This window comes from Taudactylus pleione, unplaced genomic scaffold (genome assembly GCF_031769625.1).
Source record: "Taudactylus pleione unplaced genomic scaffold, aTauple2 ptg000393l, whole genome shotgun sequence".
Lineage (NCBI taxonomy): Eukaryota > Metazoa > Chordata > Amphibia > Anura > Myobatrachidae > Taudactylus > Taudactylus pleione.
Window position 1 is genome coordinate 9853938 of NW_028284794.1, and position 72089 is coordinate 9926026.

Below are 72089 nucleotides of genomic sequence, written 5' to 3' on the forward strand. Positions count from 1 at the left end.
CACGTGCACGCCCATAGACCCGCTTGCGAGCGCATATCGCTTGCGTGCGGGACTGAATCAGGCCATGAGTCTCTTCCTCACAAAATTGTTCTTTGTGTTCTGAATGGACTAGGTGGAGGCCTCCTTCCATAAAGAAATCTGGGTTAAGAGATTATTTAAAATTTGGGAGAGCTTTATAGCTTATTTGCCCTCTAGGCTTCGAACCCAAATACATACCTGCTTTAGAACTACAACGAGGTATGAAATGCGGCTGTTGACGGATGATCCCCCCCGTTCTGTTGTCATTGTCACCTACCTATACTTAGACCTTAATTTTGGAGCTAGTCTTTTTCCTCTTTTTTGCTCTCTCCTTTTTTTTCTCCTTTGAGGTTATGGGGTCTCTACCCAGGTGCCACCTTCCCCTTTTTGACAGTCATGTGGACTTAAGCAGTGAACAATTCTTTTGATTCAACTTTGTATTACATTTACTGTTTCTTTACTATAACCAGAGTCAAGAACTTTATGCTTGTAGCCTTGTCTGTTTACAACATTATATGTCATTTATGTTTACCTTCTGTAGCTTCAACAAAAAGCGTCTTTATAAAGATTGTACGCTCTCACGAGCAGGACCCTCTTCCCTCATGTGCTGCTTTTCTATCCCTCACTTAAAACATCTGCCTACTATGGCACCAGACTTTTGGGATCAGCTGTTCTGCTGAGTAATATGGGCCAGATTCAGAGAGGATAATTCAGCCACAATCGCAGCCGATTTCAGAATAGCGGTTGCGGAGATATGCAAATCCCAATCTCAGTCTTCCCTTTATGTGCGCCGCTGAGATGGGGTGTACTACCGGTGAGACGCCCACTTTTAGGCTGCATGGTCTGTGCATTTGTGATGGAGTTTGTAAACACCAGAGCCGTAACAGGGCTTTACAGGGGCCGTCACAGCCATGCCCTCGACCGTATGATGTCATGGTGTCATGTCAAGGAGGCGTGGCCACCAGCACCAGTAAGGACAGAAGCACTGGCAGAGCATCCTCAGGATGCTCCGGGGAGCTGTGCAGGCTGCTGGTTGCATGTCTGTAGCATCGCATGCCACTGGTAAACATTCCAAACATCGATGCAACATCGGTCTACTCTAGCTTCTCTCCTCAAATCTAACGAACCATGGCCCTCATTCAGACACACTCACAAGCGGCTGTCCGCTCGCAAGTGGGTCGATGGTCTGCACTGCGCATGCGCACGATGGAGGGAGCTCCGTCATGCGCATGCGCGAGACGCGCCGAGCGAAGGACTTTCCTTCGCTCGGATGTGTCTCATCAAAGGGGGCGTGCTGTCAATGTTGACTGACAGCACGCCCCCTTTGGTGGGCGTGCCATGGGCGTGCCTGCCAGATGGAGGCGTTCCCAAGGGAACGCCTACCGTCTGGAGCCGGGCCCACTGACATCACTAAACTGCTTCTAATCAACAAATAATTATCACAAATAGTACAGATACGGGCCCTGATTCAGAGCCGTACGCTCTGAGCAGAGCGCATGCTCTGAATGAGGGCCGCCCTCCATAAAAATGGAGCGTCCTCCTGGACGCTCGTATAGCTGTGGGTCACCACCCACAGCCTATACGAGCGTGCAGTTTGATGGCCGCGATGGTCGCGATATCACGACCATCGAAACTGCGAGGCGGAGCCTGCGGTTGAGGTTTTCAACCGCAAGCTCGGAGTGATTTTGGCTCTATCAGAGCCAAAATCACTCCCACTGACATCACTAGTGATGTCAGTGGGCCGGCTTCTGACGGGAGGCGTTCCCGTGGGAACGCCCCCGTCAGGGAGGCACGCCCCCGGCACGCCCACCAAAGGGGGCATGCTGTCAATCAACATCGACAGCACGCCCCCTTTGATCAGACACAACGAGCGAAGGAAAGTCCTTCGCTCGTCGCGTCTGGCGCATGCGCGCGACGGAGCTCCCTCCGTCGTGCGCATGCTCAGTGCAGAACATCGACCCACTTGCGAGCGGACAGCCGCTCGCGAGTGGGTCTGAATCAGGGCCATAACACAAATTTCAGCACAGTTGCAAAAACAAATTTTCCTGTTTCAACAAGAAATAAAATAAAATCATGTGAAGAAAAATGTTTCTCAAAGTTTTTATGGTAAAAAAATACATAAAATCCAGTGATGTACAGTGAGGTAAATGACTGGGGAGGCACTGGCTAGTATCAGAGTCAGATTTACAGATACATACTGTATAAGAACCCTAGGGGGCATTATACAAAGATGTAGCAGTATATAGTGCTGGAAATTTGGTGTGCTTTGATAAGGGATGTGCAGAAAAGGTAGGCAGGGGAGGCAGTGCCTCACCTGTCATATAATTTTTACTCCAGAGTTTTGGCTATAAAAATGATCAGAATAATACAAATAAAATATTTAAAATATTTTCTTTACATTTTTCTTATAATTTTTGTAGTCAAAACTCTGGGGTATAAATAAGTATGACAGGTGAGGCACTGCCTCACTTGCCTCACCTGACCGCACATCACTGGTAAAATCCCTCTGTGTATATACCCAGGAACAGACCGTGTGCACATTTGTGTGAATGTGACCGGGAGAGGTGAGAGAGGGAATGGAGTGGGCGGACTAACAGCAAGGACGTGTCTGCGTAATTGTGAGCAGATGAAGGCCCTGATTCACTATGGATCGCAACTGCGATTGCAATAGCGTTTACGCATGCACTCTCACTGCGATAATGAGAGATATGGCAAGAACTTACCCTCGTTATCTCTCTTTCTTCGATGTCCATAGGGTCCACAGGGTTGATCTTGGGGTATAGGTTGGGAACCAAATCTGGGCGCCACGCAGTTAAAGCTTTCAGCTCCCAGGGTGCCCTGGTCCACTCTCCCTATAACCCCGCCCCAAGCCAGGGGCACCTCAGTTTGTAAGTAGCCAAAGGCCGGAGGAGGAAAGAAAACAGAGAGAAGACTGGAACACGCAAGAACCATACTCACAGAGAAGGAGACGGGAAACTGGTTACCAGTAACACAGCCCATATGAAGCCAGATGCATCAGGGTGGGTGCCCCGTGGACCCTAAGAAAGAGAGATAATGAGGATAAGTTCTTACCATATCCCTATGTGCAGACCTCTGAGATAGACATACGAAGCCATCTAGCCAATGTCTGTTTACCGGCCGGCCATCCTTTCCTGAAATCCATAGACCACAAATAAGGAGTCTGATTTCCTGAAGGAACTTGAATGGACCACAAAAATACGGAGAGGCCGGACCACAGTCAATGAGGCCACCCCAGCCAAGATGACTGGAGACTGAAACATCGGTACAATAAGTTCCTGAATAATATGGAACTTAAAACCACATTAGGAAGAAACACAGGGCAAGTGCGACTCACAACCCTGTCTTGGTGAAATATCCAGAAGAGGGAGCCATTTGAGAACGCTCCCAATTCCGACACTCTCCTGGCAGATGCAAACGCCATAGGAAAGAGAGTCTAAGCCATAAACCATGTAAGGGCTATCAAAACTAGTGGTTCAAATGGAGGCCCCAGGAGGGCACAAAGAACAACTGTCAAATCCCAATGAGCCCCTGGGGGAGATAAAGGGAGGTAGAATTTAAAAACACCCTGAATGAGGGTCTTTATACCCGAGAGTGGAGCAATTCCACATCCGAACCATACCGACAGTGCAGAGACCCGCACTTTCAGGAAGGCCAGGCGGAGGGCTAGACCCAAGCCAGCTAGAAGGAATGCCAGAACTTCTGGAAATCCTAATGGTAGCTTCAGGTACAATACCACAAGAATTATGCATGCCACATTCTGTGGTAGATCCCAGCAAAAGCTGGCCTACGCGCTCTAAACATCCCGATGATGACAGAGCCAGGGACAAAGTCAAAGACAAATGACCCAGGTCCAGGGAAAGGCAAGGACCCCGAGACAACAGGACCGGATATTGAGGCAGCAGGAATGGAGTGTCGATGGAGAGACTCCAAAAATCTAAGTACCAGAGACGTCTGGGTCAATCTGGAACCACCAGCAAGACAGTACTTCCGTCCCGATTGAACTTCTGAAGACCTTGAGGAAGAAAGGAGACTGGAGGAAACATGTACACAAAGTGGAAGGTCCACTTCACTGACAACGCATCACCGAAGGTTGCTTCAGTATCTCTAGTTTTGGACTCTAACACTGGCAGTGTGTGATAGACTCAGGAGGCCATGAGGACCACCTCTGGGGAGGCCCCCTCTGCTCACAAGGAGATGAAACCTCTCATGGAGAAGAGACCAGTCCCCAGGATGCACGTCGTGACGGCTGAGGAAGTCCGCTTCCTAATGGAGAAATCCTGGAATGAACACTGCAGAGACGGCCGGGCGGAGACCCTTGGACTATGTCAGAATGTGTGACATTCCTGTCATTGCTGCCCAACTATGAGTGTCTCCTGGATGTAAGCCACTGTTGTGACATTGTCGGACTGAACCTTTACAAGTTTACTGTGAAGTATGTGTTAGGCCAGAGCAAGGGCCCAAGACAGCTTGAAGTTCCAATAAGTTGATTGTCAGGGCGGAATTGACAGACATTCAACTGCCCTGAAAGGAGTGCAGACCAGTCACTGCGCCCCAGAGACTGGCGTCCGATGTAAGGATTACCCTAGATGAGATGGCCATAGCCACCCAGATAGAGACAGACGCACCTCCGGAGAGAGCATCATCGTCTGAACAGTGATCCGATGGAGAAACCCGTTCCATCTGGAGAGGATCAGTTTTTGCAAAGGTCTGGAACAGAACTGAGCATATTCCACCCATCCGAAGGTAGAAGCCCTAGATTCCAGAACCCGCATTACAGAGTGTAATGACACTTGTCAACTGTGCAGACATCCGTGCACTAGTAGTTGAAGAGTGGAGATCTTGTCTGACGTCAGAAGGATTCTCCGATTCTGAGAATCCAGCAGGGCTCCCAGATGAATCATACCCTGTGAGGGATTCAGGGAGGACTTTTTTCCCAGTTGATTAACCATTTGTGCTTGTGAAGGAAAGCAATGGTTAACTTGAAATGGCTTTAAAGTACCTTGGTGATCCTGCTAAGAGCAAGAGGCTGTCCAGATACTGGAGCAGTCGGATACCCTGAACAGGTGGGCTGTCATAAAAACCATACATTTGGTAAACCCTGGTGGGGCTGTGGACAGTCCAAAGGACAGAGGGCCTGATTCAGAGCCGGACGCTCTGACCAGAGAGCTCACTCTGAATCAGGGCCCTCCTACTTAAACTTGGAGCGGCCTCTTGGACGCTCGCATAGCTGTGGGTTACCACCCACAGCTTATGCGAGCGTCCATGATGATGGTCGCGATGGTCAAGACCATCGCAACCATCGGGCTTGCGACGAGACCCTGCGGTAGGGTCTCGGTGACCGCAAGCCCTGGAGTGATTTTGGCTCTATCAGAGCCAAAATCACTCCTACTGACATCACTAGTGATGTCAGTGGGGCCGGACCCAGACGGTAGGCGTTCCCATGGGAACGCCTCCGTCTGGCAGCCATGCCCCCAGCACGCCCACCAAAGGGGACGTGCTGTCACTCACCATCGACAGCACGCCCCCTTTGGTGCGAGACCCATAACGACGGCTGTCCCGTCGTTATTCGGGTCTCGCGCATGCACACGAGGGCACCATCAACCCGCTTGCGAGCGTACAGCACTCGCGAGTGGGTCAGAATCAGGCCCTGAGTCCAAAAATTGGAAGTGTTGCTGTGGCACAGCAAATCTGAGCTAACGCTGATGAGAGGGCTCTATAGGTACCTGTAGGTACGCATCCTGAATATTCAGCGATGCCATAAAGTCCCCAGGTTCCATAGCTCGGATGATAGAGCGTAGGGTTCCCTCCTGAGTCTAGGCACCTCTAGGAACTGGTTCAGGGATTTGAGATAGAGGATAGGCCAATGAGGACCATTCAGTCTCTGCACCAGAAAGAAAGTAGAATAACCAGTCCCTCGCTGAGATAGTGGGGCTGGCATAAATAATAAGTCAGTATCTCACTCTGGGATCCCCCAGATGAAGACCTGTCCCGTCAGGCTGAAGGTTTATCCTCAGGTTTAGAAGCAGGGCGTCTGCAGTTCCAGGTATGTTTGGTTCCGGGTATGGCGGCCCTTGTGGACTGGCCTTTAGGCTTTCCGCAAGGACAAAAAGACTTAACAGATTTAGTCCGAGGCCTTATAGTGGAAGTAGCTGAAGGCAGAAATTTGCCGTTTGCGATACTGCCCACGATGCTACAATCTTGTCAAGGTCAGGACCAAACAAGATCTCCCCAATATAGGGTAATCCATTCCAAGGGCTATCTTGGAGTCCACCTCTGCCTTCCATGAGTGCAGCCATAGGGTATGGTGGTGGATACATTCGCAGCCGAAACTCTGAAGGTTAGGAGACTGGCATTCAATGTTGTTACTCCAACATGTGAAACTGCATCTTGAATGTGAGCAGCAAAAGGCATCTGATCCCCAGAAGTTTTTGAGGGAAAAAGGTCTACAAATGCATCGGCCCAGCACTCAATAGCATTAGCCACCCATGCGATAGCCATGGTTGGACAGGCAACAGCCCCTGAAAGCGAGTATATTGATTTCAGACAAAGCTACCACCTACGTATCCGTAGAATCCATCAGAGCAGGGATGGGAGGTGTAGTAGTGCTCTTAATCAGACAAGTAACATGATAATCCACCCCAGGAGGTGATTCCTATTATATGCAATGACCCTCAGGGAATGGGAAACATGAGGCCAAATGCTTTTGTGATACCTCCTATCTGGCGATAGCCAGACCCCCGCCATGTGATCCACCCGCTGGTCAGAGAGGGGGAAAGCAGCCAAAGACACCTTAATGCTTAAACTGAGGGTGATTTGATTTAGGTGCAGGTTCAACATCCTCTACAACCAGGATGAACTAGACCGCCAGCACTCAAGCAGGGATAACAATACTTGATTTAGGCTCCCCCTCGTGTGAAAGGGATAGGAGTCCGAAGCATCATCCAGTGCACCCTTACCTGACGATCTGTGTTAGACAGCAGTGCAGACTGGGAAGTATCCACAGGGCGTTTATTATGTCATCTTGTGTTTATTACAAACTACATCCACCCAAGGTGGCTGTTATGGTAATCCCTGCTAGGGAAATGACAGACTGTTGTGGTACCTGAGGGAATTTGAAAAACCCTGGTAGGGAGCGATAGACTGTGTCACAGGGGTAAACCGCAAGAATTGCCCTGAGAGGGAAGGGTAGCATGTTGAAGCAACCCCAAGTGGGTTACAACTACGGGGGCCACCAGGCGATCCTGTAAGGGGCCCGGCACCTCATACATAACTCTTTCTGAATCAAATCCTCCGTTCTCACACCTGCAACAGTACTTTTTTTTAGCTTGAAAAAGTCCCAGGAACGGGACGAAACGCATTGCTGCCCTTACCTGTTCAAAGTGTCTTGTCCTGTAACCTGCTCCTGCTAAGTGCTGCCAGTGCCCAAAGTGTCTGATCCTAGTGCGAGGAGAATCTACATGCCGCGGCCGCGCTTAATCATCTACCCGGATCTCCTCTCAGCATTCCCTTGGCCCTGGTATCCGGCAGGTAATCATACTATGTAGCCGGATGGAGAGCCACTACGCCGGATCTTTGAGACAGCGCGTCCCTGAATGCATTTTGACATGCTCAGTGATATACTGCATAGCCGGTGAGACATTACATCATCTCTACCTTGCAATTGTTTAAGACTTTGAAACTGGTCAGTACTTTAAAATTTTCTCAGCATTGTGTGCCCGACGGGGTTAACACTTCAAGTATCCAAAAAGCCATTAACTGTTGTGCTATACAAGCTCCAGATTATCTATCATTGTGGATATCCAAACTGATATATTGTTTGCAGACAAGCGGTTACATAATTTCAAGACCATGAATTAACTAGCAAAGTGTGTCAAAACGTCTTTCATATGTTTATTTGGAACTCTTCCATTTCTGATTCCAACCCAGCACAAACTAGTATCATCATTTGCACATCAGCTAGTTATTACTATTTTTTATTCATTTATGGTTTTTATTTCCTGCCTATATTTGTGTTTGTTTCTGATATATGTCATGTTGATTTAATCTATGTATTATCTCATCTGCACCATTTTTTGCTAATTTATTAAATTTTATTATTTATATTTATCTGTTTACCAGCGCGGTGTGTGTGTTTCCATACATTTGTTTCAGTGCTTGTGGGGTTGCAATTGTTCCCCTTTATCGCACTGCTGCAGGTCTATTTTCAGATATAGTTTTCAGTGTGGTATCCAAGCGCTAGGATATTTTCTTTGTTTTTTTCTAAATGGTGAGATACGCAGGGGGACTGGACTCACTGTCATCCTAGGAGATCTGCGCTGCACCATAGAGGAAATGGCCGCCTGGAGACCTCAGTGGAAGCGTGGCCAAAGGAGGAAGCAGCTGAGGGACGCCAGACCACACACAGGAAAGGCGCGCTGAGGGGAGGAGCTGCTAGACAGGGAAGGCTGCCTCCCCTGGCTAGCAATTAACCCCCGGGACGCCGGTTCCCGCTGCTGGCATTACTCCCTGGTGGTCTAGTGGTCACATGGGGTATACCTCCGCAGAGGGGGCACCCGCCGCTGCTGCTAGCGCCTCCGGTCTGTCCCCAGGGAAAGGAGGCAGGATACTGCATACAGTTGCGGGTCACCGGAAGCGGCGACCCGCGACTTACCTGATCCCCAGCGATCCGGCTGCAGCCTTGGGATACCACCAGAGCCCGGCTAGTCCAGACTCTGGGGTCCCGCCGTGATCCCCAGATCTGTACTGGGGTTGCGGTGCCGGCGGGGTGTAGGAGTGGCAGCTTGGATGTCCAATGGACAGTCTGACGCTGCCGCTCTGAAGAGTTAAAAAAGAAAATGGAAACTCTTAAAATAAAAAGTAGCTTAGGGGCTGCTAATCATCCCCCCCTGCGCTAACGGTGACCCAACTTAAACTGAGGTGCCTCTGGCTTGGGGGCGGGGTTATAGGGAGAGTGGAACCAGTGCATCCTGGGAGCTGAAAGCTTTAACTGCGTGGTGCCCGGATTTGGTTCCCAGCCTATACTCCAAGGTCAACCTTGTAGACCCCCTATGGACCCTGAAGAAAAAAGTATGCTGATTGCGATACTATGCCATCGCAGCACAACATAAGGATGCCCACTTTACCATACACACATCCGTAATCCTTAGCAAGACTGCAAAACCATCGGTAACATGGAGTACCATCCCAGCCTCACGCACACTTGCATAAGCTCAGACCTTACTCAGGAATTGCTAACTTCCACACACGCTGTTAGTACTCAGGCTGCTTAGGGCATCGCAGTGGATAATTTATGCACAGCCCATGCAACGGAGTTCAAACGCACTGGCACACTTGCGTTTTGCCGACCACCCCCCATCACCATCCACAAACGGAACTTCCTGTCAATCACGCTGCGATGGGACTGCGTAGTCACAGCGATCGCAGTCACGATCACAGTGGGCGGTTTGCGCACATGCACTGCGGTGCATACGCATGCGCAGAACACAACAATCAACCGATTGCGTGCGTGATTGCAGTTGCGATAGGTAGTGAATAGCGATAACAAATGTTAAAAACCATGGATAAGTGTATGTGGCGCAAATATACTATTGGTGCCAACCTGCACTTCGTAAATGTTTTAGTGAGTGCATTTTACGCCAGCAGTTTGGGGCGCAATAGCAGCCAAATCAGCCTCATCCCTACAATTGAGCACCTGTGTGTTACCTTGCATAAATACCAACAGATCAAATAGATGGTGGAATTTGAGATTCGTGAATCCCTCTTTGTGTTATCAAAACATCTTGTGATGTAGGGGCTGAGGCTGATGTGGCTGCTATTGCATTTACGGTGGTATGATTGTCATAATAAAATGGTTTAATAATAAGTACATGGTAAGGTTTCCAAGGGAAAGTCTCTCTACATATAAGATTCCCGAATTAGGGGTCGGCCTGTTTGTTCGGGCTAATCTCTTGAACCACTGTACTTATTTTGATGGGGGTTTCACTATTCTATACAGCATTGGTCGAGGAAGGTTTAGGTGTATGAAACATTCATCTGCGACAAAAGGGAGCCGAGCAGTCACGATTTTAGTGAAACAAGTCACAGAAAAAATCTTGCACCAAGCTGCTGTATAGGAGCTGGCCATGGTGCTGAAACAGCAAGAGAGCATCTGAAACTGAACCAACCAGATATAGCAATGTGCCCTGTTGCTTAACAGCAGAATAGAGAAGGGAGGGAGTCAGGGACTGAGAAAATTCACATCTGAGCAGGGGCGTTTCTAGAGAGGAGGGGGCACGTGTGCAGTCTCCGACACAGGGCCCCCTCCTCTCTGCCTGGCAGCTGGCAGCGCACTGAGCTATAGACTCTGAGCACTAGAGTGTGCCCAGAGTCTATAATGTATGCACAGGTCACCGGGAAAATGGCCGCGGTATGATCTTAATTGTTCCCGTGCATCATTTAAATCCTTATCTGTTAGTCCTACGACTTATTCTCCTCCCGCCCACGAGTTCTCGCCCCTCTGCACTTTATCCTTAAGACCACTGCCCACCTTGTTTTTATTCTCTTGCAGCCCCATCCCTGCCCCCCCCTCCTCTGTCATTCACTCCTCTTGCTCCCTGTCCTTTAATGAATGAAGATTACTCTCCTCTCCATCACCTACAGAGCTCTCAGCCGCTCTTCTCCTCCCTACACAGGCACTCCCTCCCGCCCACTATGTTCTGCCATTGCCTCTCTGTCTCCCTGATTACCTCTTCCCACTCCTGTCATCAGGATTTCTCCAGCGTTGCTCTGGAATCTAATCCCACTCTCTATGTGATTTGCATCCAGCCTCCCAGTCTCCAAACATGCCCCTGAATTTTATCTCTACATCCAAGCTTACCACCCCTCTTCCTAACTACTTACTCTTCTGCTGGGACGTAGTCAGGATTCCAGCGGTCAGAATGCAGACGGTCACAATATCGACAGATTCCAATGGTCAGTATTAGGGTTAGAGTTAGACACTAGGAGGGTTAGGCTGTGGTAGGGGACGGTTAGGGTTAGGCTGTGGGAGGGTACGGTTAGGGTTAGGATTGAAGTTAGAATACTTACCAAAATACGCCGGGAAGCCGCTGTTGGTATTGTGACTATCGGCATTCTGCTAATCTTCAAGCCTCTGCATTCCCCATCTCTGCTTCACTCTTCCACCCCTAGAATGTAAGCTCTTGCAAGCAGGGCCCTCTCTCCTTTTGTATTCTCCATTTAATTGTGCAACTTGGAGACTGTAATTACGTATATTTGTAACTTTCTGAAATGATCTGTATTCAGTTTTGTTGTATATTGCATGTATATGGTGCCACGGTAAGCTGGAATGTGGGGTTGTGCAGAAATCGCATCGTCCTGGCTCTGTCCCCTGTTATATAAAGTATATAAAGACTGTATAAAGAGGGGGGGCAATGCTATGAGAGCTGCTGAATCCCCTCGTACCTCACCCACTCAACATGAATTGTTTCATTATACTCATCCCTCAATACCCACATTTTGCAAAGGGATAAGAAATATATATGGGTAGGCCCTTTGGTAATCTTAAGTATAATGAGAATTTGCGTACTCATAAAACCCCCAAAACTGACATTTTTAGATATGTACTGTGAAAGTAAAAATATATTGTTTATGACTTTTCCATTGAGCTACTTAGAAAGTATTAACTAATCGCTCCCTTACAAACCACTTGAAGCTGAACAGCATTTTATTTAAATGAGAGTGGTTATTGTAGAGTGGTTCAGGCCAGATACTTGGAGCCGTATTCAATATGAGCTGAGCCGCGATACTTTTTCGTGGACCACACTTTCCGCCTACTTTGCCTGTTCTGCAGGCGGAAAAGTATTGCGGTCGTCCCTGCTTTACCCCGTATTCAATATGGAAGTACGCGAAAACGGGACCCGGCGAAACTGAAACAAGTGGAAAGTACTGTCATTTTTGGGGATATCAGCCTGACACCCCCAAATGATGCTCTGACATGGGGGTTCACTATGGTACCCCCCGATTTGGCTGGCTGAAGGTATTTGGTGATTTTAAACCAGCTCAATTGCTGCTAAATAGCGTTTTTCTATACGTGGTGCAGAATAGTATTGAGGAGTATTTTCTCCAGAAAATAACTTATCCCAGCAAATTTGGGGTACTTGAAAATGGGGATCAGCATATTTAAAACATTCTAAAGTGAAGTTGAAAAACCATGAAAAATCCGCCTGCCGCAAGCACCTGCAATCAAAAAAACACTTGGGGCATACTTGGGGACCCCCCCCCCAGAGTCAAGTTCGCTAGTTTTTAAGTTTGTACCCCAACATTTTTATTTTTTGCCCCCTTTATCAAAGACATTTTTTGTGGAGGGCCTTAAAGTATCTTTTTTTATTTTTTTGACACAGATTACCTTTGGGGGATTGTCTGAAGGCTGCATGGGGGTTCCCGCAACGTTGCACCCCAAAACCCCAAATCTGCACTTTTTTACACCTCCCATTCATAGGCAATACTTTTTCGCCTATTACACTGCATTGACTTTCCGCCTAGGCGGAAAGTCTTTCAAATTGAATACGGGGTAAAAGTCAAACAGGCGAAAATGACGTCATCGGCGAAAAGTTTCCGCCAAAAACACGTGGAAACTGACTTTTTGCCTCAAATTGAATACGGGCCTTGGTGTGACAGTTACGTGTTTTACACAGTGCTCCTCTTGGGATGTTTGTGACAGCGGAGATAAATTTGACGGACCATCAAGACAAACTGGAGCAACGTCAAGGAGTTTTTTTGACAGTGGCATCCAGTGCGCTTTGCCTATTTGGCGCAATACGTTAATCGTTTTAACATTTTCTGTGAGCTATTTATAAAAGTGATGGGCCCACAACCTTGTATTTTCATGTGACTGGTTAGGGGACACTTATGAGACTTAAAACAAGAACAAGAAGCGGAAAATATGATTAGACGAGAGCCCAACTCATGACGCAGTCTTCCGCTCTCGTACTAGCATGAGCGTCTTTCTCTGGTCAACAAGGAACTGTTTTAATGTAGGGGGGTGAACAAACCTGTTATTTGCATTCTGTAGAGCTAGTTGACTAATAAAAGATAGTGTTATGGTAACTTGATTTTCATGTATTTGGGTAAAATTGGAAAAATTTGAGATTAAAAACGGGATGGAGAGGGATTTTATATAACCTCCATGGAAGGATAGAGGACATTGAGGAAGATGATATGACAGCAAACTGGGATGTAGTCAGCATCCCGGCTGACAGGACGCCAACGGTCTAAATAACGGTGCCGGAATCCCAACAGCAGTCGGGATCCTGGCTCCAGAATACAGGCTGTTGGCATACCAAAGGTAAGTATCGGGGGTTAGGGGGAGGGTTAGGGAGCAGGGTTAGTTTTAGGCATTAGGGGGAGGGTTAGGGTGCAGGGACAGAGGTGTAAGGTTCAGACACTAGGGGGGAGGTTAGGGTTAGGCACCCCGGGAAGGGAGGGTTAGGGTAGGGAGAGGGGGACGGTTAGCATACCAACCAACCAGTGTCAGTATTAAAACCCTGTCGGGATCCCGGCATCTGGATTCTGACCTTCAGGATCCCGACTGCCGGCAACCCATACCCAACCCCAGCAAACCCTCTCTATCTACCCATCTTTACCACTACCCATCTCAACTATGCCCTTGATCTGTAGACCTCATGTCTCTTATCTGCTGGGAAAGAAAATAAAAATATGTTGGGGTGTAATTTTCTGATTCTAGGGAGACAGCTAGATGCTTCCTAACCACCTCCTGTGCCAACGGTAAATGGGGTTGTAGCCAAACAGGTGACCTTGTGGCATCCAATCAAAAACAAGATGAGTCGGAAATCCAGTTTAGTTTAGGCATGAGAGCCACAGGCTGATATTATTCTGTAAACACTACTTATATTATGAGGCATTCATTCATGGGGAACCTGGATGTGGTCGTGCAAATTTCTTCAGGTCGACATGACTCATATATATATAGCGGAGCGGCATGACGGCGATGATTCCATAACCTTAATTTAGAATTATTTGTTGAATTTCTTGCCTTCTGCGTCTGAGTTTCCATAGGAACAAGTGTTGAATGAAAATTAGACGGAAAGCCGCAGGGTGATTAGTAACCAGAAGAATAATTAATATGCTAATTAATACAGAGGGAACTTCTGGACCTGCTGACGTCCATATCCCCCAGGCGCTCTCCTCTTTCTGTTGTCATCTTATCCTTTTGTTCGAATTTATGGCCCGTGAATCGACTCTCCCTGTCATTCATTTCATTCCATAGATTGGACCTATGAAGAAAACGCCAGTCCAATAAAATGTGAAACATCCAGGGGAAAAATTTGGGTGAACTTCTATCTTATAGTAGAACCCATTCAGTCTTCTTTTATTAAAAAAAATATTGAGCATTTGTACTTTTATTTAATAATAACGTAAAAAAAAATGTTCATTATATTGAACAAATATATGGGATAAAAGTATTAGTCTACAATTTTATTGCCCCTTCCAAATCTGGCCTGGCCAGATGGGGGGCCGGGGGGCCCACAAGTGGCCCGGCAAGCGGTGATGTGGGGCCCTCCTGAATAATTTCTTCTCCATGTCTTGATGATTCTTGTATGGAGATGCTGTTACCCCCCCCCAGTTTCCTCATATCTGGCTACTGATACATAGGTGATATCGGACCATGTGGACTCCGCCCTCCTGTGATGACCTCATAATGTGATCTGATTCCTTTTAAACAAAGGTGATGAGCAGATAAAGCTGTGGGACCCTGGAAGATAGCATATCGTGAGGCCCAATACTTTTTCCTTTGTGTTAATAAACAGCTCGCTTTGTAAATGAGTTGTCAGGCTCATTAAATAAGCAAAAGATATTTTTATTCTTTATAAGCACATTTAGCTATGAATTCATTAGTTACTCCATGCATACAAATCAGATTTAGCATCTTTTATCACTGCAGCTGGCTGATACGTGGCTTACGCCTGTTTGTTTCACTCCAGCTTCCAGAGTAACCTACTATAATAAGCTGCACTTTAATGTAATCTCTATCAGTCTCTCCAGATTTATTCTCTTCCCTCACTTTCTATTTATATGATTTATTTTCTGTATCCTTTGTTATCATATTATCTCCTTCTCGGTCTTCCTCTCCTTACCTTTATTCCTTTTTACTACACCGCTTTTATTCATTCTTCGCTCACCTCTCTCTACCCCCTTCTCTTCCTCTCCCTTCCTCCTGCTCTCTGCCTATGTCTACTGCTCATGAATCACTTATACCCCTTTTACACCAGAGCAAAAAAATGGGTTTTGCTGGGTCTACCCGGGTTGCAGCTCAGTGTAAAAGGGCCCCTGAAAAATAACTCGGGTCAAGTGACCCAGCAATCCAACCCAGGAAGCTACCAGAGATAGACCCAGGATGGACCTGGGTAAAGGTGCAGTGTAAACGGCGCAACCCGGGTTATCCGACCTGGGTCATGCCTAAAATTAGCTGATTGGTGGTTGTGAAGCAGTCACCTCCCACTTTTTATGACCTCACAAGTTTAGCAGGGCAGACCCAGGTTCAGTGTGAACGGGGCTGACCTGACAATAACCCAGATCGATGGTGCTGTGTAAACGGGGTCTGACCTGAGTTGGAACCATGTCTGAAAACCCATCTACATTTCCTCATCTTCCTAATTCTCTCCATTCATCTTCTCACCATACCCATGTCTCGCTCCCCATACTTCTCTTTCACTCTCTACATTTCTTTCCCTACATCCCTTCCTCTTACTGTCTTCCTCTACTTCCTACCTCCATACCTCTCCTCCTCTGCCTGTCTTGTTTTTGCTCTTCTGCCTCTCCTCATCCAGCTACCTGACTCTATATCCCTACCTCTCCTCATCCAGCTACCTGACTCTATATCCTTACCTCTCCTCATCCAGCTACATGACTCTCACTACCTCTCTCTACTCATCTCTCTTTCCCTTCCTTTTCCTCTCCAAGTAACTCACTTCCTTGCCCTACATCTCCTCCTCCAGCTCATTCTCACACTCCCTAGTTTTCCCGCTCTGCCTTCCTCTTCCTACTCCTCTCTCCCTAACTTACTTTCTCACACTATCTCTCCTCCATCTCTCTCTTTCTTTCTCAATACCTATCCTCCTCTCCCTTTCTCTTCCTACTCCTTTCTCCCTACTTCAGTTCCTTTCACTACCTCTGCATCTCTATCACGCTCTTTCTTACTACCTTTCCTCCTCTCCCTTCCTATTCCTACTCATTTTTCCATATCACTTCTTACCCTACCCTTCTGTCTCTCCTTCCTTCTCTTCCCCTCCATACCGCTCCTCATCTCCCTACATGTTTCTCTCCCTAACTTCTTTTTCTCTGCCTGCCTTGCTTCTACTTCTCTACCTATCCTATTCAAGCTGATTTTATCTCCCTATCTCTCCACTTCCAGCTACCTGACTCTCTCCCTACCTATCTGTCTATTCCTTCATCTTCCTATTCTCCCCCTTCCTCATTTTCTTTCTGTCTTTCCTCCTCCATCTCTCTCTCTACCTTCCTCTTCCTCATCCCCTCTTTCACTATCCCTACATCTCCTCCAGCACTCTCTCTCTCTCTACTTTTCCACCTTTCCCTTTATCTTCTTACTCTTATAAACCTTCCTCTGCTTACCCATCCTCCTCCATCTCTCTTTCTCCCTACATTTCCTCTTCTCTCTTCCTATGCCTGTTTCACTACCTCACTCTCACTACTTCTTCTCCATCTCTCTTTCCCTACTTTTCATCCTCTTCCTACTACTCTATCCCTTCTTTCTTCATCTGCTGTCTTGCTTCTGTTCCCAAACTATCTTCTCCCAGCTACCTGTCTCTCCCTATCTCTCCTCTTCAAACTACCTGACTCTCTCTACCTCTCCCTACACATAGCTCTCTCCATTCCTCTTCTTACGCCTCTCTCCCTACCTTTACTCCTCTCCCCATACCTTTTCTTACCCTACCCTCATCATTCCATGTTTCTCCCTCTACCTCCCTTTTCCTGACTTCCTCTTCATATCTCCCTACCTCTCTTTCTCTATCTGTCTTGGTTCTGCTTCCTGCCTCTCCTCTGCCAGTTACCTGGCTCTCCCTACCTATCCACTCCATTCCTTCCTTTTCCTATTCCTCCTTCCCTTCCATGCTTCCTCTCTCTCCTCTTCATCCATCTCTTTCTCCCTACTAATCCTCTTCTCTATTCCTGTCTTTCTTCCTACCTATCTTCTACTCCCATCCTCTTCCTACTTCTTTCTTCCTCCTCTCTCCATACCTCTCCTCATCACCCTACATGTTTTTCTCTACCTCTAATCCTCCCGCAATCTCCCTAACTCTCTTCCTCTGCCTACCTTGCTCCTGCTCCCTACTGCACCTCTTCTCTTCCAGCTAACTGACTAACTCGCCCTACCTCTTCCTTTTCCTCTCATTCTTCCTCATGTCCTAATCCTACCACTCCTCCATCTCTCTCTCTCTATCCCTACCTCACTTCCTCTCCCTACCTTTCCTCCTCACCCTCTCTGTCTTTTTCCCTGCCTTTCCTCCTCTCCTTTCTTGCTGTCTACCTACCTATCTCTCTCCTCTTACTCCTCTACTTATTACCTACATGTTGTCACGGACATACAAGCATTATAGGAATTGGTTCTATCAGCCAGCATCTGCACAAGAAGTAAAAAGGGTTTACACTGGTGGTATTCACGAAGGATCCCTGAAAGGAGGTTTGGACTTTGCTAAAACAGATATACACAGGTTGCAGTCTCCTACAAATAGGTGGTAGCAATTGCTAAGAGATGCCAGCAAGCCAGGGTCTGATATACTTGAGGTCTCATATAAGCCATAGGTTAAAGCAAGAAGAGTCAAATACACTGGAAGATCTCAGAAAATCTACTGGGATCAGGCAAATAGGAGTCATCAGAGCTGTAGGGAGGGTGGTGCGGCCGGTGCCTCCGCACAGGGCGGAATCCTCCAGCAACACCGGCCACACGCTTCTCTGCAGGAAGAGACCTCCGGCAGTGGAGCGCGCCGCACAGTGAAAGTCGGCGTAGGATCCCGGTCATATACAGCCATGGCCAAAAGTGTTTAGAATGACACAAGTATTGGTTTTCACAAAGTCTGCAGCTTCAGTTTTTATGACGGCAATTTGCATATACCACAGAATGTCATGAAGAGTGATCAGATGAATTGCAATTCATTGCACAGTCCCTCTTTGCCACGACAATGAACTTAGGGCCTGATTCAGAGGCGCTCGCAAAAACTGAGCGCTCGCTCTGAATCAGGGCGGGAGCTTGTTTTTTTTAGATGCGGCCTCTTGGCCGCTCGCATAGCTGTGGGTTACCACCCACAGCTATTGCGAGCGGCCATGATGATGGTCGCGATGGTCAAGACCATCGGGCTTGCGACGAGACCCTTGTGGTAGGGTCTCGTGGCTGCAAGCCCCAGAGAGCTTCTGGCTCAAATAGAGCCGGAAGCTCTCCCACTGACATCACTGGTGATGTCAGTGGGGCCACCCACAAACGGCAGGTGTTAGCATGGGAACGCCTCCGTTTGTGAAGCCACCCCCCCGCCATGCCTACAAAATGGGGCTAGCTGTCGATCAACATCGACAGCCACACCTTTTGTAGTGAGTCCCGGAGCGAGTGCTTTTTGCGCTCGCTCCGGGGCTCGTGCACACGCAGTGTGCATGCCGCGCGTGTGCACTGGGCCACCATCGACCCGGTTGCGAGCGCTCAGCACTTGTGACCGGGTCTGAATCAGGCCCTTAATCCCAAAAACATTTCCACTGCATTTCAGCCCTGCCACAAAAGGACCAGCTGACATCATGTCAGTGATTCTCTCGTTAACACAGGTGAGAGTGTTGATGAGGACAAGGCTGGAGATCACTCTGTCATGCTGATTGAGTTAGAATAACAGACTGGAAGCTTTAGAAGGAGGGTGGAGCTTGAAATCATTGTTCGTCCTCTGTTAACCACGGTTACCTGCAAGGAAACACGTGCAGTCATCATTGCTTTGCATAAAAAGGGCTTCACAGGCAAGGATATTGCTGCTAGTAAGATTGCACCTAAATCAACCATTTCTAGGATCATCAAGAACTTCAAGGAAGAAGTTATGAAGAAGGCTTCAGGGCGCCCAAGAATGTCCAGCAAATGCCAAGACCGTCTACTAAAGTTGATTCAGCTGCGGGATCGGGGTACCACCAGTTGAGTTTGCTCAGGAATGGCATCAGGCAGTTGTGAGTGCATTTTCACGAAGACTTTTGGAGGATGGCCTGGTTTCAAGAAGGGTAGCAAAGAAGCCACTTCTCTCCAGAAAAAACAGACTGATATTCTGCCAAAGGTACAGGGATTGACTGCTGAGGACTGGGGTAAAATTATTTTCTCTGATGAATCCCCTTTCATATTGTTTGGGACATCTGGAAAAGCGTTTATCCGAAGAAGGAAAGGTGAGCGCTACCATCAGTCCTGTGTCATGCCAACAGTAAAGCATCTTGAGACCATTCATGTGTGGGGTAATTTTGGGGAATTCTGCCGAAAAAAATAGGCATGCATAAAGAATGATACCAAAACATCCTCCAAGAGAAACTTCTCACAACCATCCAAGAAAAGTCTGGTGATGAACAATGCCTTTTCCAGCATGATGGAGCACCTGGCTATAAGGCATGGGTCCATGGCCAGGAAACTCGCCAGACCTTAATCCCATTGAGAACTTGTGGTCAATCCTCACTGACAGTGGGCGCCTCAGACCTTGCACATTCGGACGCAGGGTTGTACACCAGGGAGCGGCATTGGCAGAAAATAGCAGATGGGCGGCCGTCATTGGACGGAGACACGGATGCAGACGCGTCCAACTCAGAATCAGCCACAGAAAGTCTCAGTATGCTGAAGCTAGTTAGTGAGCACAATACTCGGTGTTGTGATATATTTTGTAAACATTCAACAAGTCGACACTGATGAAATGTCAACATGACAAAATGTCCCTGGTGGTCCAGTAGTAAGGCGGGTCCAGCAGCTCCTCTAATGAAGCCTAACAATAAACCAACACCTACTGCCTGACCTTCACCCTCCCCTCCCACAGCCTAACCCTACTCCTAGTGCTTAACCCTATCCCTCCCTCCCGCAGCCTAACCCAACTCCTAGTGCTTTACCCTATCCCTCCCCTCCCGCAGCCTAACCCAACTCCTTTTGCTTAAGTCTATCCCTCCCCTCCCACAGCCTAACCCTACTCCTAGTGCTTAACCCTATCCATCCCCTTCCACAGCCTAACCCTATTCCTAGTGCTTAACCCTATCCCTCCCCTCCCGCAGCCTAACCCAACTCCTTGTGCTTAAGTCTATCCCTCCCCTCCCACAGCCTAACCCTACTCCTAATGCATAACCCTATCCCTCCCCTCCCACAGCATAACCCTATTGCTAGTGCTTAACCCTATCCCTCCCCTCCCACAGCCTAACCCAACTCATAGTGCTTAACCCTATCCCTCCCCTCCCGCAGCCTAACCCTACTCCTAAAGCATAACCCTATCCCTCCCCTCCCACAGCCTAACCCTATTCCTAGTGCTTAACCCTATCCCTCCCCTCCCACAGCCTAACCCAACTCCTAGTGCTTAACCCTATCCCTCCCCTCCCGCAGCCTAACCCTACTCCTAATGCTTAACCCTATCCCACTCTTCCCACAGCCTAACCTTACTCCTAATGCATAACCCTATCTCTCCCCTCCCACAGCCTACCCCTACTCCTAGTGCTTAACCCTATCCCTCCCCTCCCGCAGCCTAACCCTACTCCTAGTGCTTAACCCAATCCCTCACCTCCCGCAGCCTAACCCTACTCCTAGTGCTTAACCCTATCCCTTCCCTCCCGCAGTCTAACCCTACTCCTAATGCATAACCCTATCCCTCCCCTCCCACAGCCTAACCCTACTCCTAGTGCTTAATCCTATCCCTCCCATGCCACAGCCTAACCCAACTACTTGTGTTTAACCCTATCCCTCCCCTCCCACAGCCTAACCCTACTCCTAGTGCTTAACCCTATCCCTCCTCTCCCGCAGCCTAACCCTACTCCTAGTGCTTAACACTATCCCTCCCCTCCCGCAGCCTAACCCAACTCCTTGTGCTTAACCCTATTCCTCCCCTACCGCAGCCTAACCCAACTCCTAGTGCTTAACTCTATCCCACCCCTCCAGCAGCCTAACCCTACTCCTAGTGCTTAACCCTATCCCTCTCTTCCCACAGCCTAACCCTTCTGCTAATGCATAACCCTATCCCCTCCCACAGCCTACCCCTACTCCTAGTGCTTAACCCTATCCCTCCCCTCCCGCAGTCTAACCCTACTCCTAGTGCTTAACCCTATCCCTCCCCTCCCGCAGCCTAACCCAACTCCTAGTGCTTTACCCTATCCCTCCCCTCCCGCAGCCTAACCCAACTCCTAGTGCTTAACCCAATCCCTCCCCTCCCACAGCCTAACCCTACTCCTAGTGCATAACCCTATCCCTCCCCTCCCACAGCATAACCCTACTCCTAGTGCTTAACCCTATCCCTCCCCTCCCACAGCCTAACCCTACTCCTAGTTCATAACCCTATCCCTCCCCTCCCACAGCATAACCCTAGTCCTAGTGCTTAACCCTATCCCTCCCCTCCCGCAGCCTAACCCTACTCCTAGTGCTTAACCCTATCTCTCCCCTCCCACAGCATAACCCTACTCCTTATGCATAACCCTATCCCTCCCCTCCCACAGCCTAACCCTACTCCTAGTGCTTAACCCTATCCCTCCCCTCCCGCAGCCTAACCCTACTCCTAGTGCTTAACCCTATCCCTTCTCTCCCGCAGCCTAACCCTACTCCTAGTGCTTAACACTATCCCTCCCCTCCCGCAGCCTAACCCAACTCCTTGTGCTTAACCCTATTCCTCCCCTACCGCAGCCTAACCCAACTCCTAGTGCTTAACTCTATCCCTCCCCTCCCGCAGCCTAACCCTACTCCTAGTGCTTAACCCTCTCCCTCTCTTCCCACAGCCTAACCCTTCTGCTAATGCATAACCCTATCCCCTCCCACAGCCTAACCCAACTCCTAGTGCTTAACCCTATCCCTCCCCTCCCGCAGCCTAACCCTACTCCTAGTGCTTAACCCTATCCCTCCCCTCCCACAGCCTAACCCTACTCCTAGTGCATAACCCTATCCCTCCCCTCCCACAGCATAAACCTACTCCTAGTGCTTAACCCTATCCCTCCCCTCCCACAGCCTAACCCTACTCCTAGTGCATAACCCTATCCCTCCCCTCCTACAGCATAACCCTACTCCTAAAGCATAACCCTATCCCTCCCCTCCCACAGCCTAACCCTACTCCTAGTGCTTAATCCTATCCCTCCCATGCCACAACCTAACCCAACTACTTGTGCTTAACCCTATCCCTCCCCTCCCACAGCCTAACCCTACTCCTAGTGCTTAACCCTATACCTCCTCTCCCGCAGCCTAACCCTACTCCTAGTGCTTAACACTATCCCTCCCCTCCCGCAGCCTAACCCAACTCCTTGTGCTTAACCCTATCCCTCCCCTACCGCAGCCTAACCCAACTCTTAGTGCTTAACCCTATCCCTCCCCTCCCGCAGCCTAACCCTGCTCCTAGTGCTTAACCTTTTCCCTCTCTTCCCACAGCCTAACCGTTCTGCTAATGCATAACCCTATCCCCTCCCACAGCCAACCCCTACTCCTAGTGCTTAACCCTATCCCTCCCGCAGTCTAACCGTACTCCTAGTGCTTAACCATATCCCTCCCCTCCCACAGCCTAACCCAACTCCTAGTGCTTTACCCTATGCCTCCCCTCCCGCAGCCTAACCCAACTCCTAGTGCTTAACCCTATCCCTCCCCTCCCACAGCCTAACCCTACTCCTAGTGCTTAACCCTATCCCTCCCCTCCCACAGCCTAACCCTACTCCTAGTGCATAACCCTATCCCTCCCCTCCCACAGCATAACCCTACTCCCAGTGCTTAACCCTATCCCTCCCCTCCCACAGCCTAACCCTACTCCTAGTGCATAACCGTATCCCTCCCCTCCCACAGCATAACCCTAGTCCTAGCGCTTAACCCTATCCCTCCTCTCCCGCAGCCTAACCCTACTCCTAGTGCTTAAACCCTATCTCTCCCCTCCCACAGCATAACCCTACTCCTAATGCATAACCCTATCCCTCCCCTCCCACAGCCTAACCCTACTCCTACTGCTTAACCCTATCCCTCCCCTCTCGCAGCCTAACCCTACTCCTAGTGCTTAACCCTATCCCTCACATGCCACAGCCTAACCCAACTCCTTGTGCTTAACCCTATCCCTCCCCTCCCGCAGCCTAACCCTACTCCTAGTGCTTAACCCTATCCCTCCTCTCCCACAGCCTAACCCTATTCCTAGTGCTTAACACTATCCCTCCGCTCCAGCAGCCTATCCCTACTCATAGTGCTTAACCCTATCCCTCCCCTCGCACAGCATAACCCAACTCCTAGTGCTTAACCCTATCCCTCCCCTCCCGCAGCCTAACCCTACTCTAGTGCTTAACCCTATCCCTCCCCTCCCACAGCCTAACCCTACTCCTAGTGCATAACCCTATCCCTCCCCTCCCACAGCATAACCCTACTCCTAGTGCTTAACCCTATCCCTCCCCTCCCACAGCCTAACCCTACTCCTAGTGCATAACCCTATCCCTCCCCTCCCACAGCATAACACTACTCCTAATGCATAACCCTATCCCTCCCCTCCCACAGCCTAACCCTTCTCCTAGTGCTTAATCCTATCCCTCCCATGCCACAGCCTAACCCAACTACTTGTGCTTAACCCTATCCCTCCCCTCCAGCAGCCTAACCCTACTCCTAGTGCTTAACACTATCCCTCCTCTCCCGCAGCCTAACCCTACTCCTAGTGCTTAACACTATCCCTCCCCTCCTGCAGCCTAACCCAACTCCTTGTGCTTAACTCTATCCCTCCCCTATCGCAGCCTAACCCAACTCCTAGTGCTTAACCCTATCCCTCCCCTCCCGCAGCCTAACCCTACTCCTAGTGCTTAACCCTATCCCTCTCTTCCCACAGCCTAACCCTTCTGCTAATGCATAACCCTATCCCCTCCCACAGCCTACCCCTACTCCTAGTGCTTAACCCTATCCCTCCCCTCCCACAGTCTAACCCTACTCCTAGTGCTTAACCCTATCCTTCCCCTCCCACAGCCTAACCCAACTCCTAGTGCTTTACCCTATGCCTCTCCTCCCGCAGCCTAACCCAACTCCTAGTGCTTAACCCTATCCCTCCCCTCCTGCAGCCTAACCCTACTCCTAGTGCTTAACCCTATCCCTCCCCTCCCACAGCCTAACCCTACTCCTAGTGCATAACCCTATCCCTCCCCTCCCACAGCATAACCCTACTCCTAGTGCTTAACCCTATCCCTCCCCTCCCACAGCCTAACCCTACTCCTAGTGCATAACCCTATCCCTCCCCTCCCACAGCATAACCCTAGTCCTAGTGCTTAACCCTATCCCTCCTCTCCCGCAGCCTAACCCTACTGCTAATGCTTAACCCTATCTCTCCCCTCCCACAGCATAACCCTACTCCTAATGCATAACCCTATCCCTCCCCTCCCACAGCCTAATCCTACTCCTAGTGCTTAACCCTATCCCTCCCCTCTCGCAGCCTAACCCTACTCCTAGTGCTTAACCCTATCCCTCACATGCCACAGCCTAACCCAACTCCTTGTGCTTAACCCTATCCCTCCCCTCCCGCAGTCTAACCCTACTCCTAGTGCTTAACCCTATCCCTCCTCTCCCACAGCCTAACCCTATTCCTAGTGCTTAACACTATCCCTCCGCTCCAGCAGCCAAACCCTACTCCTTGTGCTTAACCCTATCCCTCCCCTCGCACAGCATAACCCTACTCCTAGTGCTTAACCCTATCCCTCCCTTCCAACAGCCTAACCCTACTCCTAGTGCTTAACCCTATCCCTCCTCTCCCACAGCCTAACCCTACTCCTAGTTAGGGGTGAGCGGGTTTGGATTTCTGAAATCCGAACCCCCCTGAGCCCCCCCGATCCGAGTCAGAGCCGAGTCAGGCTCGACTTTTCCCGCCTGACTCGGATCTGAATTCGAGGCAAAACGTCATCATCCCGCCTTCCGGGTCTCACGGGTTTTGGATCCTATATAAGGTACCCGCGTCGGCGCCATTTTCTCACTCGGCTGTGGACAGTGAAGAGGGAGGGTGGGAGTTAGGGCTGGCTGGGCTGTGTAGTGTAGTGTAGTGCAGAGTAGTGTTGTGCTGTGCTGTGCTGCGCTGTGCTGCTGTTGTCCACTACTTCAAAGTCCATAGGGGCTGGCTGTGTTGTGCTGTGCTGCTGTTGTTAATAGGGGCTGTGTCCACTACTTCAAAGTCCATAGGGGCTGGCTGGACTGTGTTGTGCAGTCAGTTCTCCATAGGGGCTGTGTCCACTCCAAAGTCCTGTGCAGTGTCCCAGTTCTAAAGGGGTGCTGTAGTGTTGTCCAGGGGGTGCTCTGTCCATCTGGGGTGTTCCCCCCAAGTGCTAAAAAAATAATATTTTTTGTGTGTTTGTGAATTGTGTGCGCAGTAGCCGCACGTGCATCAACAAAGTAGTGCCAAGCGTGCGCCTGTGTCATAAGTAAAGGGCCGGCTGGCTTGACCGTTAAAGGGTGCTGTAACCCCCAAAGTACACTCCAGTCCAAAAAAATATATATTTTTTGTGTTTGTGAATTGTGTTCGCAGTAGCCGCACGTGCATCAACAAAGTAGTGCCAAGCGTGCGCCTGTGTCATAAGTAAAGGGCCGGCTGGCTTGACTGTTAAAGGGTGCTGTAACCCCCAAAGTACACTCCAAACCAAAAAAATATATATTTTCTGTGTTTGTGAATTGTGTGCGCAGTAGCCGCACGAGCATCAACAAAGTAGTGCCAAGCGTGCGCCTGTGTCATAAGTAAAGGGCCGGCTGGCTTGACCGTTAAAGGGTGCTATAACCCCCAAAGTACACTCCAGTCCAAACTAAAAAAAAAATTATTTTCTGTGTTTGTGAATTGTGTGCGCAGTAGCCGCACGTGCATCAACAAAGTAGTGCCAAGCGTGTGCCTGTGTCATAAGTAAAGGACCGGCTGGCTTGACCGTTGTAGGGTGCTGTAACCCCCAAAGTACACTCCAAACCAAATAACAAAATATTTTTTCTCTGTTTGTGAATTGTGTGCGCAGTAGCCGCACGTGCATCAACAAAGTAGTGCCAAGCGTGCGCCTGTGTCATAAGTAAAGGGCCGGCTGGCTTGACCGTTAAAGGGTGCTGTAACCCCCAAAGTACACTCCAAACCAAAAAAATATATATTTTCTGTGTTTGTGAATTGTGAGCGCAGTAGCCGCACGTGCATCAACAAAGTAGTGCCAAGCGTGCGCCTGTGTCATAAGTAAAGGGCCAGCTGGCTTGACCGTTAAAGGGTGCTGTAACCCCAAAGTACACTCCAGTCCAAACCAAAACAAAATATTTTTTCTGTGTTTGTGAATTGTGTGCGCAGTAGCCGCACGTGCATCAACAAAGGAGCAGCGCCAAGCGTGCGCCTGTGTCCCATAAGTAAAGAGCCGGCTGGCTCATTTCTTAAAGGGTGGTGTAACCCACAAAGTGCACTACTCTCCAGCAAAAATAAAAAAATATTTTCTGTGTTTGTGTGCGCCTTAGCCGCACGTATATATCAATATAACATAAATGGAGGACCAAACTTTCTCCGATAAAAATAAAATAGGGAAAGATCAAGAACCACTTCCTCCTAGTGCTGTTGCTGCTGCTGGGAGTTGTTCATCATCCCAGAGAGGAAGTAGGAACATCACTACTTTTACTAAACAATTGACCCTCCAACAGTCCCTAGCGATGAGGATGAAGTACGACAGCAGTCATCCTGAAGCAAAACATATAACTGAGGCCTTGACTGCTATGTTGGTGTTAGACATGCGTCCGGTATCCGCCATTAGTGCAGTGGGATTTAGACAATTGATGGAGGTAGTGTGTCCCTGGTTCCAAATCCCGTCTAGATTCCACCTGCATCCTCAAAGCAGCAGCGACATGCGTGCGTCTGTCTGTTAAAGGGTGGTGTAACCCTCAAAGTGCGCTCCACAAACAATAAAAATATTCTTCTTCTTTTTTCTGTCTTTGTGAATTGTGTGGGCTGTAGCCGCACTTGCATCCTCAAAGCAGCAGTGACAAGCGTGCGTCTGTCTGTTAAAGGGTGGTGTAACCCTCAAAGTGTGCTCCACAAACAATAAAAATATTCTTCTTCTTTTTCTGTCTTTGTGAAATGTGTGGGCTGTAGCGGCACCTGCATCCTTAAAGCAGCAGCGACAAGCGTGTGTCTGTCTGTTAAAGGGTGGTGACACCCTCAAAGTGTGCTCCACAAACAATAAAAATATTCTTTTTTTTCTGTCTTTGTGAATTGTGTGGGCTGTAGCCGCACTTGCATCCTCAAAGCAGCAGCGACAAGCGTGCGTCTGTCTGTTAAAGGGTGGTGTAACCCTCAAAGTGCTCCAAAAAATAAAAAACTATTTTTTTAATTTGTTTGTGACTTGTGTGCGATGTAGCCGCACGTGCATCAACATAGTAGCAGCGCCAAGCGTGCGCCTGTGTCATAAGTCAAGGGCTGGTTTGGACATCTGGTCCGGACTGAAGGACGTGCCAACAATTTCTGACAAGTCTACTGTCACTGCATATGATACTGTCCTCAAAGCAGCAGTGACAAGCGTGCGTCTGTCTGTTAAAGGGTGGTGACACCCTGAAAGTGTGCTACACAAACAATAAAAATATTCTTCTTTTTTTTTCTGTCTTTGTGAATTGTGTGGGCTGTAGCCGCACTTGCATCCTCAAAGCAGCAGCGACAAGCGAGCGTCTGTCTGTTAAAGGATTACATCGGTGACAGCATCCAAGTAGGCATGTCAGACAGTCCGTACCTGTACTGGCAGGAAAAAGAAGCAATTTGGAGGTCCCTGTACAAACTGGCTCTATTTTACCTGAGTTGCCCCCCCTTCAGTGTGTACTCCGAAAGAGTGTTTAGTGCAGCCGAGAACCTTGTCAGCGAAAGGCGTAGGAGGTTGCTTCCACAAAATGTGGAGAAGATGATGTTCATAAAATGAATTATCAACTCTTCCAGGGAGACCAGCCTCCAGAACGTACAGAGGGACCTGCGGTTGTGGATTCCAGCGGGGACGAATTAATACTCTGTGAGGATGAGGATGTACACAACACTGAAGAGGGTGAGGAATCGGTGGATGAGGAGGATGAGGACGACATCTTGCCTCCGTAGAGCCAGTTTGTGCAGGGACAGATTAATTGCCAGCTTGTTTTGTGGGGGCCCAAACGAACCAATCATTTCAGCCACAGTCGTGTGGCAGACCCTGGCGCTGAAATGTTTGGTTTGTTAAAGTGTGCATGTCCTGTTTATACAACATAAGGGTGGGTGGGAGGGCCCAAGGACAATTCCATCTTGCACCTCTTTTTTTTCTTTGCATTATGTATAGTTTGGGGCCTAGTTTTTCAAACTGCCATCCTGTCTGCCACTGTAGTGTCACTCCTAGATGGACCACGTGTTTGTGCCGCCCACTCGTATCTCTTAGCATAGTCATCCAGCTACCTTGGTGCAACCTTTTGGACATAAAAACACTATTGTGAGGTGTGAGGTGTTCAGAATAGACTGGAAATGAGTGGAAATTAAGGTTATTAAGGTTAATAATGGCATAGGAGCAGAAAAACCCACAAATTCTGTGATTTTAGCTGTTTTTATGCTTTTTTTCAAAAAAATACAGATCCAAAACACAAAACACAAAACACGGAAGGGTGGTTTTGGCAAAACCAATCCAGATCCAAAACACGAAGAAAGATCCAGATCCAAAACCAAAACACGAAAAGTGGGCGATGCACACCCCTACTCCTAATGCATAACCCTATCCCACCCCTCCCACAGCCTAACCCTACTCCTAGTGCTTAACGCTATCCCTCCCCTCCCACAGCCTAACCCTACTTCTAGTGCTTAACCCTATCCCTCCTCTCCCACAGCCTAACCCTACTCCTAGTGCTTAACACTATCCCTCCCCGCCTGCAGCCTAACCCTACGCCTAGTGCTTAACCCTATCCCTCCCCTCCCACAGTCTAACCCTACTCCTAGTGCTTAACCCTATCCTTCCCCTCCCACAGCCTAACCCAACTCCTAGTGCTTTACCCTATGCCTCTCCTCCCGCAGCCTAACCCAACTCCTAGTGCTTAACCCTATCCCTCCCCTCCTGCAGCCTAACCCTACTCCTAGTGCTTAACCCTATCCCTCCCCTCCTGCAGCCTAACCCTACTCCTAGTGCATAACCCTATCCCCTCCCACAGCCTACCCCTACTCCTAGTGCTTAACCCTATCCCTCCCCTCCCACAGTCTAACCCTACTCCTAGTGCTTAACCCTATCCTTCCCCTCCCACAGCCTAACCCAACTCCTAGTGCTTTACCCTATGCCTCTCCTCCCGCAGCCTAACCCAACTCCTAGTGCTTAACCCTATCCCTCCCCTCCTGCAGCCTAACCCTACTCCTAGTGCTTAACCCTATCCCTCCCCTCCCACAGCCTAACCCTACTCCTAGTGCATAACCCTATCCCTCCCCTCCCACAGCATAACCCTACTCCTAGTGCTTAACCCTATCCCTCCCCTCCCACAGCCTAACCCTACTCCTAGTGCATAACCCTATCCCTCCCCTCCCACAGCATAACCCTAGTCCTAGTGCTTAACCCTATCCCTCCTCTCCCGCAGCCTAACCCTACTGCTAATGCTTAACCCTATCTCTCCCCTCCCACAGCATAACCCTACTCCTAATGCATAACCCTATCCCTCCCCTCCCACAGCCTAATCCTACTCCTAGTGCTTAACCCTATCCCTCCCCTCTCGCAGCCTAACCCTACTCCTAGTGCTTAACCCTATCCCTCACATGCCACAGCCTAACCCAACTCCTTGTGCTTAACCCTATCCCTCCCCTCCCGCAGTCTAACCCTACTCCTAGTGCTTAACCCTATCCCTCCTCTCCCACAGCCTAACCCTATTCCTAGTGCTTAACACTATCCCTCCGCTCCAGCAGCCTAACCCTACTCCTTGTGCTTAACCCTATCCCTCCCCTCGCACAGCATAACCCTACTCCTAGTGCTTAACCCTATCCCTCCCTTCCAACAGCCTAACCCTACTCCTAGTGCTTAACCCTATCCCTCCTCTCCCACAGCCTAACCCTACTCCTAGTTAGGGGTGAGCGGGTTTGGATTTCTGAAATCCGAACCCCCCTGAGCCCCCCCGATCCGAGTCAGAGCCGAGTCAGGCTCGACTTTTCCCGCCTGACTCGGATCTGAATTCGAGGCAAAACGTCATCATCCCGCCTTCCGGGTCTCACGGGTTTTGGATCCTATATAAGGTACCCGCGTCGGCGCCATTTTCTCACTCGGCTGTGGACAGTGAAGAGGGAGGGTGGGAGTTAGGGCTGGCTGGGCTGTGTAGTGTAGTGTAGTGCAGAGTAGTGTTGTGCAGTGCTGTGCTGCGCTGTGCTGCTGTTGTCCACTACTTCAAAGTCCATAGGGGCTGGCTGTGTTGTGCTGTGCTGCTGTTGTTAATAGGGGCTGTGTCCACTACTTCAAAGTCCATAGGGGCTGGCTGGACTGTGTTGTGCAGTCAGTTCTCCATAGGGGCTGTGTCCACTCCAAAGTCCTGTGCAGTGTCCCAGTTCTAAAGGGGTGCTGTAGTGTTGTCCAGGGGGTGCTCTGTCCATCTGGGGTGTTCCCCCCAAGTGCTAAAAAAATAATATTTTTTGTGTGTTTGTGAATTGTGTGCGCAGTAGCCGCACGTGCATCAACAAAGTAGTGCCAAGCGTGCGCCTGTGTCATAAGTAAAGGGCCGGCTGGCTTGACCGTTAAAGGGTGCTGTAACCCCCAAAGTACACTCCAGTCCAAAAAAATATATATTTTTTGTGTTTGTGAATTGTGTTCGCAGTAGCCGCACGTGCATCAACAAAGTAGTGCCAAGCGTGCGCCTGTGTCATAAGTAAAGGGCCGGCTGGCTTGACTGTTAAAGGGTGCTGTAACCCCCAAAGTACACTCCAAACCAAAAAAATATATATTTTCTGTGTTTGTGAATTGTGTGCGCAGTAGCCGCACGAGCATCAACAAAGTAGTGCCAAGCGTGCGCCTGTGTCATAAGTAAAGGGCCGGCTGGCTTGACCGTTAAAGGGTGCTATAACCCCCAAAGTACACTCCAGTCCAAACTAAAAAAAAAATTATTTTCTGTGTTTGTGAATTGTGTGCGCAGTAGCCGCACGTGCATCAACAAAGTAGTGCCAAGCATGTGCCTGTGTCATAAGTAAAGGACCGGCTGGCTTGACCGTTGTAGGGTGCTGTAACCCCCAAAGTACACTCCAAACCAAATAACAAAATATTTTTTCTCTATTTGTGAATTGTGTGCGCAGTAGCCGCACGTGCATCAACAAAGTAGTGCCAAGCGTGCGCCTGTGTCATAAGTAAAGGGCCAGCTGGCTTGACCGTTAAAGGGTGCTGTAACCCCCAAAGTACACTCCAAACCCAAAAAATATATATTTTCTGTGTTTGTGAATTGTGAGCGCAGTAGCCGCACGTGCATCAACAAAGTAGTGCCAAGCGTGCGCCTGTGTCATAAGTAAAGGGCCAGCTGGCTTGACCGTTAAAGGGTGCTGTAACCCCAAAGTACACTCCAGTCCAAACCAAAACAAAATATTTTTTCTGTGTTTGTGAATTGTGTGCGCAGTAGCCGCACGTGCATCAACAAAGGAGCAGCGCCAAGCGTGCGCCTGTGTCCCATAAGTAAAGAGCCGGCTGGCTCATTTCTTAAAGGGTGGTGTAACCCACAAAGTGCACTACTCTCCAGCAAAAATAAAAAAATATTTTCTGTGTTTGTGTGCGCCTTAGCCGCACGTATATATCAATATAACATAAATGGAGGACCAAACTTTCTCCGATAAAAATAAAATAGGGAAAGATCAAGAACCACTTCCTCCTAGTGCTGTTGCTGCTGCTGGGAGTTGTTCATCATCCCAGAGAGGAAGTAGGAACATCACTACTTTTACTAAACAATTGACCCTCCAACAGTCCCTAGCGATGAGGATGAAGTACGACAGCAGTCATCCTGAAGCAAAACATATAACTGAGGCCTTGACTGCTATGTTGGTGTTAGACGTGCGTCCGGTATCCGCCATTAGTGCAGTGGGATTTAGACAATTGATGGAGGTAGTGTGTCCCTGGTTCCAAATCCCGTCTAGATTCCACCTGCATCCTCAAAGCAGCAGCGACATGCGTGCGTCTGTCTGTTAAAGGGTGGTGTAACCCTCAAAGTGCGCTCCACAAACAATAAAAATATTCTTCTTCTTTTTTCTGTCTTTGTGAATTGTGTGGGCTGTAGCCGCACTTGCATCCTCAAAGCAGCAGTGACAAGCGTGCGTCTGTCTGTTAAAGGGTGGTGTAACCCTCAAAGTGTGCTCCACAAACAATAAAAATATTCTTCTTCTTTTTCTGTCTTTGTGAAATGTGTGGGCTGTAGCGGCACCTGCATCCTTAAAGCAGCAGCGACAAGCGTGTGTCTGTCTGTTAAAGGGTGGTGACACCCTCAAAGTGTGCTCCACAAACAATAAAAATATTCTTTTTTTTCTGTCTTTGTGAATTGTGTGGGCTGTAGCCGCACTTGCATCCTCAAAGCAGCAGCGACAAGCGTGCGTCTGTCTGTTAAAGGGTGGTGTAACCCTCAAAGTGCTCCAAAAAATAAAAAACTATTTTTTTAATTTGTTTGTGACTTGTGTGCGATGTAGCCGCACGTGCATCAACATAGTAGCAGCGCCAAGCGTGCGCCTGTGTCATAAGTCAAGGGCTGGTTTGGACATCTGGTCCGGACTGAAGGACGTGCCAACAATTTCTGACAAGTCTACTGTCACTGCATATGATACTGTCCTCAAAGCAGCAGTGACAAGCGTGCGTCTGTCTGTTAAAGGGTGGTGACACCCTGAAAGTGTGCTACACAAACAATAAAAATATTCTTCTTTTTTTTTCTGTCTTTGTGAATTGTGTGGGCTGTAGCCGCACTTGCATCCTCAAAGCAGCAGCGACAAGCGAGCGTCTGTCTGTTAAAGGATTACATCGGTGACAGCATCCAAGTAGGCATGTCAGACAGTCCGTACCTGTACTGGCAGGAAAAAGAAGCAATTTGGAGGTCCCTGTACAAACTGGCTCTATTTTACCTGAGTTGCCCCCCCTTCAGTGTGTACTCCGAAAGAGTGTTTAGTGCAGCCGGGAACCTTGTCAGCGAAAGGCGTAGGAGGTTGCTTCCACAAAATGTGGAGAAGATGATGTTCATAAAATGAATTATCAACTCTTCCAGGGAGACCAGCCTCCAGAACGTACAGAGGGACCTGCGGTTGTGGATTCCAGCGGGGACGAATTAATACTCTGTGAGGATGAGGATGTACACAACACTGAAGAGGGTGAGGAATCGGTGGATGAGGAGGATGAGGACGACATCTTGCCTCCGTAGAGCCAGTTTGTGCAGGGACAGATTAATTGCCAGCTTGTTTTGTGGGGGCCCAAACGAACCAATCATTTCAGCCACAGTCGTGTGGCAGACCCTGGCGCTGAAATGTTTGGTTTGTGAAAGTGTGCATGTCCTGTTTATACAACATAAGGGTGGGTGGGAGGGCCCAAGGACAATTCCATCTTGCACCTCTTTTTTTTCTTTGCATTATGTATAGTTTGGGGCCTAGTTTTTCAAACTGCCATCCTGTCTGCCACTGTAGTGTCACTCCTAGATGGACCACGTGTTTGTGCCGCCCACTCGTATCTCTTAGCATAGTCATCCAGCTACCTTGGTGCAACCTTTTGGACATAAAAACACTATTGTGAGGTGTGAGGTGTTCAGAATAGACTGGAAATGAGTGGAAATTAAGGTTATTAAGGTTAATAATGGCATAGGAGCAGAAAAACCCACAAATTCTGTGATTTTAGCTGTTTTTATGCTTTTTTTCAAAAAAATACAGATCCAAAACACAAAACACAAAACACGGAAGGGTGGTTTTGGCAAAACCAATCCAGATCCAAAACACGAAGAAAGATCCAGATCCAAAACCAAAACACGAAAAGTGGGCGATGCACACCCCTACTCCTAATGCATAACCCTATCCCACCCCTCCCACAGCCTAACCCTACTCCTAGTGCTTAACGCTATCCCTCCCCTCCCACAGCCTAACCCTACTTCTAGTGCTTAACCCTATCCCTCCTCTCCCACAGCCTAACCCTACTCCTAGTGCTTAACACTATCCCTCCCCGCCTGCAGCCTAACCCTACGCCTAGTGCTTAACCCTATCCCTCCCCTCCCACAGCCTAACAGTACTCCTAATGCTTAACCCTATCCCTCCCCTCCCTCAGCATAACCCTACTCCTAGTCCTTAACCCTATCCCTCCTCTCCCACAGCCTAACACTACTCCTAATGCATAACCCTTTCACTCCCCTCCCACAGCCTAACCCTACTCCTAGTGCTTAACCCTATCCCTCCCCTCCAGCAGCCTAACCCTACTCCTAATGCTTAACCCTATCCCTCCCCTCTCGCAGCCTAACCCTACTCCTAGTGCTTAACCCCATCCCTCCCATGCCACAGCCTAACCCTACTCCTAGTGCTTAACCCTATCCCTCCACTCCCGCAGCCTAACCCTACTCCTAGTGCTTAACACTATCCCTCTCTTCCCACAGCCTAACCCTACTGCTAATGCATAACCCTATCCCTCCCCTCCCACAGCTTACCCCTACTCCTAGTGCTTAACCCGATCCCTCCCCTCGCGCAGCCTAACCCTACTCCTAGTGCTTAACCCTATCCCTCCCCTCCCGCAGCCTAACCCAACTCCTAGTGCTTTACCCTATCCCTCCCATCCCGCAGCCTAACCCTACTCCTAGTGCTTAACCCTATCCCTCCCCTCCCACAGCCTAACCCTACCCCTAATGTATAACCCTATCCCTCCCCTCCCATAGCATAACCCTACTCCTATTGCTTAACCCTATCCCTCCCCTCCCGCAGCCTAACCCTACTCCTAGTGCTTAACCCTATCCCTCCCCTCTCGCAGCCTAACCCTACTCCTAGTGCTTAACCCTATCCCTCCCATGCCACAGCCTAACCCAACTCCTTGTGCTTAACCCTATCCCTCCCGCAGCCTAACCCTACTCCTAGTGCTTAACCCTATCCCTCCTCTCCCGCAGCCTAACCCTACTCCTAGTGCTTAACACTATCCCTCCCCTCCCGCAGCCGACCCCAACTCCTAGTGCTTAACCCTATCCCTCCCCTCCCGCAGCCTAACCCTACTCATAGTGCTTAACCCTATCCCTCTCTTCCCACAGCTTAACCCTACTCCTAATGCATAACCGTATCCCTCCCCTCCCACAGTCTACCCCTACTCCTAGTGCTTAACCCTATCCCTCTCCTCCCGCAGCCTAACCCTACTCCTAGTGCTTAACCCTATCCCTCCCCTCCCACAGCCTAACCCTACTCCTAGTGCATAACCCTATCCCTCCCCTCCCACAGCATAACCCTAGTACTAGTGCTTAACCCTATCCCTCCTCTCCCGCAGCCTAACCCTACTCCTAGTGCTTAACCCTATCTCTCCCCTCCCACAGCATAACACTACTCCTAATGCATAACCCTATCCCTCCCCTCCCACAGTCTAACCCTACTCCTAGTGCTTAACCCTATCCCTCCAGTCTCGCAGCATAACCCTACTCCTAATGCATAACCCTATCCCTCCCCTCCCACAGCCTAACCCTACTCCTAGTGCTTAACCCTATCCCTCACATGCCACAGCCTAACCCAACTCCTTGTGCTTAACCCTATCCCTCCCCTCCCGCAGCCTAACCCTACTCCTAGTGCTTAACCCTATCCCTCCTCTCCCACAGCCTAACCCTATTCCTAGTGCTTAACACTATCCCTCCGCTCCAGCAGCCTAACACTACTCCTAGTGCTTAACCCTATCCCTCCCCTCGCACAGCATAACCCTACTCCTAGTGCTTAACCCTATCCCTCCCCTCCCGCAGCCTAACCCTATTCCTAGTGCTTAACCCTATCCCTCCCCTCCCACAGCCTAACCCTACTCCTAGTGCATAACCCTATCCCTCCCCTCCCACAGCATAACCCTACTCCTAGTGCTTAACCCTATCCCTCCACTCCCACAGCCTAACCCTACTCCTAGTGCATAACCCTATCCCTCCCCTCCCACAGCATAACCCTACTCCTAATGCACAACCTTATCCCTCCCCTCCCACAGCCTAACCCTTCTCCTAGTGCTTAATCCTATCCCTCTCATGCCACAGCCTAACCCAACTCCTAGTGCTTAACCCTATCCCTCCCCTCCCGCAGCCTAACCCTACTCCTAGTGCTTAACCCTATCCCTCCCCTCCCGCAGCCTAACCCTACTCCTAGTGCTTAACCCAATCCCTCCTCTCCTGCAGCCTAACCCTACTCCTAGTGCTTAACCCTATCCCTCCCCTGCCGCAGTCTAACCCTACTCCTAGTGCTTAACCCTATCCCTTCCCTCCCACAGCCTAACCCAACTCCTAGTGCTTTACCCTATGCCTCCCCTCCCGCAGCCTAACCCAACTCCTAGTGCTTAACCCTATCCCTCCCCTCCCGCAGCCTAACCCTACTCCTAGTGCTTAACCCTATCCCTCCCCTCCTACAGCCTAACCCTACCCCTAATGTATAACCCTATCCCTCCCCTCCCACAGCATAACCCTACTCCTAGTGCTTAACCCTATCCCTCCCCTCCCGCAGCCTAACCCTACTCCTAGTGCTTAACCCTATCCCTCCCCTCTCGCAGCCTAACCCTACTCCTAGTGCTTAACCCTATCCCTCCCATGCCACAGCCTAACCCAATTCCTTGTGCTTAACCCTATTCCTCCCGCAGCCTAACCCTACTCCTAGTGCTTAACCCTATCCCTCCTCTCCCGCTGCCTAACCCTACTCCTAGTGCTTAACACTATCCCTCCCCTCCCGCAGCCGAACCCAACTCCTAGTGCTTAACCCTATCCCTCCCCTCCCGCAGCCTAACCCTACTCATAGTGCTTAACCCTATCCCTCTCTTCCCACAGCCTAACCCTACTCCTAATGCATAACCGTATCCCTCCCCTCCCACAGTCTACCCCTACTCCTAGTGCTTAACCCTATCCCTCTCCTCCCGCAGCCTAACCCTACTCCTAGTGCTTAACCCTATCCCTCCCCCCCACAGCCTAACCCTACTCCTAGTGCATAACCCTATCCCTCCCCTCCCACAGCATAACCCTAGTCAAAGTGCTTAACCCTATCCCTCCTCTCCCGCAGCCTAACCCTACTCCTAGTGCTTAACCCTATCTATCCCCTCCCACAGCATAACACTACTCCTAATGCATAACCCTATCCCTCCCCTCCCACAGCCTAACCCTACTCCTAGTGCTCAACCCTATCCCTCCCGTCTCGCAGCATAACCCTACTCCTAATGCATAACCCTATCCCTCCCCTCCCACAGCCTAACCCTACTCCTAGTGCTTAACCCTATCCCTCACATGCCACAGCCTAACCCAACTCCTTGTGCTTAACCCTATCCCTCCCCTCCAGCAACCTAACCCTACTCCTAGTGCTTAACCCTATCCCTCCTCTCCCACAGCCTAACGCTATTCCTAGTGCTTAACACTATCCCTCCGCTCCAGCAGCAAAACACTACTCCTAGTGCTTAACCCTATCCCTCCCCTCGCACAGCATAACCCTACTCCTAGTGCTTAACCCTATCCCTCCCCTCCCGCAGCCTAACCCTACTCCTAGTGCTTAACCCTATCCCTCCACTCCCGCAGCCTAACCCTACTCCTAGTGCTTAACACTATCCCTCTCTTCCCACAGCCTAACCCTACTGCTAATGCATAACCCTATCCCTCCCCTCCCACAGCCTACCCCTACTCCTAGTGCTTAACCCGATCCCTCCCCTCGCGCAGCCTAACCCTACTCCTAGTGCTTAACCCTATCCCTCCCCTCCCGCAGCCTAACCCAACTCCTAGTGCTTTACCCTATCCCTCCCATCCCGCAGCCTAACCCTACTCCTAGTGCTTAACCCTATCCCTCCCCTCCCACAGCCTAACCCTACCCCTAATGTATAACCCTATCCCTCCCCTCCCACAGCATAACCCTACTCCTATTGCTTAACCCTATCCCTCCCCTCCCGCAGCCTAACCCTACTCCTAGTGCTTAACCCTATCCCTCCCCTCTCGCAGCCTAACCCTACTCCTAGTGCTTAACCCTATCCCTCCCATGCCACAGCCTAACCCAACTCCTTGTGCTTAACCCTATCCCTCCCGCAGCCTAACCCTACTCCTAGTGCTTAACCCTATCCCTCCTCTCCCGCAGCCTAACCCTACTCCTAGTGCTTAACACTATCCCTCCCCTCCCGCAGCCGACCCCAACTCCTAGTGCTTAACCCTATCCCTCCCCTCCCGCAGCCTAACCCTACTCATAGTGCTTAACCCTATCCCTCTCACCCACAGCCTAACCCTACTCCTAATGCATAACCGTATCCCTCCCCTCCCACAGTCTACCCCTACTCCTAGTGCTTAACCCTATCCCTCTCCTCCCGCAGCCTAACCCTACTCCTAGTGCTTAACCCTATCCCTCCCCTCCCACAGCCTAACCCTACTCCTAGTGCATAACCCTATCCCTCCCCTCCCACAGCATAACCCTAGTCCTAGTGCTTAACCCTATCCCTCCTCTCCCGCAGCCTAACCCTACTCCTAGTGCTTAACCCTATCTCTCCCCTCCCACAGCATAACACTACTCCTAATGCATAACCCTATCCCTCCCCTCCCACAGCCTAACCCTACTCCTAGTGCTTAACCCTATCCCTCCAGTCTCGCAGCATAACCCTACTCCTAATGCATAACCCTATCCCTCCCCTCCCACAGCCTAACCCTACTCCTAGTGCTTAACCCTATCCCTCACATGCCACAGCCTAACCCAACTCCTTTTGCTTAACCCTATCCCTCCCCTCCCGCAGCCTAACACTACTCCTAGTGCTTAACCCTATCCCTCCTCTCCCACAGCCTAACCCTATTCCTAGTGCTTAACACTATCCCTCCGCTCCAGCAGCCTAACACTACTCCTAGTGCTTAACCCTATCCCTCCCCTCGAACAGCATAACCCTACTCCTAGTGCTTAACCCTATCCCTCCCCTCCCGCAGCCTAACCCTATTCCTAGTGCTTAACCCTATCCCTCCCCTCCCACAGCCTAACCCTACTCCTAGTGCATAACCCTATCCCTCCCCTCCCACAGCATAACCCTACTCCTAGTGCTTAACCCTATCCCTCCACTCCCACAGCCTAACCCTACTCCTAGTGCATAACCCTATCCCTCCCCTCCCACAGCATAACCCTACTCCTAATGCACAACCTTATCCCTCCCCTCCCACAGCCTAACCCTTCTCCTAGTGCTTAATCCTATCCCTCTCATGCCACAGCCTAACCCAACTCCTAGTGCTTAACCCTATCCCTCCCCTCCCGCAGCCTAACCCTACTCCTAGTGCTTAACCCTATCCCTCCTCTCCTGCAGCCTAACCCTACTCCTAGTGCTTAACACTATCCCTCCCCTCCCGCAGCCTAACCCAACTCCTTGTGCTTAACCCTATCCCTCCCCTACCGCAGCCTAACCCAACTCCTAGTGCTTAACCCTATCCCTCCCCTCCCGCAGCCTAACACTACTCCTAGTGCTTAACCCTATCCCTCTCTTCCCACAGCCTAACCCTTCTGCTGATGCATAACCCTATCCCCTCCCACAGCCTACCCCTACTCCTAGTGCTTAACCCTATCCCTCCCCTCCCGCAGTCTAACCCTACTCCTAGTGCTTAACCCTATCCCTTCCCTCCCACAGCCTAACCCAACTCCTAGTGCTTTACCCTATGCCTCCCCTCCCGCAGCCTAACCCAACTCCTAGTGCTTAACCCTATCCCTCCCCTCCCGCAGCCTAACCCTACTCCTAGTGCTTAACCCTATTCCTCCCCTCCCACAGCCTAACCCTACCCCTAATGTATAACCCTATCCCTCCCCTCCCACAGCATAACCCTACTCCTAGTGCTTAACCCTATCCCTCCCCTCCCGCAGCCTAACCCTACTCCTAGTGCTTAACCCTATCCCTCCCCTCTCGCAGCCTAACCCTACTCCTAGTGCTTAACCCTATCCCTCCCATGCCACAGCCTAACCCAATTCCTTGTGCTTAACAATATCCCTCCCGCAGCCTAACCCTACTCCTAGTGCTTAACCCTATCCCTCCTCTCCCGCAGCCTAACCCTACTCCTAGTGCTTAACACTATCCCTCCCCTCCCGCAGCCGAACCCAACTCCTAGTGCTTAACCCTATCCCTCCCCTCCCGCAGCCTAACCCTACTCATAGTGCTTAACCCTATCCCTCTCTTCCCACAGCCTAACCCTACTCCTAATGCATAACCGTATCCCTCCCCTCCCACAGTCTACCCCTACTCCTAGTGCTTAACCCTATCCCTCTCCTCCCGCAGCCTAACCCTACTCCTAGTGCTTAACCCTATCCCTCCCCCCCACAGCCTAACCCTACTCCTAGTGCATAACCCTATCCCTCCCCTCCCACAGCATAACCCTAGTCCTAGTGCTTAACCCTATCCCTCCTCTCCCGCAGCCTAACCCTACTCCTAGTGCTTAACCCTATCTATCCCCTCCCACAGCATAACACTACTCCTAATGCATAACCCTATCCCTCCCCTCCCACAGCCTAACCCTACTCCTAGTGCTCAACCCTATCCCTCCCGTCTCGCAGCATAACCCTACTCCTAATGCATAACCCTATCCCTCCCCTCCCACAGCCTAACCCTACTCCTAGTGCTTAACCCTATCCCTCACATGCCACAGCCTAACCCAACTCCTTGTGCTTAACCCTATCCCTCCCCTCCAGCAGCCTAACCCTACTCCTAGTGCTTAACCCTATCCCTCCTCTCCCACAGCCTAACGCTATTCCTAGTGCTTAACACTATCCCTCCGCTCCAGCAGCCTAACACTACTCCTAGTGCTTAACCCTATCCCTCCCCTCGCACAGCATAACCCTACTCCTAGTGCTTAACCCTATCCCTCCCCTCCCGCAGCCTAACCCTACTCCTAGTGCTTAACCCTATCCCTCCCCTCCCACAGCCTAACCCTACTCCTAGTGCATAACCCTATCCCTCCCCTCCCACAGCATAACCCTACTCCTAGTGCTTAACCCTATCCCTCCCCTCCCACAGCCTAACCCTACTCCTAGTGCATAACACTATCCCTCCCCTCCCACAGCATAACCCTACTCCTAATGCACAACCTTATCCCTCCCCTCCCACAGCCTAACCCTTCTCCTAGTGCTTAATCCTATCCCTCCCATGCCACAGCCTAACCCAACTACTTGTGCTTAACCCTATCCCTCCCCTCCCGCAGCCTAACCCTACTCCTAGTGCTTAACCCTATCCCTCCTCTCCCGCAGCCTAACCCTACTCCTAGTGCTTAACACTATCCCTCCCCTCCCGCAGCCTAACCCAACTCCTTGTGCTTAACCCTATCCCTCCCCTACCGCAGCCTAACCCAACTCCTAGTGCTTAACCCTATCCCTCCCCTCCCGCAGCCTAACCATACTCCTAGTGCTTAACCCTATCCCTCTCTTCCCACAGCCTAACCCTTCTGCTAATGCATAACCCTATCCCCTCCCACAGCCTACCCCTACTCCTAGTGCTTAACCCTATCCCTCCCCTCCCGCAGTCTAACCCTACTCCTAGTGCTTAACCCTATCCCTTCCCTCCCACAGCCTAACCCAACTCCTAGTGCTTTACCCTATGCCTCCCCTCCCGCAGCCTAACCCAACTCCTAGTGCTTAACCCTATCCCTCCCCTCCCGCATCCTAACCCTACTCCTAGTGCTTAACCCTATCCCTCCCCTCCCACAGCCTATCCCTACTCCTAGTGCATAACCCTATCCCTCCCCTCCCACAGCATAACCCTACTCCTAGTGCTAAACCCTATCCCTCCCCTCCCACAGCCTAACCCTACTCCTAGTGCATAACCCTATCCCTCCCCTCCCACAGCATAACCCTAGTCCTAGTGCTTAAGCCTATCCCTCCTCTCCCGCAGCCTAACCCTACTCCTAGTGCTTAACCCTATCTCTCCCCTCCCACAGCATAACCCTACTCCTAATGCATAACCCTATCCCTCCCCTCCCACAGCCTAACCCTACTCCTAGTGCTTAACCCTATCCCTCCCCTCTCGCAGCCTAACCCTACTCCTAGTGCTTAACCCTATCCCTCACATGCCACAGCCTAACCCAACTCCTTGTGCTTAACCCTATCCCTCCCCTCCCGCAGCCTAACCCTACTCCTAGTGCTTAACCCTATCCCTCCTCTCCCACAGCCTAACCCTATTCCTAGTGCTTAACACTATCCCTTCGCTCCAGCAGCCTAACCCTACTCCTAGTGCTTAACCCTATCCCTCCCCTCGCACAGCATAACCCTACTCCTAGTGCTTAACCCTATCCCTCCCTTCCCGCAGCCTAACCCTACTCCTAGTGCTTAACCCTATCCCTCCTCTCCCACAGCCTAACCCTACTCCTAGTTAGGGGTGAGCGGGTTCGGATTTCTGAAATCGAGGCAAAACGTCATCATCCCGCCTTCCGGGTCTCGCGGGTTTTGGATGCTATATAAGGTACCCGCGTCGGCGCCATTTTCTCACTCGGCTGTGGACAGTGAAGAGGGAGGGTGGGAGTTAGGGCTGGCTGGGCTGTGTAGTGTAGTGTAGTGCAGAGTAGTGTTGTGCTGTGCTGTGCTGCGCTGTGCTGCTGTTGTCCACTACATCAAAGTCCATAGGGGCTGGCTGTGTTGTGCTGTGCTGCTGTTGTTAATAGGGGCTGTGTCCACTACTTCAAAGTCCATAGGGGCTGGCTGGACTGTGTTTTGCAGTCAGTTCTCCATAGGGGCTGTGTCCACTCCAAAGTCCTGTGCAGTGTCCCAGTTCTAAAGGGGTGCTGTAGTGTTGTCCAGGGGGTGCTCTGTCCATCAGGGGTGTTCCCCCCAAGTGCTAAAAAAATAATATTTTTTTGTGTTTGTGAATTGTGTGCGCAGTAGCCGCACGTGCATCAACAAAGTAGTGCCAAGCGTGCGCCTGTGTCATAAGTAAAGGGCCGGCTGGCTTGACCGCTAAAGGGTGCTGTAACCCCCAAAGTACACTCCAGTCCAAAAAAATATATATTTTCTGTGTTTGTGAATTGTGTTCGCAGTAGCCGCACGTGCATCAACAAAGTAGTGCCAAGCGTGCGCCTGTGTCATAAGTAAAGGGCCGGCTGGCTTGACTGTTAAAGGGTGCTGTAACCCCCAAAGTACACTCCAAACCAAAAAAATATATATTTTCTGTGTTTGTGAATTGTGTGCGCAATAGCCGCACGTGCATCAACAAAGTAGTGCCAAGCGTGCGCCTGTGTCATAAGTAAAGGGCCGGCTGGCTTGACCGTTAAAGGGTGCTGTAACCCCCAAAGTACACTCCAGTCCAAAAAAATATATATTTTCTGTGTTTGTGAATTGTGTGCGCAGTAGCCGCACGTGCATCAACAAAGTAGTGCCAAGCGTGTGCCTGTGTCATAAGTAAAGGACCGGCTGGCTTGACCGTTGTAGGGTGCTGCAACCCCCAAAGTACACTCCAAATCAAATAACAAAATATTTTTTCTGTGTTTGTGAATTGTGTGCGCAGTAGCCGCACGTGCATCAACAAAGTAGTGCCAAGCGTGCGCCTGTGTCATAAGTAAAGGGCCGGCTGGCTTGACCGTTAAAGGGTGCTGTAACCCCCAAAGTACACTCCAAACCAAAAAAAAAATATTTTCTGTGTTTGTGAATTGTGAGCGCAGTAGCCGCACGTGCATCAACAAAGTAGTGCCAAGCGTGCGCCTGTGTCATAAGTAAAGGGCCAGCTGGCTTGACCGTTGTAGGGTGCTGTAACCCCCAAAGTACACTCCAGTCCAAACCAAAACAAAAAATATTTTCTGTGTTTGTGAATTGTGTGTGCAGTAGCTGCACGTGCATCAACAAAGTAGTGCCAAGCGTGCGCCTGTGTCATAAGTAAAGGGCCAGCTGGCTTGAACGTTAAATGGTGCTGTTATCCCCAAAGTACACTCCAGTCCAAACCAAAACAAAATATTTTTTCTGTGTTTGTGAATTGTGTGCGCAGTAGCCGCACGTGCATCAACAAAGGAGCAGCGCCAAGCGTGCGCCTGTTTCCCATAAGTAAAGAGCCGGCTGGCTCATTTCTTAAAGGGTGGTGTAACCCACAAAGTGCACTACTCTCCAGCAAAAATAAAAAAATATTTTCTGTGTTTGTGTGCGCCTTAGCCGCACGTATATATCAATATAACATAAATGGAGGACCAAACTTTCTCCGATAAAAATAAAATAGGGAAAGATCAAGAACCACTTCCTCCTAGTGCTGTTGCTGCTGCTGGGAGTTGTTCATCATCCCAGAGAGGAAGTAGGAACATCACTACTTTTACTAAACAATTGACCCTCCAACAGTCCCTAGCGATGAGGATGAAGTACGACAGCAGTCATCCTGAAGCAAAACATATAACTGAGGCCTTGACTGCTATGTTGGTGTTAGACGTGCGTCCGGTATCCACCATTAGTGCAGTGGGATTTAGACAATTGATGGAGGTAGTGTGTCCCTGGTTCCAAATCCCGTCTAGATTCCACCTGCATCCTCAAAGCAGCAGCGACATGCGTGCGTCTGTCTGTTAAAGGATTGTGTAACCCTCAAAGTGCGCTCCACAAACAATAAAAATATTCTTCTTCTTTTTTCTGTCTTTGTGAATTGTGTGGGCTGTAGCCGCACTTGCATCCTCAAAGCAGCAGTGACAAGCGTGCGTCTGTCTGTTAAAGGGTGGTGTAACCCTCAAAGTGCGCTCCACAAACAATAAAAATATTCTTCTTTTTTCTGTCTTTGTGAAATGTGTGGGCAGTAGCGGCACCTGCATCCTTAAAGCAGCAGCGACAAGCGTGCGTCTGTCTGTTAAAGGGTGGTGACACCCTCAAAGTGTGCCACACAAACAATAAAAATATTCTTCTTTTTTTTTCTGTCTTTGTGAATTGTGTGGGCTGTAGCCGCACTTGCATCCTCAAAGCAGCAGCGACAAGCGTGCGTCTGTCTGTTAAAGGGTGGTGTAACCCTCAAAGTGCTCCAAAAAATAAAAAACTATTTTTTTAATGTGTTTGTGACTTGTGTGCGATGTAGCCGACGTGCATCAACATAGTAGCAGCGCCAAGCGTGCGCCTGTGTCATAAGTCAAGGGCTGGTTTGGACATCTGGTCCGGACTGAAGGACGTGCCAACAATTTCTGACAAGTCTACTGTCACTGCATATGATACTGTTCTCAAAGCAGCAGCGACAAGCGTGCGTCTGTCTGTTAAAGGGTGGTGACACCCTGAAAGTGTGCTACACAAACAATAAAAATATTCTTCTTTTTTTTTCTGTCTTTGTGAATTGTGTGGGCTGTAGCCGCACTTGCATCCTCAAAGCAGCAGCGACAAGCGAGCGTCTGTCTGTTAAAGGATTACATCGGTGACAGCATCCAAGTAGGCATGTCAGACAGTCCGTACCTGTACTGGCAGGAAAAAGAAGCAATTTGGAGGTCCCTGTACAAACTGGCTCTATTTTACCTGAGTTGCCCCCCCTCCAGTGTGTACTCCGAAAGAGTGTTTAGTGCAGCTGGGAACCTTGTCAGCGAAAGGCGTAGGAGGTTGCTTCCACAAAATGTGGAGAAGATGATGTTCATAAAATGAATTATCAACTCTTCCAGGGAGACCAGCCTCCAGAACGTACAGAGGGACCTGCGGTTGTGGATTCCAGCGGGGATGAATTAATACTCTGTGAGGATGAGGATGTACACAACACTGAAGAGGGTGAGGAATCGGTGGATGAGGAGGATGAGGACGACATCTTGCCTCCGTAGAGCCAGTTTGTGCAGGGACAGATTAATTGTCAGCTTGTTTTGTGGGGGCCCAAACGAACCAATCATTTCAGCCACAGTCGTGTGGCAGACCCTGGCGCTGAAATGTTTGGTTTGTTAAAGTGTGCATGTCCTGTTTATACAACATAAGGGTGGGTGGGAGGGCCCAAGGACAATTCCATCTTGCACCTCTTTTTTTTCTTTGCATTATGTATAGTTTGGGGCCTAGTTTTTCAAACTGCCATCCTGTCTGCCACTGCAGTGTCACTCCTAGATGGACCACGTGTTTGTGCCGCCCACTCGTATCTCTTAGCATAGTCATCCAGCTACCTTGGTGCAACCTTTTGGACATAAAAACACTATTGTGAGGTGTGAGGTGTTCAGAATAGACTGGAAATGAGTGGAAATTAAGGTTATTGAGGTTAATAATAGCATAGGAGCAGAAAAACCCACAAATTCTGTGATTTTAGCTGTTTTTCAAAAAAATACAGATCCAAAACACAAAACCCAGAACCCAAAACATGGAAGGGTGGTTTTGGCAAAACCAATCCAGATCCAAAACACGAAGAAAGATCCAGATCCAAAACCAAAACACGAAAAGTGGCCGATGCACACCCCTACTCCTAATGCATAACCCTATCCCACCCCTCCCACAGCCTAACCCTACTCCTAGTGCTTAACCCTATCCCTCCCCTCCCGCAGCCTAACCCTACTTCTAGTGCTAAACCCTATCCCTCCTCTCCCGCAGCCTAACCCTACTCCTAGTGCTTAACACTATCCCTCCCCTCCCGCTGCCTAACCCTACTCCTAGTGCTTAACCCTATCCCTCCCCTCCCACAGCCTAACAGTACTCCTAATGCATAACCCTATCCCTCCCCTCCCTCAGCATAACCCTACTCCTAGTGCTTAACCCTATCCCTCCACTCCCGCAGCCTAACCTTACTCCTAGTGCTTAACCCTATCCCTCCCCTCCAGCAGCCTAACCCTTCTCCTAATGCTTAACCCTATCCCTCCCCTCTCGCAGCCTAACTCTACTCCTAGTGCTTAACCCTATCCCTCCCATGCCACAGCCTAACCCTACTCCTAGTGCTTAACCCTATCCCTCCTCTCCCGCAGCCTAACCCTACTCCTAGTGCTTAACACTATCCCTCTCTTCCCACAGCCTAACCCTACTGCTAATGCATAACCCTATCCCTCCCCTCCCACAGCCTACCCCTACTCCTAGTGCTTAACCCGATCCCTCCCCTCGTGCAGCCTAACCCTACTCCTAGTGATTAACCCTATCCCTCCCCTCCCGCAGCCTAACCCAACTCCTAGTGCTTTACCCTATCCCTCCCCTCCCGCAGCCTAACCCTACTCCTAGTGCTTAACCCTATCCCTCCCCTCCCACAGCCTAACCCTTCCCCTAATGCATAACCCTATCCCTCCCCTCCCACAGCATAACCCTACTCCTAGTGCTTAACCCTATCCCTCCCCTCCCACAGCCTAACCCAACTCCTTGTGCTTAACCCTATCCCTCCCGCAGCCTAACCCTACTCCTAGTGCTTAACCCTATCCCTCCTCTCCCGCAGCCTAACCCTACTCCTAGTGCTTAACACTATCCCTCCCCTCCCGCAGCCGAACCCAACTCCTAGTGCTTAACCCTATCCCTCCCCTCCCGCAGCCTAACCCTACTCCTAGTGCTTAACCCTATCCCTCTCTTCCCACAGCCTAACCCTACTCCTAATGCATAACCGTATCCCTCCCCTCCCACAGTCTACCCCTACTCCTAGTGCTTAACCCTATCCCTCTCCTCCCGCAGCCTAACCCTACTCCTAGTGCTTAACCCTATCCCTCCCCTCCCACAGCCTAACCCACCTCCTAGTGCTTTACCCTATCCCTCCCCTCCCGCAGCCTAACCCAACTCCTAGTGCTTAACCCTATCCCTCCCCTCCCGCAGCCTAACCCTACTCCTAATGCATAACCCTAGTCCTAGTGCTTAACCCTATCCCTCTCTTCCCACAGCCTAACCCTACTCCTAGTGCATAACCCTATCCCTCCCCTCCCACAGCATAACCCTACTCCTAGTGCTTAACACTATTCCTCCCCTCCCGCAGCGTAACCCTACTCCTAGTGCTTAACCCTATCCCTCCCCTCCCACAGCCTAACCCTACTCCTAATGCATAAGCCTATCCCCCCCCCTCCCACAGCATAACCCTACTTCTAGTGCTTAACCCTATCCCTCCCCTCTCACAGCCTACTCCTAATGCATAACCCTATCCCTCCCCTCCCAAGCCTAACCCTATCCCTCCCCTCCCACAGCCTAACCCTACTCCTAATGTATAACCCTATCCCTCCCCTCCCACAGCATAACCCTACTCCTATTGCTTAACCCTATCCCTCCCCTCCAGCAGCCTAACCCAACTCCTAGTGCTTAACCCTATCCCTCCCCTCCCGCAGCCTACCCCTACCCCTAGTGCTTAACCCTTCTCCCTACCCTCCCAAAGACTAACCCTACTCCTAATGCATAACTCTATCCCTCCCCTCCCACAGCCTAACCCTACTCCTAGTGCTTAACCCTATCCCTCCCCTCCCGCAGCCTAACCCTTCTCCCAGTGCTTAACCCTATCCCTCCCATCCCACAGCCTAACCCAACTCCTAGTGCTTTATCCTATCCCTCCCCTCCCGCAGCCTAACCCAACTCCTAGTGCTTAACCCTATCCCTCCCCTCCCGCAGCCTAACCCAACTCCTAGTGCTTAACCATAACCCTCCCAATAGTGCCTAACCCTCCCCTCCCGCAGCCAAACCATCTCTGTGGTGCCTAACCCTCCCCTTCTGCAGCCTAACCATATCCCTCCCACTAGTGCCTAACCCTCCGTTCCCGTAGCCAAATCATATCTGTGGTGCCTAACCCTCCCCTTCTGCAGCCTAACCATATCCCTCCCTGTAGTTCCTAACCCTATACTTACCCTCTAGCAGCCTAACTCTCCACCTATTGCATAACCCTAGCCCTCCTCTCCCAGTGCCTATCCCTATCTTCCCCTCAAGCAGCCTAACTTTAACCTTGCCCTCCCTCAGCCTAACCCTCCCCCCAGTGCCTAAACCTAACCCTCATCCTAGTGCCTAACCTTAAACCACCCCTCCCATAACATAACCCTCTGCTGCCATCATGTGCAGAATGTTGGCATCTCATATATAAACTTCTGCAGATGCCGACATGTTCAATGTTGACATTTCAACAATGTCGATATTATAGCTGTCGGTAATGTAATTACATACATATGTTCTTGAACACAGTATGGACAGTCATAGATCCTCTTTGCACGGTCAGCTGACAGTTTTTACAGCACAGTCTTCCAAAAGTCAAAATGTCAACAGCAGGGACGGTGCCAGTTTGCTCAGGGTCTGACTGCCTAGGGCCGGTCCTGGTCACTACTATACACCAGCGGATACAGCCAGGAACATCCAATGGGTCCCCCCAGTACAACATTATAATATCATTGTTGCAGACCAAGTACACCCCTTCATGGCAAATGTACAGTATACCCTGATGGCAGTGACCTCTTTCAGCAGCATAAAGTGCTCTCCATACTACACCAATTGTTCAGGAATGATTTGAAGTACATGATAAAGAGGTGTTGTCTTCCTCCAAATTCCCCAGATCTCAGTCCAATGGAGCATCTGTGGGTTGTGCTGGAAAAACAAGTCTGAGCCATGGAGGCTCCACCTCCCGTCTTGGTGCCAAATATTATAGGACACCTTCAGAGGTCTTGGGGAGTCCATGCCTCAACGGGTCTGAGCAGGACCTACACAATATTAGGCAGGTCATTTTTTATGTTATGGCTGATGGGTGTATACATCACCGGTAGGTGTTTCACACAATCTGCTGCCACTGCTGAGCGTATGTGATGGTGTGTCCTCCAGATACCGCACACCTCCTGCGTTAGCTCTCTCCTGGCTGGATCTATTACACTATGGACCTCATTCAGAGCCGCTCGCAAAAAGCGAGCGCTCGCTCTGAATGAGGGCGGCCGCTTTTTTTTTTAAAAGCCGGCCTCCAGGCCACTCGCTAAGCTGTGTTTGACCACCCACAGCTTTTGTGAGTGGCCTGGTGATGGTCGCAACCATCGGGCTTGCGATGAGACCCTTGTGGTAGGATCTCGTCTGCTGCAAGCCCCAGTGAGCTCCGGCTCTAATAGAAGCTCACTACTGACATAACTGGTGATGTCAGTAGGGCTGCCCACAAATGGCAGGCGTTGCTTCAGGAACGCCTCCGTTTGTCCAGCCACCCCGCCTACAAACGGGGCAAGCTGTCGATCAACACCGACAGCCGCCCAGTTTGTAGCGAGCCCCGGGGCGAGTGAATTTCTCGCTCGCTACAGGGCTTGCGCACGCCGTACGTGTGCAGTGCACAACCATTGACCCGCTTGCGGGCGGGTCTGATTGAGACCCTATATGTTCCTGCCTGCTGAATTAACCATGTGTTGACTAGCATCCTGTGTTCTATCCTGGGTAATAAACCAATTCCTGGTTGAGCTATTCATCGTGTGGACTGACCTCCAACACACACCTCTGACACCTATCAACCCCATAGGTTCTGCCAATAGTTACACCTCCGCTGCACTCTCACGCACCATACAGAGGACCCAAGTTCTCTGCTGTACTGATGTGTGAGTTAGAGGATTGTCTAATGCTCACAATAAAATGCTCTAACTGGGTGGACACTGGGCCTGATTCAGAGCCGCTCGGTAGATGTGTATGCAAATTGCGTAGGCAATGCATTAGCACGCCCAGTATTTCTTAGACAGCGATCACATCGTCTATGCAGACACCCACCAGCCTGTTCTAAGACACATCTCCAGGAAGTGTATGCAACCATCGGTACATCGGATGCTATCGCAGCATTTGAGGTTGACCATACCCTGCCGCAAGCACTGCAAGCACTTCAGTGTAAAAACCAGCCAGGTGACGTGTACTATGATGCTGTATTATAATTATCACAGCTCTAAAACGTCGTTGAGATGCTCAGGCACACCTGTGTTTGCCCCTCCACTCCCCCATTTTTAATGGCCAGCCCCTGTTACCACCTACACTCACTCTGCTAGGCTGTCTGGGCCAGATTCAGACCCGGACCCTCTGAACGAGCGCCCGCTCTGAATCAGGGCGTTCTTTTTTTTTTAATAGTGCGGTCTCCCACAGCTTATGCGAGCGTCCATGATGATGGTCGCGATGGTCAAGACCATCGTCATCGGGCTTGCGACGAGACCCTTGCGGTAGGGTCTCGTGGCCGCAAGCCCTGGAGTGCTTTTGGCTCTATCAGAGACAAAAGCACTCCCACTGACATCACTAGTGATGTCAGTGGGGCCGGCCCCAGACGGTAGGCGGTCCCATGGGAACGCCTCCGTTTGGGCAGCCACGGCCCCGGCACGCCCACCAAAGGGGGTGTGCTGTCACTCACCATCGACAGCACGCCCCCTTTGGTGCGAGACCAGGAGCAACGGCTTGCCCGTCGCTATCCGGGTCTCTCGCATGCGCACGACGGAGCCGGCTCCCTCGTGCGCATGCGCACTGGGCCAACATCAACCCGCTTGCGAGCGCTCAGTGCTCGCGAGCGGGTCTGAATCAGGGCCTCTGTGCGCAGCGAGCGAATGCATTGTGAAGATTCGCTAACGTATAGACACATGCGCACAATGCATACACAATGCATACAATCGTCAGCAGCGAGAGTATGCATCTTAGCGAGCGGGTCTGAATCAGGGCCACAGTCCCTTGAGGACCTGCTAAAATTTCAGCTTTAAACATTTTATTTTCCCTATATAATGCTTGTAGCCCCCATATTAATATTAATTTTCATTGCTAACTGAAAGGAGACATTGGTGTTAGCTTTAAGTTTAAGTGATAATTATTTTTAAGGGCAACCCCTGGCCACTTTTCATTATATATCATGATTAGCCTGGGGGGAGTCGGGATGACATCGGAAACCGATGGTTGGCAACCACTGATGCTCCCTATACGTTAGAATTGCATTTTCTTTTGAACACTGGGTTTGTGCTGGTTGCCAGCCATCGGATGCTTCTTTCCAATGCCCATCCGATGGCTGCTGGCTTGCAGCTCATTTGCACATGCCTAAAGCTACTGTATGGCTTCTACTGTTAAACCATCGACTGGTATCCTTGCGATGGTTACATGCCATCGCAAGGCAAGTTACGATGGTGGCAACGCCGACACCATTTGTTGGCCATCCCTACAGTGGGCCAGGTGTGGCACGTGGTGTTTGGATATGAGTGTCCAGCAACTGGCGGAATTTTCCATTCACTTAAATAGTTTTTGTTTAATACTTGGGTTTACGTTTACATATCATACAATATATGTGCCGACATGCACACTATATGTGCCGACATGGAGCAAGAGGTTTATATAAAGTTTCATGAAAAGTACAGTGAATAATTCTGCCATTAGCTTATGTCCCCTTTGTGCATACAGCACAAAGGGCCTGATTCAGAGCTGCTCGTAAGCGACAGTACGCTCGTTCCGAGCGATGTTCGCACTTCTGCGCATGCGTACGGTTTATAATACGCATGCGCGAACCAGTCAGTGCGGCCGAAAATTGTTTGTTCGCTATATAGCGAATGCCTGCTACTTTGAGTGACAGAATGAGGCGTATGTGGGTGGTAACAGGGGAAGGTGCTTGAAAACGGGGAGTGGAGACCTTTAAGCAGGCGTGCTTAAAGGTCAAAACGGGCGTTTTAAGGGTGTGCATAATTAAAACAGCAGCGTCATTGACCACGTCACTGGGTTATTTTATAGCCAGAACTGCTCGCAAGATTGTGGTAGCAAAAACCAACCACAAGAATTGCGAGCAGTTCATACGCTGGTCGATGTATTCGATTAATCTAATAAATAGCGGACATGACGTAGGATGCGAGCGGCCAGGGGGCGTTTTTTTCAAAATTACAACCGCAAGTTTTGCTCGCTCGTTCAGACTTAGAGGTGTGAACAGACCGCAATTAGCGTACGGTTCATTTGAATAGCCACCCCTTGTTTTAGAACAAACGACCGCAAATAGCGAGCGGCTCTGAATGAGGGCCAAAGATTCTATACCGAACAAGACAGGTGCTTAGAATCACACACACACAGTAACGTTCCCCTACACAGTAACAACACGTCCGTCTGCAGCCAGCAAATAGCCCCGGAGACGGTCCTCACACAGAAGGCTGCATAGTTTCTCATGAATGGAGAAAACAGTCTATTTTCAGGGACTAACACTCCCAGTGATAAATGCTGATCTCCTTTGCTGGGCTCAGAATGTGTCAGCTCCCAGCTGGCAGTCATTGCAGGCGGAATGATAAAATTCATTGCTTAGGTTCCCCTACTGAGTACAAAGGACTATCCTGTGATAAGATCAGATTCGTTTTTTTTCTCTCTCCGTGTAATAGAATTCAGGCCGCGTTCCTTCTCATTGTCGCTTCTCTCCCCTCCTACTGACGCCAGACACGTTCTCCGCACTAATGTAACATTAACTCACCAAAGTGAATCTCCGAGGTGTGTGGGTGTCTGTGTGACTCACTTCTGCGGCTGTGAGTAGGTGTGTGACAGAGTCTGAGCGTGTCTGTGTGTACACTGTACGGCTTACACAGTCATAAACACATATGTACACACCGTCTGACAAACGTGCACAGCCATGGCTCTGACAATCTGGAAGCTATGAAGTATAAACTCTCTTTATATATCCTTAGAGGTGTTTTGCTTCGGGCAGAGAGTCCTTGATGTCTCTTGTCTGCCTATTAATATTCAGGAATCACTCACTAGAGCGAGATAATGTGCCTCTGATACAGAGTTTGCTTCCGGTAAAAGTTAATTAGCAGACATGCAGATTATTACTACATGTCATCCTACAAATGACTGCAATTATTGTTTTGAGTACTACAATTAGGAGTTATTAAACGACCATGACACATTTCAGTCTTCCTGCAAATGCTTTTTTCCTCTGAATATTATTAATGCCTCCGACAAGCATGAAAGATCATACCCAGTCCCCTCTCCCCCCCCCCTCTCTCTCCTGTAGACTTCACATATCAATTCAAATCTACTTGTCAATGAAATACAAAAGAAGAAATAGATAGTTTACTAGTCGTCTGCACACGTTGGAGAATGTCCCAATATCCATGAAAGTATAGCCTATCACTGACCTAGTGGCGTATCACAGGAGCCCCACCGCGCTATGGATCTCATTCAGAGCCGCTCGCAAAATGCGAGCGCTCGCTCTGAATGAGGGCGGCCGCATCTCTTAAAAGAGCCGGCCTCCTGGCCGCTCGGTAAGCTGTGGGTAACCACCTACACCTATAGCGAGCGGCCAGGTTGATGGTCGCGATGGTAAAGACCATCGCGACCATCGGGGCTTGCGAAGAGACCCTTGTGGTAGGGTCTCATCTGCCGCAAGCCACAGAGAGCTTCCGGCTCTAACAGAGCCGGAAGCTCTCCCACCGACATCACTGGTGATGTCAGTGGGGCCGCCCACAAACGGCAGGCGTTCGTTTGGGAACGCCTCAGTTTGTGAAGCCACCCTCCCTCCACGCCTACAAAATGGGGCGAGCTGTCGATCACCATCGACAGCCGCCTTTTTTGTAGTGAGTCCCGGCGCAAGAGAATTTCTCTCTCGCTCCGGGGATTGAGCACGCGCAGTGCGCCCGCTGAGCGAGCGTAGAGCCCAACATCGACCCGCTTGCGAGCGCTCAAGCCCTTGCGAGCGGGTCTGAATGAGACCCTATATTCCCTGGCGGCACCATCTATCAGTTATATATTTGGAAGGATTGCTCCTTACATGAGCATAAGGCTGGGTAAATATTACAACAACAGACAATCGTGCAGATGGTATGACCCTCACAGACTGGCCGTACACAATACACAATCTAATGAACGACGGAATGATACCTCGTTCTGTTTTTCATTACAATGCACAGCCGCACACACACAATATCATGTGATTGTCCTTGCAGCAGGGTCAATCAAACGATCTTGTACGTCATCCGCAGGAGAGCACAACTGTGCATACACATTCAACAACATACACGATTTGTTTAGGGAGGTCTTTACATACCTGTCATCACTTCCGTCTATCCCCTCCTTCATCTTTCCTGGTCTCTCATATAGGGGAATCTGCACTAAGCCTTGGAGAGAATCAGCTACTAACTGTCATTTTTCAAACAGTGACAGTTAGGAGCTGTTTGATTGGTACTTTATCTATCTCCACTTTATCTCTCTCCAAGGCTAAGCTCTCCCTGGGGGGAAGATGTATCAAACTTTGGAGAGAGATAAAGTACCAACCAATCAGCTCCTGTTATTTTTCGAGCACGGCCTGTGAAGTGACAGTTATACTGCTCTTATACCTAAATTCCGGGTCTGACCCGGAGGTTGGAACAGGGTTTCAAACCGGATCAGACCGGAAATTTAGCCGGCGCCGACCCAGGATATTCCAGAGTCGGCGCCGTTCACACCGGAGCCGGGTCTGCAGTGACCCAGTTCTTCCGCCGTTGAAGTGGACGCTTGGAGATATTGTCATCTCCAAGCGCCACTGAAGCCGGCAAGCGGCGTGCTCCAGGTCATCATGACCCGAATCGCGCCGTTTACACTGCAGGGTTTCAAGGGTCATTACTGTGTTAAACCCTGCAAGTTACCTGGGTTGGATTGCCGGTCGCTCGAACCGGGAATCCAAGCCCTGTCCGCTTTTACACCAAGGAGCTACCCAGGTTAACCCTGCAATAAACCCGGGTTTTAGCTCTGGTGTAAAAGAGGTATTAGAAGCTTGCTGACCATGTCCATCTCATTATAGCTGCAGTCATGCCCATCTTCTAAAGCTACTTCCAACAGGATAATGCACCATGTCACACAAAGCACGGGTCAGCTCATGCTGGTCACATAAACATAACAATGAGTTCAGTGTGATCGCAGTGCACGACCTAGCATGCCGTAGCTTATGCTGCTGCGGGTAATCGCATGGCGATGCGTGCGCACATTTGTAGCGCGATCGGCAAAGATGTAGCGGACACATCTCTATCTATCTATCTATCTATCTATCTATCTATCTATCTATTTATCTGTGCCAAAAGCAATGGGGAAGATGTGGATAGGAGCTATGTATGTTACAGGTTTCTAGCTTCTGTCTTGTGGTAATCAGGCTAGTGAGCACCCTTGACTGACAGACCACCTGTGAGAGGCCAATAAAGGTGTGTCTGTTTTTAAAGTCAATCTCTCACTGCCTGGGGAGCAAGCTGCTAGCTTGCTGAGAAACACCATTACTACTTAAAGTTAGTGCTGTGCTAAACTGCTGTTTTGAGAGTTAACAGGAAGGGGGGGGCTAAGGGCACAACTGTACCATGCCCCAAGGTTCTAGGGCCTCCCCGGAGTTTAACCACTGCCTGTGCTACTGCTGCAGTGATCAGCAGGGTGCAGGCATGTACAGGGCCCCTGCAGCTGCAATGCAGGCAGCAGTTCGAGGTCCATCCGGAAGGGAGCCACTGTATTGCACCCGGTACTTGCGGTGGACGATGAAATAAAGTTTTTTTTGTTTGCTGCGGTGCAGTGCACATGACATTATGATGTCACGCGGCCCGCATCACTGAAAGAACGAGCAAGAGAACCGTGTCAGGGGCAGCCAGAAGACATAGAATAAGATAAGTGTGTGGGTGTAGGGACAGAAGATAGAGATACAGAAGGGTGGCTAGGGATGGAGAGACACAGGGGGACTGGATAGACACAAGGGGGATGAGGCTTGGGGACCTGTACCTGCCAGGGAACCGGGGATGGGGGACCCATAAAAAAATGGGTGTACAGGGACCCATGATTTCCTTTTCCTGGCCCTGAGTTGGACAGTAGGTCTTTCCACACATAGAGAGGGTAAGCATTACGTTTAGTTAAAGCTAGACAGGCTAGGATTTACGTTTTGCTGCAAATCAAAATGCAGCAGCGGCTATTTGTGCCAAACATCCCGGACTGGTGTGCTGTGAATTGATCGCTATGTGAAAACCCTACCACTACAGTATATATATAATATTAATATATATATAATATATATATTATGTAGATACATGTGTGTGATGTGAGGGATCACATTAAAACATTTTTTGCAAGACTCCAAGTGCTGCTGCCTCAAATGTTGTTGCGTACAGTGGTCCTTATTCAGAGCCGGACACTCTGAAAGAGCGCTCGCTCTGAATCAGGGTGTGTTTTTTTTTTCATTTTTGGAGCGGCCTCCTGGCTGCTCGCATAGCTGTGGGTGACCACCCACAGCTATAGCGAGCAGCCATGATGATGGGGCTTGCGACGAGACCCTTGTGGTAGGGTCTCGTGGCCGCAAGCCCTGGAGTGCTTTTGGCTCTATCAGAGCCAAAAGCACTCCCACTGACATCACTCGTGATCTCAGTGGGGCCGCCCCCAAATGGCAAGCGTTCCCTCGGGAACGCCTCCGTTTGGGCAGCCACCCCCCCCCGGCCCGCCCACCAAAGGGGGCGAGCTGTCACTCAACATCGACAGCTCGCCTCCTTTGGTACGAGACCCGGAGCGACGGATTGCACGTCGCTAGCTAGGTCTCGCGCATGCGCACGACGGAGCCGGCTCCATCGTGCGTTACCAACGCCGGCATGTATGTGAAGACAGGCAGAATCCATCGCATCCCGCCCTAAAGAAGGCACACAACCAGACTAATTCACATTCGACTGGTGCGGGGTCCATATGTATAGTAATAATGCACACTCACCCCCTCCTTTCAGCCTGACGAAAACTGCCTGCGAGCGGCTGAAACAGACTGTTGGGCCTCTGCAATTGTCTGTATTATGTAACCTTTATATGGGATTAAACCCATTTTTTTGTGTGGTGGAGTGCAAGTCCAGGAATCTTCTCTGGAAGGAGGGGAGGGGGTGAGTGTGCATTATATATATATATATATATATATACTTCCATGTGCAGGGCCGCACTTACCTAGGGCCTGATTCAGACTTGGGAATAGAGTGAGATATCTCTCTCAACTGATCATCGTGGTGAAACCATGCTGCACTGCAGGGGGGGCAGATTTAAAATGTGCAGAGAGATTTAGATTTGGGAGCAGTGTTTCCAAACTGACATCTAAATTGTAGAGTAATAATAAAGCTGTGCAGTATTTGTCGGCTACATGCAAAAGCAGCCAGTATTTACCCCACATGTAAAAAAAGTATGTATTTTTACACCCCTTGCATTGCAATATGGTTTGTTCAGGATCACAGTTGAGAGAGATATCTCACTCTATTCCCAAGTCTGAATCAGGCCCTTAATCCATTAATTTGCCATACATATTTCATAGGAAAAGAGAGCACTCACCATGCTTAATGCCTAATAATTGGGATGTATGTAGGGAAATAACTTTCCATATTCATATTACTGTTATTGTCATCAATTTGCGAGGCATCACAGTGCTGAAAAAAAGGCTTACAGTACATAATACAGGTACATACATAGCTTTGTAGTGGAATGGGCTAAGTGTTTTTTCCAAAAGGCTCAGTGAGCTACTGTAAATAGACTCCAGTGAGCGCACAAAAAAGGGGGCATGGCCTCGTGGGGAAGGGGGTGTGGTCTTGCAGCACGCCCCCATTTCCACCACTCTGGGAGCAAGTCCAGCACTCCTGGAGAACCTGGGCTGCCCCTAGATACTCTCCCTCCACTGTCGGCTTCTCCTCAGTGACTGGGGGCTCCTGGTCGCTGAGGGGAAGCCAGATTGGAGGAGGATGCTGTAGTCCAATCTGGAGATGAGAAACTGGACAAGAGTCTTGGTTGCATCTGAGGTAAGAAAAGGGCATATTCTGGCAATATTTCTTGCAGACTTATTTAAAATCTTTCTAATTCTTTCTAATTTTCCAATTCTTGAACCACGCCCACCACTTTGCACCTACAACCCCCCCCCTCCCCTCCCCACCCGCCCCTTTGCCTTCCACATCTTTCAATCTTCTCTTACTGCTCTTTAATTCATTCCTCCAAAACTAAAACTACTCCGCAGGACATTTCCTCTCTTAGTGCCTGATACAGAAGTGAATGCTGTTGAGTCCGGTCTAGCGTCTGTTGGAGTCGCGGCTGCGATGATACGCAATTGTTAGTTTCAGCCTTCACCTTGTGTACTGTCATGTGCCTGAATGAGCACGCCCACTTTCAATGCCTGCGCACGCTGTAACACCGCAGGTGGTTCTTGGCATAAAACCATCGGAGCACCATCCCGTGCTCTATCGTCACTTGTACCTGCCGTATGGCTGGTGCAGTTTCTCTGTCTGAATATGGCCACTGTGGAAACAGCCATGCATCTGGGAACAAAGGCGCTGTCACTGACACGCCCATCACATGAGACATTTTTTGCAACCACTTCAGGTCACCGCCCATCGTTTTGCCCCTCAGTTTCTGATACCATCGGTGAATATTTTGTGCATGTGTGTGCACCTCTGAATCAGGCCCTTAATTTTCCTCCATCTTTGAATGCTTGCAAACCCACCTTTTCCTCCTTCTCCTCTACCACTGGTGATGAAGTCCATTCCATACTCTCATCTTCCTCACGCTCCACCTACTCCCCCATTCTCTGCTCCCTCCTCTGCTCCCTTTCGCTTGTTGCTTGCACATACCTCACCCCTCCCATTAACCTGTCTTTACTGGATCTGTCTCCTCCTCCTTCCAACACACCTTTGTCTCCACCATTCTGAAAAAAAATCTCACTCTGCATCATGAATCCCTCACCAACTACCACCCCATCTCTCTTATCCCCTCTGTCTCCAAACTCTAGGAACGACTTGTCTACCAAGGCTTGTCCACTTTCTTCTCCAATCACTCTCTCATTGACCTCTTCAATTTTGGTTTTGCTCCTTTCTTTCTGCAGAACTTGCCTTCATCAAAGTTAAAAGAGACCTTTCCATCGCTGAAGCTAAGGGTCACTTTTCCATTCTCACACTTAATCTAAGGGGTATATTTACTAAAATGAGAGTTTTTAGAAGAGATGTTGCCCATAGCAACCAATCAGATTCTAGCTATTAGCTTCTAGAAGGTTTAAATGGTAGTTAGAATCTGATTGGTTGCTATGGGCAACAGCTACACTTCTAAAAACTCTCACTTTAGTAAATATACCCCTAAGTCTCCTCACCTGCCCTCTCCTTCTCCACCCTCACCCACATCTCCAGCTGTCTCTCCTCCATCTATTCCTAAATATCAACAGAGCTTTCTTAAACTCAACATGTCAAATTTGAGTTTATTGTCTCCCCTCCTCCCTGTCACCTAATTCTTTCAGTTGCTCACACTGTCCTCCCTCCTGCCCCTCAAGTCTGTTGCCTGGGTTTCATCATTGCTATATCCCACCTAGACTACTGCACTCGGCTACTCTCTGGTCTACCTTTCTCCCATCTCTCTATACTTAATGCAGCTGCTCATCCTTTCTTCCTGTCTCAGCGCTCTGATTCAACCTCTCATCTCATTCAACTCCTTCACTGGCTACCTTATCCCTTCAGAATCTAGTTTAAACTTCCCCCGACTCACTTTCAAAGCCTTGAAGGCTGATTATTCCTGTATCAAAGACTTCTCACGTGATGCTTCATTTCTCTGGAACTTACTCCCTCATCATATTAGACTATCTACCAGCCGGCATTCTTTCAAAGGTCATCCTAAAAAAACACCTGTTCATTCAAACAAACCAGCTCTCATGGGCAAGGCCCTCCACCCTCTTGGTCCTGTGAGAAGCAGAGAGAGTATTCAAGTGTGATGTCGCATTGGGAGACTGAACAAATGGTGGTAGTACTGACGGTGATGGGGATTTGAGAGGTGTTAACGCCCGGAGCTGGGAAGATGGTGTAGTCTGTGCTGGAGACATTTATCTTTGGTAGCATTGGGACATATATGTGGGGAGACAGCAACATAGTAGAGAAATGGTGAGGTCAGCGGAGGCTATAATACTCCCCTAGAGGTTAGGAAGAGGGAAAGCTGGCCGCTATAGTAGGAAGAAGCCGAGGACTCAATGTTTTTCACTAGGGGAAAGCAATTGAACTATACAGTACCTCCTAACAGTCCCTATTTTCAAGTTGACTTATTTGGTACGCATGGATAACGGAAGTCAGCGTGGGTCCATACAAGGATTCGGGGACCAATAAAAATTCAGCAACCTATTGAGCTGATCTCTTTAGTTTCGTTCCAAATTAGTGCTTATTGTGCTTTGTTAGAGAGATAGGGGGAGATATATCTAGTTTTGGAGAGCGATAAAGGCCCAGATTTATCAGCAAGTGATATTCTTGTTATCACTCATGACTCATCTTAAAAGGTGCTCCGACCAATCAGCTCCTAACTCTCATTTTTCAAACACAGGGCCCGATTTAAACCCGCTCGCGAGCGCACAGCGCTCGCAAGTGGGTCGATGGTCCCCCACTGCACATGCGCAAGCCCCAGCGAGCGACGGCAGCTCCGTCACTCCTGGGCTCGCTACAAGACGGGGCAGCTGTTAATATTGATTGACAGCTCGCCTCGTTTGGAGGCGGGGAGGGGGGGTGGCTGTGCAAACGGAGGAGTTCCCAAAGGAACGCCTGCCATTTGGAGGCGGCCCTACTGACATCACCAGTGATGAGCTTCCGGCTCTATTAGAGCCGAAAGCTCACTGAGGCTTGCGGCAGACAAGACCCTACCACTAGGGTCTCGTCGCAAAGCCCGATGGTCGAGACCAACGCGACCATCACCTGGCCACTCGCAAAAGCTGTGGGTGGTCACCCACCGCTTAGCGAGCGGCCAGGAGGCCGGCTCCAGTAAAATAAACAAAAAACGCCCTGATTCAGAGCGAGCGCTCTGAAAGAGTGTCTGGCTCTGAATCAGGGCCACAGCCTGTAACATAGCAGTTAGGAGCTGATTGGTTATTACTTTATCCCTCTCTACATTATCTCTCTCCAAGCTTGGGTAAATCTCCCTCAAAATTTCCAACTGGGCAGAGCAATTCAAAGACATGTAATGCCACTGTCACTTCTTATGTACTCTTTGTTCTTGCCACAGTTTGCCAAACATCGCCTATTATTATTATTATTATTATTACCAGTTATTTATATAGCGCACACATTTTCCGCAGCGCTTTACAGAGAATATTTGGCCATTCACATCAGTCCCTGCCCAGTGGAGCTTACACTCTATATTCCCTATCACACACACACACACACATACATACTACGGGTAATTTTTGTTAGGAGCCAATTAACCTACTAGTATATTTTTGGAGTGTGGGAGGAAACCGGAGTACCCGGAGGAAACCCACGCAAGCACAGGGAGAATATATAAACTCCACACAGTTAGGGCCGTAGTGGGTATCGAACCAACGACCTCAGTACTGTGAGGCAGTAACGCTAAGCATTACACCGTCTGTGCTGCCCACCTATGCACAGGGTACCTCCAATGAAAGCACTGGCGCCTTTCAAATGTAAGTCTTCTTCCTAAGAACGGCTTCATCACTCTCATTAATGTATTCCCTGTGTTAGTGGGGGAAAGTGCTACACTTGTTACCCTTTTCATTCAAATCGTCATAATTGTGCAGTATGAAATATTAAATACATTGCTACAATGGCCTGGGGATCGGTGGGTTTTGGGTGCCTATGTGAAAACATCTGCATAGTTACATATGTATATATATATATATGGGTGTCACCTTCTGTCTTTGTTTGTGTTCCCCCACAGCCCCCACCAGCCTCCTGGTGACGCAGGGCTGTCTCTGCAGTGCAGAATGAGTCATTGTAAGTCCGAGGAGAGTTTAATCATGGAGAGAAGGGGAGACAACAGGAATGTGTGGCTGTTTGTGTGCTCAAAGCGTGCGAGTGTACTGTGGCTGAGCATGGACTACAAGTGTGAGCGTGCTCTAACCGCTGCTCCCACTCACACTCCGAGCCCTAGCTGCCTGCGCCTTGCGTCATCGCCTTTAATATGCAACAAGTAGAAAGCAGGCTTTAACATTCACGAACCCAGACTAGGGCAATTCAGCCATTCTCCAATTGTCCCCCAAAATATAAACTGTACACGGTGAAAATTAAAAATCAGTCAGCCCCAGTAGTCCTCACATGGGGAGATGTACTAAGATCCGGAAAATGATAAAGTGCAGAGTGATAAACTACCAGCCACTCAGCTCCTAACTGCCATGTTACAGGCTGTGTTTGAAAAATGACAGTTAGGAGCGGATTGGTTGGCAGTTTATCACTTTCTAGAGCTTAGTACCTCTGCCCCATTGTCCTAGTTTGCTCGGTCATTACCGGTGGTGGTGCACACGGTCAACCTGAAATTCTGAGATCAGACCCAAACTCAACCACAAGATGAATTTACCGGATAAACAATAAACTGAAAGGAGGTTTTTGTTTTGGTGAAAATAATGATCTTTAAAAGTTCTTTTTTTTAGAAACATGTAATTGAAGGACGTTTAAAAGATCTTTCGAGGCGCACGATGTGAAAATCATTCGTTTTGCTTTGTGGATGCACCAAAATGCTATAGCAACACATCTTAGAGAAGGTTAATAAATAACACAAGACCTAGAAAGTAATGGACTCGGAAGGTTGAATGGTGTACGGTGTCACCTAATAAAGATGAAATAATCTTTGTGATCTTCCTTCGTACACAAATGCTTAACTAAAGTAATATTGAATAACACATTAAAAAAAAAATATAGGGATTGCTGTTGTCCCAAGTGTTTAATTTAGTTCTTTAATTGAGATATAAACAAACCAATCTAGATGGATCTCTATGGACATTTTTATGATTACATTTAGGATATCATGATAATTTTATTTTATTTTAAATACTTAAAAAAATTTGGATAAACTCATTAAGACAACAAATTCACACCTGAAGAATAAACTAAAGGGATAAATTTACTAAGAATCGAGTCTGGTTGAGTTTGCTTTTTATTTAACTCGATTAGCTTCACTTACACTCGGGTGATTTGAGGCTCCTGAAACTCTCAAATTTACCAAGAAGAGAGTTTAGCTGAGAGTGAGATGGCCGATGGTGAAGCAGAACGAGATATCTTCCCCGAACAGCACGTTTTGCAGGAGATTACTCATCCGAGATTACAGTGTCTTCTCTCTGCAAAACTCTCCCGAGCAGGCAACCTGCACATATCAGTGAGATATGTGAAGGCTGCTTGTGTTTTATGCTGTTAAAAAACGGGTTATATGTTACAAAAAGAAATTACATGGGGTCCCCCCCCTAAAGCTTTATCAGCCCCAGACTTGCCAGCCAGTCCTGGTTCCTAAACTTATGGGGGAAAAAATGAGTAGGGTTCCACCATAATTTAGGTACGAGCACCGGGTTGCAGGGCCAGTCCTGGTTTTAATTATAGGGGGGAAAAAATTGTGTAGGGGTTCCCCTATAATTAAAACCCAGCATCGGACCCAAAACATCCGGGCTTTAATGCCACAGCCCGGAGACCCTATTACCGGGGCTCCGTGGCCAAAGCATTATCAGCCCAAGTCGCTCAGACCAAGCTGGGGATCTCAGGGGAAGTGGGGACCCCCCAAAAAGGGGTCCCCCCCTGAAACCCCAGGCTTGGTCCGAAGCCCGGAGCTCTTTCCCGCACCCTTGGGCTGTGGGTACGAGGGTAATAAAGTGATAAATATAAGTAAACTATTGTATTTTACAGTGGGACTACAGGTGCCAGCATGCCTGCCCTTTGGCACTTATGGAACTACAAGTGCCAGCAGGCGGCCAGCACCCGTACCCCCGCTGTAAAATAAATAGTTAAATAAAGACACCACACACACCTTGCCCAGTAAAACTTTATTCCATACACCCACCCACTCACACATACTTACCTGCTTCCAGATGTTTCTGTCCCCTTATCCAAGTAGAAGTTCCACGCGGGTCCCAGCCAATGAGTGGCCGCTACATGTAAAGCGGCCGCTGATTGGCTCGCGGCCTGTGAGAAATTACATCTGACTTCGGTCATCTGTCATTTCGCGACGTGTAAGTATATGCAACAGCATATACTTACACCTGACCGCCCTGGTCCGGGTAAGTCGTTTTATTGTTTTAACAAGACCCTGGATACTAGGGAGAGCAGAGAGCAGTGCCAGGATCTAGGTGAGTATAGACTCTTTTTTCAGCTCCTGCCGTGAATACTACCTGGATAAGGGGACAGAAACATCTGGAAGCAGGTATGTGTGAGTGGGTGGGTGTATGGATTATAGTTTTACTTGGCAAGGTGTGTGTGTGTGGTGTCTTTATTTAACTATTTATTTTGCTGTGGGGGTACGGGTGCCGGCCGTCTGCTGGCACTTGTAGTTCCACAAGTGCCAAAGGGCAGGCATGCTAGCACCTGTAGTCTCACTGTAAAATACAATAGTTTACTTATATTTATCACTGTATTACCCCTGTATTCACAGCCCAGGTTTGCGGGGAAGAGCCCCGGGCTTCAGAACATGCCTGGGGTTAAGGGTGAGGGGGGACCCTTTTTTGGGGGGTCCCCACCTCCCCTGAGATCTCCAGCTTGGCCTGACTGGCTCTGGCTGATAATGCTTTGGCCCCGGAGCCCAGGTGAAAGGGTCTCCGGACTGTGGCATTACAGCCCGGCCATTTTGGGTCTGGGGCTGTTTTAAATATAGGGGGGACCCTACGCAATTTTTTCCCCCTATATTTAAATCCAGGACTGGCCCTGCAGCCTGGTGTCGGTTTCTAAATTATGGTGGAACCCTACACATTTTGTTCCCCATAATTTTAGAAAATAGGACAGGCTGGCAAGCCTGGGGCTGGTTAGGCTTTTGGGGGGACCCTATGTCATTTTTTTTTAGATATTTAAATTTATTTTCTATATTTACAGGCAGAAATATACATGGATCACAGCAATCTGTGTATGTTTCTGCCAAACTCACAGTTCACAATCAGGTGTATTTTTTTCACGAGTTTTTACAGGAGAGTTTTCCCATCTCATGAGAGTTTAGAAACTCTCTGCTTGGTAAATTCCTGAATCCTATCTTCACCAGTGAAAAGGTTCTCGAGTTTTGCCGATGATGAATTAAAGAGAGTTTGCTAACTCTCCAGTATTTTCCTGTAGCAGAGGAGATCTCTCTCCCGAGTTTGACATTAGACATTTGCGAGTGGAAAAAAATGCCCAAACTCTCCAGAGATTGCTAACTCTCCCAAACTCGATTCTTAGTAAATTTACCCACTAGTCTTGCCACAGATATATAAAAACACACAGGGGTAAATTTACTAAGAATCGAGTCTGGCAGAGTTTGCTTTTTTTCAACTCGATTAGCTTCACCTAAACTCGGGTGATTTGAAGCTCCTGAGACTCTCAAATTTACCAAGAAGAGAGTTTAGCTGAGAGTGAGATGGCCGATGGTGAAGCAGAATGAGATTTCTCTGCCGAGTAGCAGGGTTTGCAGGAGATGACTCACCCAAGATTACAGTGTCTTCTCTCTGCAAAACTCTCCCGAGCAAGCAGCCTGCACATATCAGTGAGATATGTGTAAGCTGCTTGTGTTGTACGTGTAAAAAAACGGGTTAAAAGTTTAAAAAAAAAATGACATAGGGCCCCCTCCTAAAGCTTAACCAGCCGCAGGCTTGCCAGCCTGTCCTGGTTTCTAAGATTATGGGGAACAAAATGTATAGGGTTCCACCGTAATTTAGAAACCAACACCAGACTGCAGGGACAGTCCTGATTTTAAATATAGGGGAAAAAAAATTGCATAGGGTCCCCCTATATTTAAAACCAGCACCATATCCAAAATGGCCAGGCTGCAATACGACAGCCCGGAGACCCTTTCACCGGGGCTACGGGGCCAAAGCATTATCAGCCCAAGCCGGTCAGGCCAAGCCGGGGATCTCAGGGGAGGTGGGGACCCCCCAAAAAAGGGGTCGCCCTCTCCCTTAACCCCAGGCTTGGTCTGAAGTCCGGAGCTCTTCCCCGCAACCCTGGAGCATTGGGCACGGGGGTAATAAAGTGGGGAAATATAATTAAACTATTGTATTTTACAGTGGAACTACAGGTTACAGCATGCTGCCCTTTGGCACTTGTGGAACTACAAGTGCCAGCAGATGGGCGGCACCTGTACCCCCACTGTAAAATGAATAGTTAAATAAAGACAAAACACACACACACTGTGCCAAGTATAACTTTATTACAGACACATACTTACATATACCAGATTGCATACTCACCTATATCCTGACGCTGGTCTCCGCTGCATCCCCGGGACTTGGCAAAACGAAAAAACGACTTACCCGACCAGACGGACCCAGGATCTGTATGTGTGTTGCCACACATACAGATCCCTCACGAATGCCAGCTGACGGGACTGCACGGGGTTTACATGTCCTGCCAGACAATCAGCGGCCGCGCTAACTGTAGAGCGGCCGCTGATTGGCTCCGGCTACTGACAGTTCCCATGTGGGAACACACATACAGATCACGGGTCCGTCTGGTTGGGTAAGTCGTTTTTTTGTTTTGCCAAGTCCCGGGGATGCTGCGGAGACCAGCGCCAAGCTATAGGTGAGTAAGCAATCTGGTATAGATAAGTATGTGTGAATGGGTAGGTGTGTGTAATAAAGTTTTACTAATCACGGTGTGTGTTTTGTCTTTATTTAACTATTTAGTTTACAGTGGGGGTACAGGTGCCGCCCGTCTTCTGGCACTTGTAGTTCCACAAGTGTCAAAGGGCCGGCATGCTGGCACCTGTAGTCCCACTGTAAAATACAATAGTTTACTTAAATTTCCCCTTTTTATTACCCCCATACCCAACACTCCAGGGGTGTGGGGAAGAGCCCCGGGCTTCAGACCAAGCCTGGGGTTAAGGGAGAGGCGGGACCCTTTTTTGGGGGTCCCCACCTCCCCTGAGATCCACGGCTGGGCCTGACTGGCTTGGGCTGATAATGCTTTGGCCCCGGAGCCCAGGTGTAAGGGTCTCCGGGCTGTGGCATTACAGCCCAGCCGTTTTGGGTCTGGTGCTGGTTTTAAATATAGGGGGGACCCTACACAGTTTCCCCCCCCCCTATATTTAAAATCAGGACTGGCCCTACAGCCTGGTGTTGGTTTCTAAATTACGGTGGAAACGTACACATTTTGTTCCCCATAATTTTAGAAACCAGGACAGGCTGGCAAGCCTGGGGCTGGTTAGGCTTTTGGGGGGGGACCCTATGTCATTTTTTTTCAGATATTTAAATTTATTTTCTATATTTACAGGCAGAAACATACATGAATCACAGCGATCTTGGTATGTTTCTGCCAAACTCTTAGATCACAGGCAGGTGTATTTTTTTCACGAGTTTTTACAGGAGAGTTTTCCCATCTCATTTAGGGATCTATTTATTAACATTATTTGTACTAAAATAAAGTGAAAAAGGGTGTTTTCACACCCTTTTCACATTATTTTAGTATCCCCTATAGTTATTACAGGGCAATTGGAGTAGAATTCATAAAATTCGACGCCAACTCCTAAGTATCACTTATTTTTAGTAAGCAGATCACATTTCCCATAATTGTAATGGGAAATGTGATCCGACCAAAGTTACTAAAAATAAATTGTAAAAAAATACCAGGGAAAGCCCTGTGATAATAACGCCTATCCAGGTTACCGGACTCCTTCTCTGCTCTAAAAGGCAGAGCAGAGCCGGGAGCCGGCGCCAGTTATCAGCTGTGTGGTCTAAACAGACTGCAAGCTGATACACTGCAAAAAAAAAAAAAAATGGTCAAAAAAAAATATTTACTTACCTGACTCCAGGGACCGGTGGTCAGGGCTCCGGTGATGACTCCCCTCCGGTCAGCTGGTCTCCCATAGTGCACTGCTGCCCGGTCATCAGGTGATAGGGTCCCAGTGCAGTATGGGATATCAGCTGACGGAGGCATGGAAGACATCACTGGAGCACCAATAACTGCAGGTAAGTGCTATTAAGGGAGAGGGGGTCGCCGGGAGGTCTGCGATCGTGGGGCTTAGTGTCGGGGGCAGGGCTTAGCGCAGGGGGGGGGCAGCGGTGGCCGGTCAGCTCATGCACAGGGCACTAGTCATGGTATTTTTTTGTGAAAATATCATGACTAGAGTGTGGAGGGGATTCGCAGGGACAGAGCTTTCTCTCAAGCTTTGTCCCTGCAAGGGATTTGTAGTAAATCCCTGTGATATTGCCTGAATTCGCAATGCGAATTCAGGCAATATCACACTACAATCTGCATTACAAATGCGGATTGTAGTAAATAGAGCCCTTAAAGTTTAGAAACTCTCTGCTTGGTTCCTAAATTCCAGAATCCTATCTTCACCAGTGAAAAGGTTCTCGAGTTTTGCCAGTGGTGAATTGAAGAGAGTTTGCTAACTCTCCAGTATTTTCCCGTAGCAAAGGAGATCTCTCTCTGAAGTTTAACATTAGTAAATTTGAGAGTGGGAAAAAATGCCAAAACTCTCCAGAGATTGCTAACTCTCCCAAACTCTCAGCTTAGTAAATTTACCCCACAGAATCAGCACTCACCCTTCCAGAGAAATGGACCCAGGTCCAGCAACCACCAGCAATAGTTACATGTTCCAAACAACGGAGGCACTCCAGGACTTATAGTAATGAGAAAATAACTGCACAGCTTTGCAACGTTTCGGATTAACTAATAAACCGTCATCAGGCATGATATATATATATATATATATATATATTATTTTTTTTCCATAGAACACGTGTACACACTCCTATCATCACAGGAAATATTGGGTGCATAGTTCAATACATACTGTATAGTCACACTTCTCTGTTTTCACAGAAGAAAAACCAGCACTCCAGATTTAAGCAAAAACTCACTTTGTATTAAGTACTGAGCAGCATGAATGGAATCGGTATGTAATACAGCCGATCGCAGGGCCGGCAGTTCGAATCCTGGTAGCGTCAGGCCAACAGAGGAACAGATCCTGGCAGCCCAACAGCGATGGAAATCCCGATCGTCCCCAGGTAAGTACTAACTAACCTAAACTACCCCCCTAACCCTCCCTTAGGGGTGCCTAACCCTAACCTCCCCCTCAAGTGCCTAACCCTAATCCCCCCTCTAAGTGCCTAAACCTAACCCCCCCTTCCCCGCTGCCTAAACCTAACCTCTGGGGGGGTGCCTAACCCTAACCCTCCCCCTAGCCTAACCCTCACCTCCCTGGGGGGGGTGCCTAAGCCTAAGTCCCCCCGGGAGCCCTAAAACTAACCCTCACCCCCCCGCGGCTGTCCGCTCACGGTGCCCAGCATCCTTTCGACCGGGATGCCGGGCTCCGGTCTCCCGGCGTCGGTAAAATGAGCGGTGTCTACATCTAGACTCCGGTCATTTCACCCTCGCCGGGATATGACAGTCGGGAAGCCGGCTGTCATTACAGTGTCAACCGGCTTCCCGATTGCATCCCGCAAGAATAGGTTTCAGAGTGCTCACCGGAGTTCTTTACTTTCTATCCTTTTACTGATATCTCTATACCCCAACTCTAGTGAGCACCACCGCGACCTCGACAACTTACTATTGGTAGTGTGACAATAAAGGAACAGCGGTTCTTCTATCCATACATATCTTATTATTATAAAATTGTCCATATTGCTATTCGGCCAGTGCGACGATCTCTCCCTTTTCCCCTTTCCCTCACTACATGCATAATAAAGTAGCAGCTTATACTTAACAGACTCCACTCGAAATGCGAATAAACAGCAAGGTTCCATCATAGAAAAAGGCAGCTGCAATGTTTTCATACATCTTCTCCGCCGTGGAATAAACGTGCTGTTATCAAATGGAGTCAGTATACCACAGCCCGACAGCTGTTTCGGTGCTTACTCATCACGGGCCCCTGACGGATTGCTGGCGTCGGGATTCTGAGGGACATATGCATTTAGCTGTGGGGTTTATTGACTTTTTGCATCTCTGCTCGTAAAATGCAGCCAGTATTTTACTAGAAATCTATGGGTTACCACGCGTTACCCTGGGGTTTACCGCGCTGGGAAAATGCAGAATACTGTTAATGAATAGCTCCAGGCTTGATACAGAAAGCTTTCCCCATGCGGTAAACCCTGCGCCTAAAATGCCCCTACATATGCTTTCACTAGGAGTGTTATGAACCCTGCCTATACATTGTTATAACAGCATTGAAACCTATGGCGGCTGCACAAACAGATGAAAATGGGAGAAAACTAAATATAGAGAAACGATAGTGTAGTGTAGAGAATTTGATACACTTTAAAAATACGCTTTTCAAAGAATTTTCCATCCCACACATCAGTTATTGTCCCACAGGATCTTACTGTCTAAGGGGCTGAATCTGACCTCTGTGCATTTGTTTAAATTGCACAGTGCATGCATCGACCGTCCATGTGCACAGTGTCGCAGTTCCGATTGGGAGGTGGCTTTGCGGATGCCCGGAGGTGGTCCAACTTATGGAAGTGTCGCTGAAGAGGTTACAAACTCAGATGCACAATCGTTCACATTTAGGGATGCTGTACATCCTGTTTTTTCCGGGATCATATCGGCCTTCTGCCCCGGCGTCCCATTGACTGCCTTCTAGATGCATAAATGTCCCGGTTACCAGACTGGCAACCGCAGGATGAAAGCCGGAAGCCGACTGAACTCAGAGGGGCCAGGGGCAGGGTGGAAGAAAAGCCTGTTGTGTGTGACGTGGTTGTGGAGTGCCTGGAGGTTGTCCCTGGCGGACGGCTGCACATTATAACGTCAACAGCGGCCGGCAGTCTATGTCTTCCTACCTGCTGCACCTCGGCTTTTGGCATTGGTCTGGATCACTCCATCACAGACTAGTTGCCACTGTGACCATCCCCAGAGACTATAGAGAGAGAGATAAAGAGCATAGATAGGTAGAGAGCATAGATAGACAGAGAGCATAGATAGGTAGAGAGCATAGATAGACAGAGAGCATACATAGGTAGAGAGCATAGATAGACAGAGAGCATAGATAGGTAGAGAGCATAGATAGACAGGGAGCATAAATAGAGAGCATAGACAGGTAGAGAGCATAGGTAGACGGAGAGCATAGATAGGTAGAGAGCATAGATAGAGAACATACACAGGTAGAGAGCATAGGTAGACAGAGAGCATAGATAGGTAGAGAGCATAGATAGAC